Source organism: Salvia miltiorrhiza, chromosome 6 (assembly GCF_028751815.1).
Source record: "Salvia miltiorrhiza cultivar Shanhuang (shh) chromosome 6, IMPLAD_Smil_shh, whole genome shotgun sequence".
In the NCBI taxonomy this organism is placed as follows: domain Eukaryota; kingdom Viridiplantae; phylum Streptophyta; class Magnoliopsida; order Lamiales; family Lamiaceae; genus Salvia; species Salvia miltiorrhiza.
The window spans coordinates 6191663-6259127 of NC_080392.1; the positions used below are offsets into that span (position 1 = coordinate 6191663).

Below are 67465 nucleotides of genomic sequence, written 5' to 3' on the forward strand. Positions count from 1 at the left end.
TTATTAGCCAACTCTTTTTTTTTTTTTTTTGATGCAATATTTATTACCCAACTCTGATGTACGTAGAATAAGTAAATAAAATAAAATCCATTTAAGTTTGAATTAGATACGGCAACAAATACTTTGTCAGAACAGCCAAACGTCCTCTACTTTTGTATTTTGTGTGGTACAAAATTTCAATGTCGATTCTCGAAAACCCCCAAAAAATTTTCGAAATACAAACAAAATAAATTAAAAATGAAAAAGAAAAATAATCAGGGATCCAATGTGATTTTTTATATGGTACTGAACCACACATACACATCCAAAGACATATTTTATATGTCCAATCCTTTATTTTAAAATCAAGCTCAAATTTTCTGCAGAAAAATAAAAAGTAGAAAAAAAAATACTAGTAATAAATAAAAAGTGGCGCAAATGAGACTCTAGCCCAAGAAAATTCCAGCTTGAAGCCCAACTTGAGGCCCAGTTTGAATATATACGTCGATGTATATTCCCACCTCTATAAATTCATAAAATAAAATTAAAATAAAAGATTCTCCACTGGAGACTGTTTACCGACTTATGATTATGTGGTTCCATGGTTTTTATAGAATAACTAGTACGCTCGCCCGTGTGATGCACGACGAACATTAAAATTGAACGACGTGTTAAATAATAAAATATAAATATTAAACAAATTTAAAATATAACTAAATATATATACAATATACTCCCTCCATTCATCAATTCGTGTCCTAATCCACTAATTAATACTCCCTCCGTCCCGCCCAAGATGCTACATATTCCTTTTTGGGCCGTCCCAACGAAGATGCTACATTTCTATATTTGGCAAAAATAAGGAATTTTAAACACTTAATTAACACTAATTAAGTATTTTTTTTATTACATTCTTTCTCCTACTTTATCACTTTATTATCTTCTCTTTCTTACTTTATCACTTTCTCTCTCCTACTTTATTATTACACACTTAAAACATTAATCTACAATTCCTTAAATCTCGTGCCGAAAAGCAAATGTAGCGTCTTGGCCGGGACGGAGGGAGTATATTGTAATTCTCCTTCACCATTCAACAAATAAACAATACATTTTTTCTTAAAACACGTGCCCCCTTCCCCTAGGACACGAATTGGTGGACGGAGGGGGTGTTATTTTTAAAAATATAAAATTAAACTCAATAAAGAACCTAAATATGAGAACAAATAAATTTTTAACTTTGTATAAAACATATGATCATTAAGTTATTAAATAATTTAAATATTACATAATGATAATAAATAAATTTTCAACCTTGCATAAAACATAATGATAATTAAGTTATTAAATAATTTAAATAAAGAAATCATAATTGAGTATAACTTTTTTAGGGTGTTACATATCCTCACATAGAAGTGACACAATTCTCAACAAAAATCACTGTCAATTGCTCCAGTGAAATTATCAGAAATCATCATAATCATTTTCTCCTATCAAATTTTCGTTCTCTTTAGTTAATTACCAATTAAAAATTCACTCTTCTACTCATTCATACTAAATTTAACTACACATATTTTATATCAACATACATATACCTAATTTGTTACTCATTCATACTAAATTTCACTACATATATTTTATATGAACATACATAAGCCTCATTTGTGGTGGTAGGGATAAGCATATTTTAAGAGGGTAGGGGCTACATAGTGTGAGGCATATATACTGTGATCCTCCTTGTCAGTGGATGGGGTTTATGCTAGCATAGTGAATGGAGAAGGCTCTTTAGCTGATTAACAATGGATTGTTGTTGAGAATTTAATGAAATATCATAATCCTAGTTTTGATGATACCAAAATCAATAAGTTTCACTTGTAATAGACTAGAACTGTTCGAACTCAAATGTTAGAGTTCTTTTTCTAGTTTAGTTGCTGTTCTAAAGACTGAAGAGTGAAGAACGAAGAACTGAAGACTGAAGACTGAAGACTGAAGACTGAAGAACTGAAGACTGAAGATACCGACTGATGTAACGATTAAGGCGAAGTCAAATACTGATATTTGACTTATCAGTTGAGGGATCAATTTCGACTGATTACTTAATGCGCGCCACGTGGATTCAAGGGACTGATACTAAAGTCAAGTATCAGTTAAACATTCTTCCTCAGACTGAACCTCCAACCTTCAAAGGAAGTCACGCTCTCCAGAAGTACAGCCGCATTAAATGCAGAGATTTCAAGATCGTCCTTTCTCTGCAGAGGCCATTCCTTTTTGGTGATTACCTTTTTAGAGATGTCGCATCTCCTGCTCTTCAAAGTAGCCGTTCTCACCAAACAAGGAACCTCGAAGATTGAAGTCTCAGCCCAAGTTCAAATTACTTTCTAACGGAAGAAATCTTGAAGACCATCTCCGCCAACGGATCTATTCAAGACGTCTCCTATAAATAGCGCTCGAGGATCACTTCAATCTTCACCGATTCAACAACATAAGCTGAAACGCTGCCGAATTCGTTACTCAGCAAAACCAAGCCTCCCCAAAGGTTGAATCGAAGAAGAGAATCACAAAGCCAAAAATCAGTCACTACTGATTACATACATTCTCTTAGAACTTAGGCAAATATTGTATATCCAAAGCCTAGGTAAAAATGACTGCAAAGTACTTGTTCTTTGTGGTTTAGTTGGCAAGTTTTCAAACCTCTCTTCAACGAACCGAATTGAGTGTTTGTGTCGAAAAGGAGTTCAGACCAGTGTTCTGTCTCCGTGAGATCTTAGTGCCCAGTGTGCGCTAGGAGTGAGAAATCTAACTCAGTGTGTGCACCCGCAAGCACACGTTCAGGTTTGTTGTGCACCCGTAAGCACACGCATCAGTTTACAGTGCACCCGTAAGCACTTGCCCAGTGAAGTTGTTGGTCTGATCAACCGACCATGGATGTAGGAAGTGTTTTCCGAACCACGTAAAAATCTTTGTGTTATTTACAGCTTTCAATACTTACCTTCTTACTTGTGCTCTTACCTTCATAAATTGAAAACTGATTAATTGCAAAGAGAAACTTAACTGCTGACAACGTGTTTAATATCACAGGCTATTTCAAAATAAAAGTTTTCTGCTGCGTGTGTTATCAGTCTAACTGATATATCTTCTGATAGTCAGTAAGATTTATAACATCTCTATGTTTATCAAACTCGACTGAAGCCTTACGTGTACCAGTTAAAGTCTTTAACTTAACTGATAACTCCTTACTGAAGAGTATTCAGTATCAATCGTCAACCCTGTTTTGACAAAACTCTTTTCAGTAAACAGGTTGAGTCAGTTTGTATTTAAAGTTTCGTTTTAACTAAGAAAAATAGCCCATAGGTGTATTCTCCCCTTCCCCTCCATACACCTATTCGAGACTCTCCGGACCTAACAGTTGTTGTTTTTGGAATTCTGACAAAGTGTAATAGCTTTAGTAGGGTAGCTTTTGCACTGTTTTTTTGAAAACTTTGGTATCTATGTTTTGTTATGGACACCATGCTACGTCAAACTATGTGAACTATCCCAGCCTCTTTTGAAGAAGGTCAATGATCAAAGCCATTTTCAGTACATCATTTTAAAGTTCAATATCTTATTTGCATTCATGTATATGCTTATCATTTAATAGTAATTAAATTGAACTGAATGAAGCATATTTCACTTAAACAAGCTTCCATTGATTGAAAATAGTACAATACATAAGTTAAGTGGTTGTACAAAAGTTACCATATTGGTAATCACTTAATCTAACTAACCCTAAACATGCCCTAAAACAAAGGAAACAACCAAAATGGCGATCACAACCCCCCTGAAACAACACTTTTTCTTCAACAATTTGATCTCCTCCTTTAATTTGGGAATTTCCTTCTCCATTTCATGATGCTCTACAATGTAAGGCCCAACCTTATCCCAAGTAATTTCTTCTGATTCCTTCAACTCACTACATTCATAGGTTTTCAAACGAAGGTCATTTTGAAGTTCATCCCTCTCACGTTTCAGCTTAGCAATATAGTTCCTCTGCAAATCAGTTGGCCTCAGGTCGAGAAACTCAAAGAAAGAACATGAATTCTCCCGCCATTCACAAAAAACGACATTATAGTGATGAAAATTGAAATCTATAAAAATGGTTACTTACTTCTTCTTTGGGACAATGATAAAATCTCATTGCCGAGTTAGCATCAATCCATGATGTTTTGATTTCACATGGAAGGCCACGGTTGCACACACGATCACTCGTGGCGTCGACTATGGAATAAAAGCAAACCCTAGCTTCTAAATATGAAAGATGAAGTAGAAAGATAGAGTACACAATTTGGGAATTAAAATGAATTCAAATTAGGTTGGAAGAAAATAAAAACGACGGCGTCAGGGAGTAAAGGACGTCATTTAAGTAATAATTAAAACGTCATCATCTTATTTCATCGTCCGGCGTTGCCACGTTGGAATCTCGATTGCCAAGTCAGCTTTAAGTATGCCGCATGAGTTCGCCATGGGAAAAATCAAATCAATTTCACTGGTGATGGATTCTTATTCCAATTTAAAAGGTCGTGGTATATTTCTGAATTCGGGAATTTTTCATGGATTTAGCAACAATTAGCCCTTTAAAAAATAGAGTTATTCAAAAAACATGAGATATGAGAGATAATTTTTTAAAATTTTAATCTTTAAACAAATATAACTTTTACATTTCAAATAAAAAATTTACATGATATATATCAAAATTATAAAGCTCTTATCGTGATCTTTAATTTGATATGCATATTAAATATTTTATAATTAGTCAAATTTTACAATTTTAGAAAGAAAAAAAATAAAAAAATAAGAAGATAAAGAAAAATGAAATAAAAGAAGAAATATAATTTACAAATAAAACATCAATTTTAAGAGTCAATATATGAAATTGACCATTTTGCTAAAGTAAACTTAAAATTTATCCATACAAACACAAACTTAAAATTTGGCCGATTTTTGTGCAAAAAGTCTAAAGTACCCTGCCATTCATTTAAAATTCCCATCAAAGTTATCTTTTCAAAATCGAGAAATTTATTCCCAAAATCTGCACAATTGTCTTCTTCTTCTTCTTCTTCTTCTTCTTCTTCACATTAATCTTGAATTACAACTGTAGCTTCCCTTGCGCTGCCCCGCATCACGCTGTTGGGGCTCTACAACTTCATCTCTATGGTTAGGGATGAGCAAAAATCGAATCGCACTGCAAAATCAAACCGAACCCCACCATTTTAGTGCGATGCATTTCTGCAAAAATTTGCGGATCAATTTTTGTAATTCAAAACCGAAAAAATCGGTTCGATTTCAGTTCCCTCGATTTGTTTTAGTTGGACCCTGAACCGAACCGATATATATATATATATATATATATATATATATATATTATTTATATTCATATAATATATACTCCATCCGTCTGACAAAAACATGAACTTTTTGTCATTTTGGGTCATCTCACAAAAACATGAACATTTCTATTTTTGCACACTATTTCATAAAGTGATATCTCTTTTCCACTTACAATACAGTTTTTATCTAATATATCTTAAAACTCGTGTCACTCACAAATGTTTATGTTTTGTGAGACGGATGAAGTATTAATTTTAATTATAATTTTTAAAATTTAAAACACTAATAATCCACATCTGTTTCAGATTTGAGAACCCTAAGTGAGGTACTGCTCTTTCAAGTTCGAAAGCTCCATCTCTGTAAAATTGTGAATCTATGATTCTCTTCAACTTCTAGTCTTCCAGCCTTTCTTCACCAGCGTTCGCCGCTTTCTGTCGTCCAAACCTCGCCATCATCCTCGTCCCTTTAGGTGACTTTCGACGTCCGTCGCATCCCCCATCGCAGTTCGCCTCACCCCTCTTTCAGTCTGTCCGTGTTCCCCCATCTTGCGAAACCCTGTGCGGCAGCTGACAACAACAAGCTCAAGCTGCTCAACTTTCGGCGTCCCCCTTCGCCCCTCTGCTAAGCTCATTTTCCTTTCTGGTGTCCCCCTTCTCATTCGGTTCGGCCCAACTGACCGAAATTGACGGTTTGGCCGATTCAATTTTGGTTTGGTTTGAACCATCGATTGGTGCGATTCGGTGATCCCGTTGGGGGTTCGATTCGATTTTTGATTTCTGAATTTTGGTGCGATTTCGCACTGAACCGCATCGATGCACACGCCTACCTACGATCGTGTCAAATAGCTCCAACATCGCGGGACGAGGCGGCGAACTTCATTGAGGAGCTCCCCGAGCATCGTATGTATGCTCACATATATACACGCAATGAAAACAAATTTTGTAAACATTATTGTTTCAAATGCATAATTCATATTGTGAATTTTTGTCCATAAGTATATATATGTATGCGCATGTATGTAAGTGAATGTTTGGAAGCTGGCTCCATCATTAATGCTCTGTGCTTCGGTCCTAAGAGCATCCACATTGGTTGAGTCATTTACTTACTCATTCATGGATATAACCACTTATGAGTCAATACCCTTCATTGGGGAGGCTCATCCAATTAACTCATATCCATTAGCTTTAATTTTTGCATTTTTCATTTAATTTAAATAACAAATTTACCCAACTCAATTTTTAAAATTAGAAGTTCATTAAGTTAAAATCCTAAACATTAAAATTACGTTAAATTAAAATACATAAATTAAAATTAAAATCCTAAAAGTTAAAATTACATTAAACTTAAAATACTAGTCGTCTCTACGCCTTGCGAGATTCTGGGCCACCCATTCTCGATGGAATTCAAGTTGCTCATGAGTCATGTTCTTCATATCCAAGAACATGATACGATCGACGTGTATCTCCCTATTGAGATGATTCTCCGTCTTCCATCTTGAGATGATTCTTCATCTCGTACTCCTCGATAATTCTTTCGAGCGTAGTTTGTGTATTGCCCATGAATTCGACACATTGGGGCGGAGCATCCAAGCCTTGCGATGCCGTGCCCTTTACCTTTCCCTTCCCATTCGCCGCCCTTGCATTTGTTTCCAATTGGCCGAGAAGATGAGATTTCCTCGTTCGAGGCCGAGGTGGTGAAGTCGCCGCTCTCACTCGTCTTTGTTCTCTTAGATGAATGTGCGTCTCTTTCGAGGTACAATGACTTAAACGTTTGATTCGTCCGGAGGATCTTCCATGCGTTCCACAATTTGAATGCAACGCCCTTGCTACGCAATGCGTAGAGCGTTTAGGTCTTCTCTTGGATCATGTCGTCGGAGATTTGACTTTCAAACTCACACGGGTCTAGTGATATTTAACTTGGTGGAAGATGGCGTTCACTCTATCGATAACTCGGCCCCAATAATGGTCTCTTTTTTTATCGAAACCACAGGTGGCGTCGTTGTCTCCTCGATCCATATGCGAGCGATGAGGATCGTCTCCTTGAGGGTGTAAGAGTGACGACCCTTTTTATCGCCTTGGTCAGACGCCCGACGCCTTTTCCTTAAAGGCCATCTACTTTCGCCGGCCACATTGGTGCGCCTCGCTTTGGGCAGCCGTCACCGCACCTTTGGCGTGGTCGTTCTCGTAGGGCTCGTCGCCTAAGTTGAATGCCGATAAGTCAGGATGGTAGTCGCCGGTAAGATCATTGGTCCAATTAGACGAAAAATAGCCCGGAGTATTTGGGTCTTTGGGATCCATTTTGATTTGTGGGTGAATTTGAGAGATGAAAAAAAAGAGTAAAGGTCGCTTCTGTCCCATCGTTTTAGCAAATTCTCAAAAATGTCTCAACCTAACGATAATACCAAAACAATACCCAACCTATCACAAAAATATCGTCCGTGTCCTATTATAATTTTCCGATAATAGAAAATTGACGTGGATTATCGGAGTTACAACATGCCATATCGTCGTGGACAAATCTAATCTAGCAGAAAATCTTTTTAATATGCCTCTCAAAATATTTCCAGAACGGTAGCATTTTGAACAGATCAAAATCGTTTTATTTCCTCTTCTTTCCTAAGAAAAAACACGACATCGTGAAAATTCATCTTCTCTCTTAAGAAACAATTCAAAATCGCGACAAGGCTCCTGAAATCGGTGGTGTCTCTTGAAATCGAGGCGGTCGTCTGAAATCACGTCGACCGTCTGAAATTGCTGGGTGTTCTAAAATCGCGGCGGCTGTCTGTAATTGCTCGGTGTTCTGCAATCGAAGCCCTAACCAGAATTTCTGGTAGGTTGGAATTTCCGGTGTCTGAAAGTCTGTTTATTGTTTTTTCTGAAATTTCTGTTGATATAGGTTGTTATAATTTTCGTGAAAATACTCCCAAATGGATTCTCTGAAATGGATTCTCTAATACTCCCAAATCGATTCTCTTAAATGGATTCCGTATCATGATGAAACCAGATAAAGAATGGTGTACTGCTAATAAATTTTGCAAGTATTTCTTCCATCTTTCTTGTTCTATGCTTCGGCACCGATATAGGGGAAATCTGTTAGGTGATTCCAAATCAAGGGCTCATTTTTCTTCGGGTATTTTAGTTTAGAAAAATTCTATATATTGCACAGGACACATGTATATTCTTAAATGGATTCTCTAATACTCCCAAATATATATATATATATATATATATATATATATATATTTGCAGATATAATATAATGGATTAACTTGTGGTTATACTTAAATTGTGGCATGAAGGATCTTTTATCAATGATAGAGAGTATGCAAAGAAGCATTTGATATTCCTGAATATGACATATTTGAATGGGAGGATGTTTTTGTTAGCTTCATTTAGGCTTTTTGATCTTAGGTGTCTGCCTTGTCTTTGAACATTAGTAGAAAGTAACTGTAATGGTGCTTAGCCGAGACTAGAAGTTCAGAAGTTTGATGAAACTTGTCATTTTGAATGTTATCTACTTTGAGTTTTCATGAATGAGAAATTTGTCATTTTGATTTCAAAGATTACTCATTTTGTTACAAACTCACAAAAACCACAGCACAAAATCACAAAAAAATTACACGTATAAATTCAACACAAATTCATTTAATAACATAGAAAACGATTTAATTACTTGCATAAATTCATCATAAATTCAGTAACAATGTACATTGAATACATCCAAAAGATGAAAATCTAAACTTCATAGAACATAACATTTACTTAGGAAGACGACGTCAAGTGTCCAATACAAACTCAACTCGACCTACGAAAATCCAAAACATCAAAAGCACATATGTTACAATCAATACAAAACACAAAGTATGAAATCTATACCTCGTCTCCTTCAAAGACTTCTTCAATGACCTATTTTCAACACGATACTTATGCATCTTCAACTCTAGGTTGTCCTTCAATTCTTGAAGCTTTTCGGTTGCAACCTTTTGCTCATTTTCTACCAATGATTTTGTAGATTCGTGCATTTTTATTTTTCTTTTTTATTAATTTTTGGCATGGAGATATCAAATGTTAAAGCCACAATTATTGAGGTTAGTTTGAATTGTTAATGTTCTTGAATTCACAATCAATTCGATGAACTCACAACTGAATCTCTAGTGTTGATTGTGAATTCGAGTTTTAAAGCTCGAATTTACAATTAACACTGTTTTTAGTTATGAATTGAAGTTTAAAAGCTTGAATTCACAACTAGCAATAATGTTGGTTGTGAATTCAAATGTGAAAGCTTGAATTCGCAACTAACAATGGTGCTAGTTGTGAAGTCATGATTTAAAATTCAAATTCAAAACCGAATAACTAGTGTTGGTTGGGAATTCGAGTTTTAAACCTTGAATTCACAATTACAAATAGTGCTAGTCGTGAATTCGAGTTTTAAACCTTTAATTCACAACTAAAAATAGTGTGAGTCGTGAATTTGAATTATAACATCCGAATTCACAATCAACATTATTTCTAGTTGTGAATTCAAGCTTTAAAGAAAACATGACATTAAGGAGTGAGGATATATAAAAAAATATTAAAGTGAAAAAATATCTTAAAACTTTAAATTACCATAACTTATTCATTCTAAATTTATTTTTTATGATATTTAAAATTAAAGAGTACTAAAATGAATCAATATAATTTCTTTCTATTTACTGCACTAAAAACTTACAATTAAAAATATGTAAATAAAGTCATAAAAATTGATATCGAAAATTAAATAAAGTTCATAAAAAAACTTAAAGAAAAAAATTAATAATGTTCAACAGTAAGGACAGAGGAAAGACGATGTAGGAAAAACTTTATTTTGAAACTTTAAATAATCATTACTTATTCGTTCTAAACTATCCAAAATTAAAGATTTTGTCATAATCTTTAATTTAAAATAGGGTTAATTGCCGCTAAATTCAAAAGCTTTTTGAGAATTCGCGATATTCTCACCAACTTCAAAATCGGTGTATGAATACATGAATTGAGAATCCGTTCTTAATGTTCTCAAAATTAAAAAATCCGGCGAGATGACATGGCAAATACCTATGACATGTCAATTTCATGCCAAATCAGCTATGACTTGTCATTGTTTTAATTTTTTAATAATTTTATTTATTTATAATTAATTTAAAAAAAATCACCTTCCCTACCCCATCCCCAAACACCCCCCAAACCTACCCCCTTCCCCAACCCCCCGACCACCACCTTCCTAAACCCCCGGCGCCGCCCTGACCACCACCTCCCAAACTCCCGACCTGCAAACACTCCCCAAGCCCACCTCATTCCCCAAACCCCGTTCGCCTCCTCCATCTACCCCCATCCCCACCTATGTCGCCGCCTCATCCACCCACGCCGCATCCCTCACCTTCCGCCTGCTCCACACCGCCACCTCCTCTATTACGCCTCCTCCTTTGAAGTAGGGCAAATGGTAACGAGGGCGAAGAGAGGGCATGGTTGCTCTCCGCCGACAAGAAGAAGAGGCAAAAGGAAGAGCATCGAGACTTAGGGTTTGTTGCTCTCCGTCAATCGCCTCTTTCTCTCTCCATTTCCGGCTCGTCAACAGCCCTCGCTCAATTTCATCCCCATTTTAGTTTGTGGATTTGGGGATTTGTTGATTTAGGGATTTTTGGATTTGGGGATCTAGGGATTTTTTGGTTTGTTGTACGTGTATGTGGAGTTTCCATCCACAGCGGTAGTGGGAGGAGCAATGGCGGCGGCAATGGTAGGGGTGTTCTGGTCTAGCGACGGTGGCTATTGCTGCTGTGAAAATTGAGATGGAATCGACGGCGGCGGTGGTGGAAATTGAGGTGGAATCGGTGGTGGTGTTTTGAGATGGGCGGTGGCTTGAGATGGGTGGCCGTAGGGGTGTTGTGGTCTCGGCGGCAGTGGTGGTCTGGTGGCTGGAAGTCCGGAGCCCGGCGGCGGTGGTTGGAATTGAAAATCAAGATTTTTTGTTTTTTTTTTTTTAAAAAATTGTAGTTGGAAATTAAAACGACGTCGTTTTGATTAAAACTAAACGACGTCGTTCCTTTAGCTGGCCGACATCGCCACGCTGGACATTCTGGTGTCCATGTCAGCTTCAAATTGGGGGGATTTTTCAATTTTGGGAACATTAAGAACGAATTCTCAATTCATGTATTCATTCGCCGATTTTGAAGTTGGTGAGAATATCGCGAATTCTCAAAAAGCTTTTGAATTTAGCGGCAATTAACCCTTTAAAATATATATCAAATACTTTCATAAATCAAAAAAGTAAATGGTAAAACAACATTATTTTGGGAGATAGATCTTTTTATATGTAAGATAAAAAATACAAAATATATTTTAAATTTAAATATAATGATAAAATATTTAATTTAATATAGAAATAATTAAAAATAAATTTGAAAGAAATAATATATGTATATTTGAAGTTTCAAAACTATTTTTATCTATTCTCTTTACTCCCTACTTTTTTTTAATCTCTCCCCTTTAATATTCTCTCATATTTCGCAGTTTAACTTCTAGTATAATCTATTATCTCTCGTCTCTCTTTACATTCTAAAATATTTCTCTCAATTAATTAAATATATTTGCAAAACTGCCATCAAATTGGCGGTAAATAAATTATTGAAAAATTGTGTTCTCATATTATATATAGATATATAGATATAGATTATGAACTCAAGGAATGTACTGAAGTATTAAATTTAATGAGTATCGTATAGTAATAGTTAAATTATACAGAAAAAGTATAACATATTTAATTTCACACACACACGCGCACACACACACACATATATATATATATATATATATAAATGTTGACCTAAAATTAATTTGGATTGAGAAAATATAATAGCAAATATGTTTATATAAATATATATACAAATGTTTACACACACACACACGCAGTGGAGTCCAATGCAACCCCAAAATTTTGTCCTATATATATATATTAAATATTTTTACTCTAATACTTATATAGTTCAATTTTAGCCCAGTCCAACTTTCAGAAGAAAAAAAAAATCTTTCAACATAAAAATAAAAATTAATTTATTCTTCTACAAGATAGATTATTTTTTTAAAAAAAATATATAGATGTAGTTTTTTATATTCTTTCAATTATAATGGTACAATTTTCAAGGGTAGCGTTAGTATATGTTATCGAATCAATAGAAAGAGAATAATTATTTATTATAGTCGGTAATCGAATTATAATCTAAAGTCCATTAAAATTCTACTTACACATAAAAATGAATTGTACAGACTGTCCGAAAAATTTGGCTCGGGGACTACCGCCTACCGCCCCCAAACCCCGTTCAATACTTTCGAGCTCAGCCCCCCCTATCGACAAATCTTGGATTCGCCCCTGCACACACGTATATATATACACACATATATAAATGTTGATTTAAAGATAATATCAAATAATGTTTCTAGCTTGAGATTCTTTCATTATATGCTTCCTTGGTGAATGAGGCATGTGCTGATAGGTGGCTCATAAATTAGCTAGTTTAACTATTTGTTCTTCAAATATAATGATTTTGAGTCGAATTTTCTATCTTAACTTCTTGATATTATACATTGAATATTTCAATTGAAAGTAATATATGTATATGTGTGTGTGTAAATATATATATATATATATATATAGAATATATATATATATATATATTCTTCTTTGGCCTTAAAAAAAGGATTTTTGGCAAATAAAATCATAAACTATTTCGAATTTGCAATTTTAACATGACTTTTGAAGTGTGGCAAATTAAATCACCATCTTTTCAATTTTTACAATTTCATCCCCCCAATTTTTTTTTGGTCGTCGGATTGTTGAGTTAGAGTTTACGTGGATTAGTTTGCCACATAATATTCATGTTACGATGTTATTTTCTATAAAATTGTTGGATATTAAAAATTATAGTGCGCGCAAATATAGGATACAATGCCTTTATAATTTGGAGAACTTTGTAGTTGAAATTGTACGAAACGACATCGTTTATGCCTAACAAAAACGACGTCGTCTTTACTAATTCACGTAAGCTCCAATTCAACATTCTGGCGATCGAAAAAAATTAGGTAGACGGAATTGCAAAAATTGAAAAGGTGATGATTTAATTTGCCACACTTCATAAGTCACGTTAAAATTACAAATTCAAAATAGTTCGTGATTTTATTTGCCGAAACCCCTAAAAAAAAGACTTTTCAGAATCTCCTAATCACAGTCGCATTGCTGAACCATAAACTACTAAACACTAAATCGCAAAAAAAAAGTTTATTTTGTTGAAGAAAAAGTCTCCAACCCATTAGAATAATAAATGCAACAATAATCGAGTTAATAGTTGGCAAAACCGTAGCTTGGCCTATGATTTAACTACAATGAATTCATTTAATTTAAAATATCGAGTTAGGTAAGTTTTCCAACACCAAAAATAAAATAAAAATTAAAAAAATCAAATCCAAGTCCAACCTAGGCCATGGACCAATAGTTTGAAGCTCCTCAAATTGGTGCAAATAAACATCTTCCACATCATATGGGCTATGAATATTTCAAAATCTCCCCCTCACCCCCAATAAAAAAGAATCACCCAAATTTGCAAATTCCACAAATTGTAGGCCCCCACAAACAAAACTTTTTTTCCCAAAATAAAATTCCCTAAGTAGTGGGCTACACACACTGACGGTGGGCTGTGTGGTCACACATTTAAAACCAGCAAAAAATAGTCATATGATGTGAAGTAAAAGAAGAAGAAAAAATAAAAAAATAAAAAAAATAAAAGTTTTGAAACGAAACACGCACTAATACACGCCGAGATTCACACAGCAAACAAATTAGATGGACCTCAAAGTCCATATCCAATTCCCTTTAATATTTCGCCCTACCCCAACAATAATAAACCTTATCACATAGCCAACCCCAAAAAACTAGGTCCAATTGCAAGCCCAATTCTAATCTTTCTCTCTCCTCTCCGCTCCCCCTCTCTCTCCTCCCCAAACCCTAGATCTGGGCGCCGGAAATCGCCTCCTCCGCCGAACAACCGGAATTTTCCTCTGGATTTCCGATCGGAAGCTCCTCTTTCGGCCTGGTATGAAAAATTTTGAGTTTCCTTCATGTTTTTTCCCACCCCAAAGTTATGTCTTTTTTTTTTTCTTACGTTGACCTCTCTTTATACGTCTCTTGGTAATTTAAATCGTGGTATCGGGATAGTTTTGTTGTTTGTTTATTAAATTCGCTTCTTCTTCTTTTTTTCTCTGTTACTATTTATTAAATTTTGAATAATTCTGGGCTTGTTTGTTTCTTTTATTATTATTAAGTCCACCGATCTGCAGTAAAAATTACTTTGTTAGAACTATTTTCTGTTTTGGAGCTAGTTTAGATATGCTCTGTTCATGACTTTGATCTGGGCTTCTATGATGATACTTTATGAATCCGTGTTGTTGAAGCGTTAGATCTGTTGAAGCTCGTGGTTTTGGTGGCTGACTTGTTAATGGGCGGGCCGTTGACTATGTCAATTTTGTTGCTTTTGTACATGCTTTGTATGATGGGGTTATTTTTGTAAAGATGGTGTTATTAAGATGGATATTGATACTTGGTGTAGTCACTTTAGATAGATGAGGACATATCTCATAACTCGTTGTTTGGTTGTCTGGATGGGCCTGTGGGACCTGGCCAACTTATTAAATACTCATACTACAAGGTGTTTCAAGAATCATTCTTCATGTCTTAATTCTGTGCTCATAGAGATGGCTAAAATCTGGGTTTGAGCTTAAGCCGAGGCCCACTTGAATATTTGGGCTATTTTGAGGATCCATTTATTTGTGTGTATAGTTTTGAAAAAAGGTTATGAAATTACTTTAGATGTAGGATTAGAACTTAAAAGGGATGGCTTGTTTTTTAAATTTTTAAAGTTCAGAGTTTTAATTTCATGAGCTATGGCTTATGCTTTTTTGTGGTTGGGAATGCTGTATTCATGAAACTGTAGTTTTTACGCGTTTTTTTACGAACCTTTTTGTAACTTAATGTTTAAGTCTCATTGTTCTCAGCCGGTGTCGGTAATCATGGCCGATCTGTCACAGCAGCACGGCCTTATTAACTGACCCTAATTGTTTGTGATTCGGTGAGGATGATTAGGGACTGATTTCTGGGTCATCTCTGATTTCGCAGGAACATTTAAATCATACAGCATTCTCTGAAGATGGAGGTTGAAAACCCTAATCCTGTCATGAATAATGAACTTGTCCCGATGGAAGATGCGCAGCCCATGGAGACAGAGATGCAACTCGACCTTTTTGAACCTGAAGCCAACCATTCTGAAGATCTTACACCGATTGTTGAGCAGCAACCTACTAAACGTAGGAAAAAGAAGTCGGTTGTCTGGGAGCATTTCACTATCGAAACAGTTGGTACTGGATGTAGGAGGGCATGCTGTAAGCAATGCAAACAGTCATTTGCCTACAGCACAGGGAATAAGGTAGCTGGAACGAGCCATCTCAAGCGCCACATTGCAAAGGGGACCTGCCCAGTAGTCCTGCGTAATCAGGAGAGAAATAACCAATCCACCCCTTACAGCGCCCCTCCAAAGATGAGCTCGTTTACTGATACACCGAAGCGACGCTATCGGACGGCTGCTGTGCCTTACATTTCCTTTGATGCTGACCGCTGCAGACACGAGATTGCTAGGATGATTATCATGCACGACTACCCACTCCACATGGTTGAACACCCTGGTTTCGTGGCATTTGTTCAGAATTTACAGCCTCGTTTCGATATGGTGAGCTTCAATACTGTACAGGGGGACTGTGTGGCTACTTATCTCCGGGAAAAAGCGAGCATCCAGCGTGTGATTGAGGGGGTACCCGGACGGATCTGCCTTACATTGGATTTATGGCCTTCATCCAGAACTATCGGCTACATGTTTGTAAGTGGACAGTTCATTGACAGTGACTGGAAGATGCATCGGAAACTTCTCAACGTGATCATGGAGCCTTATCCTGAATCAGACACTGCTTTCAGCCATTCTGTTGCTGCTTGCCTATCTGATTGGAATATGGATGGGAAGTTATTTTCTGTAACCATTAATCAACCATTGAACGATGCTGCAGTAGACAATATGAGAGCTCTGCTATCTGTGAAGAACCCATTGGTGCTTGGTGGCCAGTTGTTGGTTGGAAACTGCCTTGCTCGTTCGTTGAGCAGAATTGTTGAAGATGCACTAGCTTCCGTGCACGGCCTTGTCAAGAAGATAAGAGACAGTGTCAAGTACGTGAAGACATCTGAATCGCGCGAGGAGAAGTTCATCGAGCTCAAGCTGCAACTGCAAGTGCCTAGCTCCAAGACTCTTGCTATAGATGACCAAACTCGGTGGAACACAACTTATGAAATGCTACTGGCCGCGTCGGAATTGAAGGAAGTATTCTCTTGTCTGGACACTACAGATCCGGATTACAAGGACGCCCCGACAGTAGAGGATTTCCAGCAAGTAGAGATACTCTGCACTTACTTGAAACCCCTGTTCGACACGGCTAATCTTCTGACGACAGCGGCTACTCCAACGACAAACACCTTCTTTCACGAGGCGTGGAAGATTCAATTGGAACTGGCACGTGCTGCGTCCAGTGAAGAGCCGTTCGTCAGCACTCTCACAAAGTCTATGCAAGAGAACTTCGACAAATACTGGAAGAGCAGCTGTTTCATTCTGGCCATAGCTGTAGTCATGGATCCACGGTTCAAGCTGAAACTCGTCGAGTTCAGCTTCTCCAAAATATACGGTGACGACTCTGCCGCGTATGTGAAGATTGTCGATGAGGGGATCCACGAGCTGTTCCTCGAATACGTAGCTCTCCCCCTGCCTCTCACTCCTGCTTACGCTGAGGCAATGAACGGCCAAACTGCCAAGCCCGAGGATCATCAAGGAATTGGAACCAACGGTCTAGGGTTAACAGATTTCGACGTTTACATAATGGAGACTACGAGCCAGCTCGCCAAGTCGGAGCTGGACCAGTATCTGGAGGAGTCGCTGTTGCCACGGGTGCACGAATTCGACGTGGTGGGGTGGTGGAAGGTGAACAGGATGAAGTATCCGACGCTCTCGAAGATGGCCCGTGATATACTGTCGATCCCGGTTTGTACGGTGCCGGCAGCATCAGTGTTCGACACGGTACGGAAGGAGATGGATAGCTACCGGTGCTCGTTGCGGCCGGAGACGGTGGAGGCCCTCATCTGCGCCAAGGATTGGCTTCAGACGGAGAGCGTTGAGGCTCCAACGGCACTAGTGAAGGTGGAAGTCCCAATCTAGTGATTGGATGTGTATGGTGTTGCTTAGGTAGAGAGAGGTGTTCGTTTATCTTATTGTTGAATTAAATGATTCCGTCACATCTTCAAACTTATATTGTACAATACCTCATAACTTTCCTAGATTTATTAATTAGCTCGCGTATATTCTTTCTTTTGATAAATTATTATCATTATTGTTGTTATGTAGTTTGAGACGAATTCATGAGATTTGACTTTTGAGTATTTATATGCGACGCCATCTAGGATTAAGAATAAAATCTAGTTATTTACACCAATTCTTAAAATTGATTTTGTTTGGGGTTTTGTTTTGATTCTGCAGAAAAATTATCACAATAACCTTGTGTAGACATTTCGTGCACGAGATACGTGAATTTTGCCTATGAAATTTGCGAATTCCGTTTATTTTTATAAATTGTTTTAAAAGATACGTCACGTGGCGAATCGGGTGCGAATCCGACGAGAATCCAAGAGAATCGCACCCTAAAAGAATCCGATTCGCCGTACATGCTAATTTTTGAAGGATTCGTGCATCATAGGTCACACACTTGTAATAACAAATAAATTAGTGGGAAATAAATCTCGAAATAAAAATGAATATGCACGATCAAAGTAATTTTAATGAAATGTGTTATATATAAATGAAATAATTCTCTTTTTCCTTTGATTTATAAATGAAACAATTAAATAATTGAAGACATGATTAGTGGGGTGATAACTGATAATACGGTAGTGTTTATTCGAGTATTAGTTAATTTGATAATAAAATTGAATTGAATCAATCGATTTTTTCATTATCAAATCGGTTTCGATTAGTAAATTTGAAAATATATATGTATATGAGAGGGTTAAAATAAAAACATTTCTTAAAATATAAAATATCAACAATTTTCAGCCATTAGATCATCAAGATCTACGGTTGATTAGTAACCCTGTTGGATGAATTCATAGTCTTGAGTTCGAATCCTAAAGATAACAAAAATTTATTTTTCACAATTCGTAATCATGTTAGATAAATTCATACGTGTTCTATATAAAATTCGTACATTGAAAAACGTTTTTATTTTTATTTTACGAAGTGTTTTCATGGTAGCCCTTCACACACACACACGGGTGGAACCCAATTTTAATCGGGTATCTGACCCGTAAATAAATTAAAAATAGCACTCATACCCACACCGTCTTATAAAATCGGGTACCCTAATCTTCGTGTGGATATCCGGTCTGGGTATTCGGGTACCCAATTATCCGATCTAGTTATTAAAATTAATGTTTCATTATAAATCCTAATTTCTATAGCCCAAGTAGCATGTTTAATTAGAAGGATAAATGGATTGATGGACATTTTGACATTTCAAAATTAATGTTTTTTATTTGTTGATGACTAAATAATTTTTTTTTCATTGATTACGATTCATGAAGGATGAAATTTACAAAACGGAAAATAAAAAATGAATGATGGGTACTAGGCATTTTTCACAGAAAAGCAATATACAATGTTACAAAAATCAACGGCTATTCACTATTTTATTCAAATTGAGATAGTATTTATAATTTAATAAATAAAACCTTAAATATATAACCATAAAAAATGTGGGTACTCGGGTATATTCTATGGGTAGTCGGGTTATCCGTTACCCAAAAAATAATAGCCTTGTCTATCCGGTACCGCTCCGCACCCATAAAATATCGGGTATTGGATATCCAATAACCGACCTGTTATAGGGTCGGGTTCGGGTAATCCGCTACCCAACAACCTGAATTTTCACCCCTATATATATATATATATATATATATATATATATATATATATATATATATATATATATATATATATAGTTGCATTATATGACAACCACTCCCCTAGATAGAGAATAAAGACCAAATAAAGGCCGTTCATCTCACTCCAATCAATGGTTCATATAATTTCCGGATTTGATTTTTCATGTAATTAAATATTGGTTAATTACATTTATTTAATTCGAAAAGGGCAAATATGTCTACTCAAATCTACCGAATTCTGGGATCTCGTTGAACAAATCTCGAAAATTCCTCTCTTTCCATTCCTGGGACCTGATCCGTCGATGAACATAATAGGTGAATATTAGTATGTTCATTTGTTTTCCTACGAACATATCGACGAACATTAGTATGTTCGTTTGTTTTTTACGAATATTTCGACGAACATTAGTATGTTCATTAGTATTTTCTACGAACACTACATTGTCGATATGCAGACCTGTAGATCCGGCGGCAGTGCGGCGGTCGCCACCACGAGCGTCCACGTGATCGCCCTGGACGGCCTGGTGAACGTGAACTCCCTCTTCACCATCGTCGTATTCGTCGGCCTCTCCCTGACGACGCTGGGGCAGCACAGCCTCAAGAACCCTTCCGCCTGCGACGCCAGCGGAGATTGGGGAGGGAGGCGAAGGAAGGGGGAATGGAGGGAACGGCGGCGAAACAGCAGGAGGAGATGGAGGTGATTGGCGAGGAAGGTGAGAAATAATATTCCATGAATGCTTTTTTTTTTTGTAACAAACGTATCTTGAAAACAATTATCTGCAAATAAAAGATTAGATTATATGTAACTAGAGCTAAAAACGGATATGTAGAAATTCAAATGACCAATTTAACCTTCATGCAATAAAACAAACGAAAATTATAAATTTTTTCAGCCAAATCAAGATCGTTGGATATTCTAGAATCGACGCACAGGATTTGGTCTTCATTCTCTATTTAGGGGAGTGGTCTCCATTCAACTCTCCCATATATATATATATATGGGCGCGCTCCAATGAGACCCCCTATTTTTCGTGTAACACTGAGGATAATGAATAAGACATATAATACTAATGAACAAGACATATATCTAACGAACAATATGCATATACTGATGAAAATTATTTTTTTTTAAATTGACAGTGAACGAAACATATATATATTGATGAATAAGGCAGTATATATTAATGAACAATGCTATATATATTATATACTGATGAATAACAAAATTTAAAATATTATGCTTCCTTCAGGATTCGAACCCTACGAAAAAAATTCTCCCTTCAGATACAATATCAATTATAGAATTGATCAAATAAATGCACCAGATCGTGCCCTAGATCTAACTAAAATTAGAGAATTTCATTGGAGCGTGCCCTATATATATATGTATATTGATTAACTTGATAATCGAAGTGAATCAATCAAATAATTGAATTTAAATAAATAAATATTTTCTAAAATCTAAAACTAAACTAAACCCCTATCCAAACTCGCGCACACAACAGCTCTCAACTCTCTAGCTCCGGTCACCGCCGCGCCGTCCGCTGCCCTCCAGCCGCGTGCCACCCGTCGCCGCCGCACCGCAGCAGGCAGCAGCTCCTCAAGGCTCAAGTCGTCGCTTCCCTGCCGAACCGCACCGCCGCTCTTCAGCCATTGCGTCGCTGCCGGACCGCAGCAGCTCCTCAAGCCATCGCCGTTCCCAAAGGTCAAAGGCAAGCTTCGTTCCCCCTTTTGCTCTTAGGGGTTATGATTCTGAATTTGATGAGGTTTTTTAATTTTTGACATTGAATTGCTAGAATTGGAATTGTTCAATTGTGAATGAGCTTTGAATTGAAAAAAGATGCAGAATTTTGTTTTTCTTTCGGTTAATTCGAATCAATTATCGGTTAATCGAATATTCATAGTGGTTCGGGTTCGATCATTGATTTTGAGTGAATTTCCCGAACCAAACCGTTCACATCGGTTACGGTTCGGTATCTGGTTCGTCCCAGTGAAAATCGGTTAAAGAATAGTTATATAAATTGAAAAAAGAAAGTGATCTAATTTTTTGTTGAAAAAAGCAGTCTTCTTTCTTCCCCACTCACCAAATTCTTAATCTGCATTTTAACTGAACAAAGCAGCAACGGAATTGAAACCATTCTCCTACGCCGCCCCCATTATTTCTCTGCAATTTTTCATCTTCTTCTTTTTCCCCGCTTAACGGATTCTTTTCCTCAGCCTCTCTTTTCGCGGGGCACCCCACTACTAAAGAGGAGTTATTTTTATCCCATCAAGGAAGTAGATGGACCTCAAGCTGTTCACGCTGGACATTGATGAGCTCATACATGAATTCACTCAGGTATTAATCCACAATTACACTTCTTCTCCTGTTGTTTTATATATGTGCACCTAAATGTTACTTTACTCGTTTGTTCCCTAGTGTGAATCAAGTGCTTTTGCTGAATTCAAAAGAGTTTGGCTTTCGAGGAAGTTTTCCTACATATTCGAGGCTAGCCCTTCGACTAATCAAGGTTTCTTTATGCAGTCGCTGTATGCGCATTCCATCAGTAAGTTACCTGAGAATATTGTCTATCTATAGTTTTTAATATTTAGGCATCACATCTTTGAGACTATTTGACATGGCTGTCATTTTATGGTTCTCCTTGTGGAGTTTCTGATTTCTTGTTTCCAACAAGAAAGGAGTGAAATTCGAAAGTTCTAAGGCTACTCTCAGTTTATTTGGTGGGTGCCTTCCATTCTCTTGATGTATATGTTTGCCATGGTTTGCTGTATGAATTGCTATTTTATCAAGAAATTATATCATTTTTTGTTCCCTTTCATTTCTCCTATTGTTACTGTATAACTGGTGTTTTTCTGATTCCAGGCTACATGGTTTCAGCTGATTCTTTTTCGAAGAGATTAGGTGGGCTATATTGCCTGTACTGCCTGTATGAGACGCAGCTGTTCAAGCCTCCTTTTAAAATTTATTTGTATTTGGGTGAGTATTTCACTTCTTCCTCAGTCCTCACCATTGGCCTTTTGGGTCATAGATTTGATGTGGAATTCTACAATATCTAGTATTCCATACTTGAATGTCTGTGCTTATGTGGTAGCTGCGAATTGTTAGATATTCCCGTTTTATATGTTTCTCTGAACTATTAGTAACTTTGCAGTACTGTGTCTTGTCCTTCACAATTTTAGTCCAATAAGTACTTCATTGCCTGCTCTTTCTCTCTGGCCAATAATGTTGCAATGCTTTTGTGTTGGGATATTAGGATGATATTCTTACTGTTAATGTATATCTACCGGCCCTTTTGGAAAACACAAACTTCAATGAAATGAAAGTACATGTTCTTGAGATCTTTGAAATAGCGAGCACATTTTGCTGGTTGCGTGAATGTATGTCAATGTCTCTGGTAACTGAGACCGAATGACTTTCACTAGTCGGTATTCACTACCTAAAGACTGACACTGTCCTTGATATGTACATGAAAAAGAGAGCTTCAAGATGTTTTTGTTTCGACTAGGATTAGACTCTTTGCATTTCTGAATTATTGTCAATTTGATGTTGTTTTTGAAATACTTTGTCATCATATATACTGTGGGATAGATAAAAGACTAAAAACTTCAAAACTTATCATTCTTATTCACCAGACCTTTATAAAGATTGTATCTTCTAGTAATTGCTGGAATCGAATTTGGAAGTATTAACTAATTTAAGCAGCATAAGTCATGGTGTGTTCTCTTCAAAGCCCTTACCTTAATTTTCTTTCACAGAAGAGTTGAAAAAGCTCAAGAATCTGGTAATTGAAGCAAAGGCTGCTGGAGTGAAAGTAGTTGCTGCTTTAGTGAAGGGTATGTTGGAGAGGAACATGTTTCTTTTCGGTTTCGTAGGTGTAAATGAAGGCTCTGCAACAGAGAGAGTGAATGAACTAACAAATGACCAGAATGCCCGTATTCGATCAGCATATAAATTGTAAGTCTGTAGACTGTAGCTCTTATTGTTAGCTTCTGTGTTTTCTTCTATCACCACTTGGTTGGCTTACCTGAAGGTGCAATTTTGACTCATTAGGTTATTTAATAATTCCCGACTCGAGCACTTCATCCACATGGACTTGGTGAGTTTTTCATTTACCTTTTCATTTGCCTGTCAGTGTAAGATATTCAATCTTTTTGCATAAAAAACTAAACTGTCTCTGATCTCCGTGTGCATTTCAATCTTTCCACTAGGACACGGAGCTTGACGTTGATCTATTCAAGAAAAGATCGTCCGAGTATGCAGCCGCCAAGGAGCTTGCCATCAAAGGTACTTTTATTATGCTCCCGGAATTCCATTAGCCCCTCCTTATTGACTTGCATCCACATGTCATCTTTACTTTTCTGTTATCCAGAGCATTATAGACCACATCACGATGATATCAACTGCATTTGTGAACGCATCTCTCATTTCATGCTTCTTATGCGAGTTCTAATATATTTCTCTTGTTAAAGAGGCTAGCAAAGTGGTTGATGTGGAAAACATAAAGCACATTGTGGAAAATCAGAGATTGATAGGCGATGTGGTTGAGAAGACTGCTGCAGATTGGAAATCCCAGAAAGAGGCGTTGTATCGACAAACAGGATTCAGCCCTCTTAGCGTTGCAGAAGCTTCGCAGCAGGAAGAGGGCGAATACTCTACAGGACGAAACTCCAAGAAAAGAAAAGAAGGTTGCGATGACCTTGCAACGCAGGAAGACGGTGAGAACCTGGAAGACCCTGAGGATTTCTGCAGAGAATTGGAAGAAACTTTGCTTTTTGAACCATCGGAATGTGACGAGGAAGATACATAGTTGAGAGGCACGAGAAATGGAGACAAGACGACAGCACGCACCTTTGATCAGTGAAAAGTGCAGACCCAAAATCTCCAGTGAGGAATCACTTGTTTTCAACACGTCTTCTGCTGGGAATGCTGTTTTGCGAATTCGATGTCTGTTCTTTGCATTCTTATCTGTATCTTTGACGTTTTGTTAACTTGTACCCGTTTCAGTCAATATATTTGGTGCCATATTACACAAATAGGAGAAACATATATATTTTATAAAAATACGATACTCAATCAAAGCAATTACGGTACAACTTATCATATTAAAATGAGATACTCCTATTTCATTATAACTGATGCAGTGGAATCATCCACTTTTACATTGTTGTACTGTGATGAGAATGAACTCAAGGTACAATCACATGCTGCTGGGGTTTCTCGATGGATATGGTGGGTGAACAAGTACAACACATAATAGCATCCATACTCATCTAAGGCCTAATCTGCCAACCCCCCAATGGAACAACTCTATGAATCTTGCAATGAGATTCATCGCTACATAGTAGTTCCTCAATCATGCTCAAAATCTTGCTACAAAATCATACAATAATTTCACAACTCAATCTCGATCTTGTGCACCTTCTGATCCTCTCGAGGCATCTCGAGCAGGTTCAAGGTAACGAGGCCTGATGCTGAGTCGTATTCGAAGTCCACGATCTCATCCCCCACCTTGCATTTTCTTGGCTTAGTCGAAGAGTAAGCACCGAACCGGCCACATCCCTTGGCTTCAATGGAGACGACTGCAACGGCTTCCGAGCTCAAGTTCTCCGCCCTCTCTGCAACCACATTGCTTCCTTCCACTTGATATCCATTCTCCACATCCGAGAGCCCTGCACCGGACTTCACGTCGTAGTCCAGCCCTTCTATAGCTCCACCGCCATTAAACATGTCAATGAGGCCAAACGGGGCGAAGCTGAACCCCGGTGCTAGCTTCTTGATTGGTGTAACGGTGTACACCTCGTGCTCGAGGACCTTGAGGGAGACCGGCATGGCCACGTTGTAAGGGAGGACGATGACCTCTCCGACCCTGTGGGAGTAGAGGGCCACGTGGCCGTCCCAGTTGGAGTCGGGCGCCACATCAGAGATGAGGTGGACGTCCCGGCCCCTGACGTAGCCGGTGATCGCCTCGGATTTGGTCTGGTGGAAGGTGTTCTTCCTCTCAACACTGTTCCACGCCGCACCTTGGCAGTTGTACACACCTAGGACCCCACTGTGTTTGTTCATGTTCCATATCTTTAGCAGGCTGCAACACAACAAGAATCCATCATCAATACTAAATCACATTTACAATAAATAAATAAATTAAAAAAAACAAAGAGTTTGCAATTCTTGAACAAGTGATGTGATGCCCACCTAACACCATCACGAGCAGGGTCGGAGAAGAGGCAATCCTTGGTGGGGCGGCCGGGGAGGCGAGGGCGGAGGATTGAGCCATCGGGCAAGACGAGCTTCCTAAGAAGCTCGAAGTTGTGCTTGCCCGGTGCATCGCTGACATAGACAGGTCCACCGCTGATCGCCCTCGCCGAACCATGGTACTCAGCTGCCGGATGCAGAGAGTGGAACATGTCCCAATCAGGCAGCATTATCTCTCCCAAGAACACACTGTTGTACGCCACAGCCGCAATGTGAATGGTGTGCGACACCGGATCGCGCGGGTAGAAATCGTCCGATGCTCTCACTATACCAGTCTGCTTCGAGCTGTTTCAACAAACACATCATTAACATTCATGAAATAGATGAGCAATCAATAATCATCAAGTGATGAGAATAAGTTTAATACATACCAGTAGAGAGATTCGAGGTTGTGGCTCATGCAGGCAATGCAGCCATTATCAGGGAAGTTCCTGGCAACAGAGGCATCAAGAGCATGATGATACTGCCTAGTGAGCTCGACCCTGCCTCCGAGGCCGGCGCCAAGCGTCTCCAAGATGCACTGCACGTCGACCTTGACCCCGTCTATGCCCGCAGCAGCCAAGTAGCTGTGGAGCTCATTGTAGAACTTGTACACATTCTTGGGGTTCACCAATCCCAATCCCTGCAAAGCAATGGCATCAGTCTTCCACCCGGGCTCGTGTTCAAGAACCCCCTTGGACAGCTTCGGATACTGCATAGCCGATCCGTAGTCCTCCATCTCCTCAACCCCGGGCCTCACCCCGCCCCAGTACCCGGTGATGGCGTGCCACACATACACATATTTGAGGCCGTGCTTCTCCTTTGCGATGTTGACGATGTTCTTGATCCCCATTGAAGGATCCTCCTTCTTCTTGAATTTGTCATTCTCTTTGATCCCAGTCAGCCTCAGCAACCCTTGGCTCTCTTCTTCTTTTTCATTTTCTTTCTGGTCCGACCCCACCGACTGCCATCCGTCGTCAATGATGACGAACTTGGGAGGGGTGCCCCCAGCCTCGAGGCTCTCGAGGCCGGCCTCCACACCCTCCTGAGTCACCTCTTGATAGAAGGCGTCCCACGTGCACCACCCGAAGCAGTCCACGATTCCGGGGATCTTCTTCTCGTGCCGCAACCGGAACGTCCCGAGGTGGAGTTTGACCGCCTTGATGGCGTCGTGGACCGCCGCGAAGGGATCGGTGCCGCAGCTGATGTAGACGGAGTGAGTGAAAGTGGATCCGACGGTGTCGAAGTCGCCGCTCTCGAGGCACAATTCGAGCTCGTCGGCGGCGTTCCCTTGCAGGCAGGCCTTGAAGGGGCCTTCGATTAAGGGCAGGAAGACGGTGTAGACGATCTTGTTGTCGTCGTTGTCCTCGTCGGCCTCCAAATGCGAGCCCTCTTTGGTCTCGAGGAGGAGGAATTGGGTCTCTAAGGGGATGTCGCGCCCCTTGTCCCCCATTTTCTGAGCCATCCACCACAGCTTGAACCGGAAGCAAGCTAAGAACCGGACGTCGCGTAGGGTTCCCAGGGAGACGACGTGGCTGCACCGCTCCTGGTCGAACGCCGCCCCTGAAAACACCCCCTCCACCGGCCCCGCCGCCGCGCCGGAGGTCGCGATTACATTCTCCGGCACGTTGGCGAGGATTGTCCGGTCCTTCACCACGAGCTTCCTCTCGGCGATCCGGACAGCTGGTTTAATAGTCATCGCTGATTCCTCACTAGCCTGCAACAATTACAGCTCAAAATGTAAGAAAAGATATCGCTTGAACAACTAATTAGAAATTCTGCAACCCTAGATTGAAAATTGATGGGGGGAAGGAGACGTACTCTGTAAGCGAGAATACGATTGTGTGAAGAAGACGATGATGATAGGTTGAAGAGAGGTGTGTTTTTGGTGTGAAGTAAGCGTGTAAGAGAAGAGGAAGAAGTGAATGTTGCAATGGAGTTGAGGAAGGGGGTATTTATAGGTGTTGTGGAACTGGGAAATGGAATTGAGAAGGAAGAAACCACCATGATTGGTTGATGAAGGTGGTGCTGCCTCTCTCTCTCTCTAAAAGCCGCGGTTTCACGTTAAGGAGATCCGACGGTGCGGCTTCCTCGATTTAGTCGACGTCTCAACGGCAGATCGCGATGCCACGTCGGATCCACGACGTGACAGCCCATGATTCTAACGACCTAGTTGGGTTTTTTGGCAAATTTTTCGTCATTTTGCGTCACGAATTAGGGAAAAAAATATGTAAATAAATTGGAATTAAAAATAGTTGCCATGCAAGATTTTTTGCTGTTGTTCTGGGGAATGTGTGCTGCAGGTCTAAAATTCCGGTCCATATTTGATATTTCGGTCGGTGAATTTGATATAATGCACTTGGACCAAAAAAATATGGTGACATTATTTTTTTTTTATTTTTTTGTTATATTGAGAAAATTCTATTTTTAATTTCGTTTTGGTGTTAATTGCTATTGTTTGAAGTGTTATTATCGAAATTTTGAAAAAGTATCCGCATGTAACACATTGGATTAGTTCTAGAATTTTGGTATATGGAGTTTATTTTGCCAAGAATATGATTCTATTTTGTATTTATCTTGTAGCATAGTAGTATTAGATTGTGTTGATGAACACCTTTTTTTTATATTAGAATAAGTTTCAATTGACTAATCCAATGTGTTACATGGAGAATAGTATCAAAGGAATCTTGAATTTTTTATTTGAATTTAATGTTAAATTTCATCACGTAGCGTGCTGCCATATTTTTTTTTTATCATGGTAATATATGGATATATTTCTAATAAATTTCGATCATATTAATATATTGATCTCGATTTAGAAAGAGTTGGTGGGTTCAAACTTATGTACTTTCGTCTTAAACTTTCCTACTCTTTCAATGAGGTTATCATAAAAATGTATTTAGCCATATATTTTATTATATAATTTATATTTAGGGATTGATATTAATTATATGTAGATATGTACGCTATAAATTCACATATTAAATCTATTATCAATTAATTAGACGTTATAGCATATGCTTTACATATCATGTCTAAAGAGTTGAGTCGTCTTTCTACTACAGATATAAGGCGCAATCGTCTCTAAGGAGACACCAAACGGTGCGAACTCCTGTTTGCGAATAGTAAAATATAGGGTTTAAATTCCACCGCTTCCTTTTCCCAAGTCAAAAGAAAAAATATAGTGCGCAAGCACTTATCTACATAAAATACCTTCTTTCAAATAAATAATCATAAATATTAATGTGACATTTTAGAATATTTTGATGGCTAAAAAGAGTATCTAAATACGAATAGACAATACTTAAAAAGTACGGGCACTTATCCACTTATTTTCGGTTTCAATTACACACTAAAAAAAAGAAAAAAAAATCCTCTGTTCCTTCCATTAAAATATCTCAGTTGTTATAATTAGAGGGCGTTTGACTGAGTTTATATGCTCCTCAAAACAGCTTATAAGTTGTTTAGAAGCTTATAAGCTCCTTCAAAGTGTTTGGCAAAATAAGCTCATAAACAGCTTATAAGCTCCAAAGAACTTATAAGCTTCCCAAAAAAAAAAGTTCATCTACCCCAACTTAATTTTTTATGATCTCATATGCAACAATCATTTTACAAATATTTTTCAACTATAATTTATTACTTTCATCATATATCATTTAAGTTCATTTTTCTTCGATTTTCTCTTTCTAAAAAAATATTTTCTTTCTCTATCTAAAAAAATTATCTATTTAGCTTATAAGCTCAATTATCCAAACGCTTTAACAACTTATAAGATCTTAAAAATTACATCTTATAAGCTCTTTAAAATAAGCTTAGTCAAACACCCTTACTAAGCTTGGATAAACATAATCGAGACAAATCTAACCCAACTCGATGTGTCACGAATTTTCGACATAATTTAGATCAATAAATCATGATGGGACACGCGTTACCCAGACAATGGATGATGAAATAATTTTCATTACAATTATTGATGCATGCTTATGTGTCTCCACGTCGACTTGCGGTCCGAGCCAAAAACACGTGGCAATGATCCCACGTGGATCCAGCGTCGATTGAGCCTATCGCACGGCTATTATTTAGTGCGACACTTGATTAGTTGATTAGGACGTTTTTGTTTGGAATTAAATTAGGTCAAAATTGGGGGATAAGGTTAATTGGATATAATCCAAAACAAAATTGAGTTATGAAATGTAGGTGGCTGTGGGGTATTAGCTATGGGCAAGTGGAAAGTTTTTTCACCGCCCTTTGAATATTTTACAAAATTATTATATTGGTCAAAAGTATATCAATTTGGGTTCATGGTACGTAACACTTAACTCCAAAGATTCATTATTTTTTTTTTTTTTTTTTGATCAATTAAAAATCTATTAAAATACAAGATTCATTATTATTTAATCTTTGCTTCAACACTAGCTAGTGATTCATGTGGTGTACTGTCCCAACGTAATCTTGTCTTAGATTAAAGAATATCGATATATGAATATAACAGAACCGATCACCTACCCATCGTGGGCATGCATAACGTGCCCATCCATAATGTGGCAATTGTAATTATAGTAAGATAATTTTAATTAGAGTAATATTTATTAGTTATCTTTCCTAATTAAAATTGCCATGTTTGCCCACGGTGGATAGGTGATCGGTTCTGATGAACATAATATTTTTTGAAATTACGATATTTTATACGTGATCACAACTTTTTCCTTAATATTTAGTCATGACTAATTTTTATAGATGTACCGAAATTTCAAGTAAGATATTATAAACATTTCTAGATCAAAATTAAATAATTTCTGCTGGGGAGCTAAATTTTCCCACATGCTTTTAATGCTTAAGATTTTAATAATTTAAGTTATTTTATTGTGGCAACAAATAATATGACTTGTTATAATGGGAATCAAACTAGCGGTGCGAAATTTCAATTGTGGGCATGCTGCATGCCATCAAATTAATTGATGGAACCTATCACATCGATCATGATTCATTCTTTTTAAATGAAATTAAATTAAAGGCTGGAATTCATGTTTATCAAAGAAGTAGCAAATTAACCTTGTAAGAATCTTCTAGAAATTAAAAACATGACTTTCTAGCTAATTCCAGAAATATCATTCCATTTGACATATCAATGAGATAATTGTAAGTATTCATCCAACTTTGATTTTTTTTTTTCACTTTGTCACTTGAGCTTTTGTTTTTAATTTAATCTTTTCTTACATCATTCATATGGTGACTTCTTCAAATTCACAATTTGAACCTACTAATAGTTTATATATGTACTCCCTCCGTTCCGTGAAATTTGAACAATTTTTTTTCAACACGAGTTTTAATAGTATTTTATGTGTTAAGTGTGACAGATGAAAAAATAAAAAAGTGAATAAAGAGAAAAAATTTTGCCATAAAAGAAAAGTGCTCAATATTCACTGGACAACCTGAAAAGGAATACTGCTCAAACTTCACGATACGAAGAGAATATATATTAATACAGAAAATAATTTAAATTCTCTTTTTCTATATAACATATTCAGATAGACAAATTAATAATTTTAAAAATTATATGATAAATTCAAGTCTGAAATTTTTAACTTCAAAATATTAATCATTAAATTAAAATAATCATATTATCTTTTTCTCATAAAAAAAAACAAGCACAAACTTTATTTATTACGGCATGTTTAGTACCTTATGATCACATGTGGACAGCATGCGTTAAACTTTCTTCCACCTCGAGGTATACTCGATCACTTATGTAATTATTAAAAAAAAAAAAAAAAAAAGACAATGATGACTTATATATGCGGAATCAATAACCACAATCATTGAGAGTAGACGTGGAAGTATTATCTACATTAGTCAAAATTAAATATTGATGTGGAGTTGATGGTGTACATTTGTCCCATCGCACGTACCCAATGTTTTTTAAACACCCTTTTTGTGATGTTGAAATCCTAAATTTTGTAACTTCCAATTAAATTCTGGTGTAATTTCTTTCTGAGTTACTTGACTCGTTTTGATGTATATACATTTGTAATCAGTGGCGGATCCAGGGGGGGCTAGGGGGGGCTTCAGCCCCCTCCCATTTTTTGAGTTTTTTTTTTTAATTTTTTTTTATTTATATATATATATAAATAATATAGATATATATTTTATTTTATATCTATATATATGTGTATATAAATAAGAAATACAAGGAAAAATATAGTAATACATTGTTTATAGTATTCAACTATCCATATTGATTGCTTAACACATTGAGTTGTTACATTTATATTATTTTTATCATTTTTTCTTTCTTAGTTAATTTTTAATGTTGAATTTGAGTCAATTCTAGAGGTAAAAGTAAAATTACTAATTATTAACTATGAAAATTAGTTTATTTGTTTAGAAGATGAAACATTTTCTTAAAAAAAAATGCATAAAAGTATGTCTTTATATGCTTTCAATCTACTTGATGTTGAATTAATTGAATTGCGAACAATTATCTATTATATTAAGTGATTGTTAAAAAAATGCATGGCCATAAAGTGTACGGAATGCTCAAAAAAAATTTGCTTCGGGGGCTCCCGCCCCCGAACCCCCATGTAAATATTTTCAGACGCCGTAGTCCAATAGATTCAGCCCCCCCTAAGGTTGAATCCTGGATCCGCCCCTGTTTGTAATGATATATTTCTTGCGAAAAGAGAAGAGTGCTCTCCACCATGTTACCCGTTTATGTTATGAACACGCACAAACTCGTCTACATTTGGATTTTCAATGTTGGGAAGTTTTCCAAACTCGAAAAAAGAAAAGTTACGGTTACAAGTTAAATTGATTTTTTTTTATTAAAATTGTGAAAAAAGTTTACGAATATAATTATTCGTGTGTTATTCATAATTTTATTGGTTTATTTGTTATTCTCATTTCTTACAAAAGATAATCATTTTCGATGGATGTTTTTATATATAAATATACATACATAGGGTTGGGTTCCTGTAGTCTCATGTCCTTAGTAACGTAGTACCGAATCTTGACCACACATTTGGAACATGTGGCGCATCAAGATTGTGACACGTGGCAAGGAGGTTCCAAGGTCTTCCAAAGCAAAATCTGCAGAGGGGTAAAATCGAAAAACAAAAATCGGATATTAAAAATAAAAAAAATATATTTTTTTATAGATTTTATCAAAACATACATATTTTACATGTATATAATTTCACACAAAAATGCATAAAGTCTCACACAAAAATGCATAACTTTGAACAGAAAAATGCATTACATTTTTACAATTTGGTATTTTCGCCACCCCACCCCACTCCCCACCCCCCAAATCCCCACACTTCCACCACCACCCCCCATCCCCCCAAAAAACTGACATGTTTACATGCATATAATTTCACAAAAAAATGCATGAAGTTTCATATAAAAATGCATTAAATTGTACAAAAAATGCATTAATTTCCTTTTAACAAATCTGGTATTTTCGCTACCCCTCTAAGCCATTTTTTTTTTAATTTTTAATTTTTGGGTACTACGTACTACATAAGAACATAGTATTACATGATCCTATTCCTATTCATATATATATATATAATTTATGTATTTTGAATTTTCCTATAAATTAATATGGATTATATCAATGTATAGAAGTGACAAATAGAGGGCTTGCACTAGTTCGAAAATGATTTTGCCATATCAATCATACAACAAACACAAATATCGTTGGTATCAAATCATGTGGAATCATCGAGAGTTTGCAATTGACGATCAGTTCAGCACATTAATGCATATTTCAGACCTGATATTTTTCATGATTTGCAAATAATTGGATCATAATTCCAATGGAAAAATGATTAAAAATTCAATCAAACAGGTGGAAAATTTCGGCATGTTTCAATCAAATTATTAGGAATCGTGATTGATAACTATATATTATTTTGACATGCATATAATAATTATACAGATTCCATAGCAATATGTGGCAGTCTAGAGGGGTTAAGTCATCGTGTTCTAGAGATTCTCTAATTATTAAGTGATAACAACACGTGGTGAAGTGGACAAAATTTCTCCATTTAATTTAATTACACCATATTACTATTAATTACTATCATATTATAATTAAATGGGATGATATTCTTTGATGAATCTTGCCACTCTACATGTATCAATTCAAATCTTTCGTCGTTTTGATTTATCTCATGCACATATATTTGCAATAAAGTATTAATTATTTCGGATTTAAGCATTGGATTGGACGTATTGGCTATTCTTTAAAACGTGAAATATTAATTAAACTCAATCATGGAAAATAACCGTAAGTACTAATATCAACTAAAAATTATCTCGTAAAAGTACTGAAAATAATCTACCTGTGAATTAAAAACAACTGAAAAAAATCGAACGCGTGACTGTCAGATTTCATAAGGGATGGATCCTCAAAATAGATTAATTATAATTTATGGCCCTATTTTTGGATGAGATGTAAAAGTAGCATCACATTTGAAAAATTATAAAAATACAAATATTGTAAATATGACTCAAACCTACATTACATGGCTGGAAACTCGACGTGAATATACTGATTTATTTTATAAATTATGTGAATATTTATTTCCACTTAAGATACAAAAAAAAAATGATTTGTGCGTGCAATTTAATTAATTTGTGCTAAATCACACTTGTATTGTACATGAGATTCTGAAATTTGAGAAAAGCGTGAAAGGTAGCTGGAATTCCACGTAATCGCACTATAAATGAGTATTTGCCAGCATATAAACGTGTTAAGAATCGTTACGCTGTCATAAGAAGAGCGTGTTTAATTTTTATCTTGATATTTCTTGTACGTAAGTATACTGATTCATACAAATTTTGATTTCCTTGCCTCTTAAAAATACAAAATACGCGTTAAAGTGTCAATTACTAAATACATCTTAAAATAGAATATACTATATAGAGTCGAATATAGGTTTCTTCCAATGGTAAGATATTATTATTGTAATTATTATTTTTGACTTACAGTGGTAAGATATTATTGATTAATGTTACTGCTGCGTATTGGATTGGATAAAGTTTATTTCTTGATAATAAAAAAAACAAGATAATCATTGAAATTGGAAAATTGTTAAGTTGAATATTATTGTATTCGTCATTTTAAAAACTAGTACTACATAAATTTCCCTTGTGGACAAAGTAATAATCAAAAATCACATCTCAACGACGAGAATTCAACAATGATGCCGTAATTTCCCATGGATATATTCTTGACCTGGTCATGATAAGGCTGAGATTTCATAGTTACAAATAAAATCTTCAACATATATATAATTGATTACTCCAAGTTAAACTGCTATTTAATTCTTTATATACATAAATATGTATAAAAGAGTTCGAGATTAGGCAGTACAATTTTCTTAGGTAGTACGTAATACTCATATATTTTAGTGTATAAATCAATGCAGTATTGTATATATAATTACGCATTTTGTTAAAATTATATAATATATATGTAGTAATGTTAATTCATGTATGCAGTTTTGTAGTGTATAAGTGATGGGTAATTACATGAAGATATATACTTTATTAGAGGGAGGAGCTATCTGGTAATAGCAGTTGGAGAAGGACTAAAGTGCAAACATCAAAAGTAATAAGCTTTAAATCAGTTGTAACTAACTGACTGGCAGCTGGGTACCTTGGTGACTTGTTGCAGCGGTTTCTGGTTATCTTCTTCAGCTAGACTCACTTTATTAGTTTAGTATATATTGTGTAATTTCAGTTTCATACATTAGATTCAAAAATTATCTCTGTGATTGAGAGGAAAAAGTGCAGCAAAAGAGAGAGGAAAAGTGAGATTGCAGTGCCTTGTTTAGTAGGCTTAAAGTCTGTTGTTTTTCCAGTTCTTGAGCTGTAATTTGTATTCGATTTATTCTTGGTGTTGATTAGTGAAAAGAGAGCTCTGCAGTGGATGTAGATCTTTAAAGATCGAACCACTTAAAAATTGTGTGTTCTTTAAATTCTGTTTTGTCTTCTTCATTCCATTTCTTTTAGCTTCAAAGATTGGTTGAATCACAAGTTCTTTCAGCTAGTTTTTGAGTTGTTTTCACAACAAGTGGCGTCGTTCGGTGGGAAGCGAAGATCACAGGGAAGAAGACGATAGAGGAATCTTGCATTTAACACAAGAATCAACGGGAAATCGAAGTATGGCAACTGCGAAGTTCGTTACTGAGAAGTTCACAGGCAAAAATGATTTTGCCTTGTGGAAATTGAAAATGAAAGCTATCCTAACTCAGCAGGGTTTGCTTGGGGCTTTAGATAGCAAGAATGATCCAAAGGAAGATGATAAGAAGAAACATCAAGAAATGATGCAGAAGGCACACAGTGCCATCATATTGTGTTTGGAAGACAAGGTTTTAAGAGAAATAGCTCGAGAGGATACTGCAGCAGGGGATTGGGCCAAACTAGAATCTCTTTACATGGCTAAGTCTTTGGCTAATAGACTCTATATGAAAATGAGGCTTTACTCATACAAGATGACAAAAGATAAGAGTATTCTTGACCAACTTGATGAGTTTACAAAAGCTGTAGATGATTTGGAAGATATTGAAGTCAGTCTTGAAGATGAGGACAAGGTTATTCTCTTGCTGAATGCTCTACCTAAATCTTTTGATAATTTGAAAGATGCTATGGTCTACGGTAGAGAGAGCTCCATTACTTTGGAGGAAGTGCAGAATGCACTAAGAGCTAAAGAACTTCAAAAGGCTGCAGAAACCAAAAGTGCAGCTGCTAATGAAAACCTTAATGTGAAAGGAAAGTTCTCAAAGGAAAAACAGAAGAAACCCTGGAAGGACAACAAGAAGGCAGGAAATTCTCAAACTAAAGAGGAGGATGGAAAGGAGACAAGAACCTGCCACTATTGTAAAAAGCCTGGCCATATCAAGAAAGATTGTTATAGCTGGAAGAAGAAACAAGCTCAGAAGGCTCTTGCAACAACTGATACAACAGACATTGCAGAGAAGTGTCTCAACATACTCACTTCAAAACTGGGAGATGATTGGATTCTTAACTCTGGTTGTCATTCCATATGTGTTATAATAAATCTTGGTTTACTGATTTGCAGGTGGAGGATCAAGGCTCAATGATTCTTGGAAATGATCAAATCTAGTCAGTAAAAGGTATTTGATCAGTCAAGCTTAGACTGCATGATGATTCAATTAGGCTGCTTAAGGAGGTCAAGTATATTCCTACTCTAAAAAGGAATTTAATATCTCTTGGCTCTCTAGAATCTAAGGGATATGAATTTAGCTCCTCTGAAGGAAATTTGTATGTGACTAAAGCTAAGAAAATAGTCATGAAAGGAATTAGGAAGCATAGCTTATATCATCTTGTTGCAAAAACTATTACTGGACAATCTGAAATTACTGTTAAAGATGATGTGGAGATTTGGCATGTTAGACTAGGACATGTTAGTGAGAGAGGATTGAATGAACTTAAGAAACAAGGGCTGTTACAACTAAATCAGGATATCAACATTAAGAACTGTGAACAGTGCATATTAGGAAAAAGTAAGAAATTGCCATATTCTAAAAGCAAACTCAATTCTAAAAGCAAACTCATTTCTAATACGCCTCTTGATTATGTTCACTGTGATTTGTGGGGTCCATCTAAAACTTCTACCATTGGGGGAGGGAATTACTTCATGTCTTTGATTGATGATTATTCAAGAAAAGTGTGGGTTTATGTTATTAAAAACAAGTCAGATGCTTTTGATAAATTTGTGGAGTGGTGCAGAGAAGTGGAAACTGAAAAAGGTTGCAAAGTTAAGTGTTTGAGAACTGGACTTGAGTTCATATTAGAAAGGTTCCAAGATTTCTGCAAACATAAAGGTATCAAAAGGCACAGGACTGTCCCTTCAAACCCCCAACAGAATGGAGTAGTAGAAAGGATGAACCGAACTCTACTTGAGAGAGTTAGATGTATGTTGTACAGCTCGGGGCTACCTGCCAGATTTTGGGGTGAAGCAGTAACAACAGCAGCTTACCTAATCAACAAATGTCCTTCTACAACTGTGGAGTTTAAAACTCCAGATGAAAGGTGGGCAGGAAAGCCTCCTGATGATCCTCAACTCCAACGTTCCTCAGATGATGAAGATCAGGGATATGAGTCAGATATCCCAACAAGTCAAGAGCAGCAGGATCATGGTCAATACCAATTGGCCAGAGACAGGGTGAGAAGAACAACTCAACCACCTATCAGGTTCAGAGATGAAAGTCTCACAACATATGCACTAATGGTTGCATCTGATACTTTGCATTCAGAACCAAACAATTATTCTGAAGCAATTAAGAGTCCAGATAAAGAGAGGTGGCTGAAGGCCATGAAAGAAGAGATAGATTCTTTGATGAAAAACTTTACATGGATTCTTGTGAACAGACCACTTGATCAGAAAACAATAGGATGCAAGTGGATATTCAAAAGAAAGATTGAGATGCTGAAACAAGAGATACTAAGATTCAAAGCCATATTAGTGGCAAAATGATACACACAGAAGGAAGGGATAGACTACAATGAAGTTTTTTCACCTGTAGTCAAGCACAGCTCAATAAGAATACTGTTGGCCTTGGTTGCTCAGTTTGATCTGGAATTAGAACAGTTAGATGTTAAAACTGCTTTTCTTCATGGAGACATTGAAGAAACCATCTACATGGAGCAGCCTGAAGGTTTCATCCTTCCTGAAAACAAAGACAAAGTATGCTTGTTGAAGAAGAGTCTCTATGGTCTGAAACAAAGCAGCAGGCAATGGTACTTGAAGTTTGACAGCCATATGAGGAAAATAGGATATTCTAGATCTCAATATGACAACTGTGTATATATAAAGAATGCTGGACAAGATACAGTATCTTACTTATTGCTTTATGTTGATGACATGCTTATAGCAAGTAATAGCAAAAGGGAAATTCAGATTTTGAAGAAAGATCTTGAATCTATATTTGAGATGAAGCAGCTTGGTGATGCCAGGAGAATATTAGGGATGGATATCAAGAGAGACAGAAAGAATGGGAAGCTGTGGCTGGTGCAGGAAGCTTATGCTCAGAAAGTTGTGAAAAGATTCAACATGCATGAAGCAAAAGTGGTCAGCATTCCTCTGGGGCCTCAGTTCAAATTAACTGAAAAGCAGAAGCCTAAAGATCAGAAACAAAAGGCTGAAATGGATAAAATTCCATATGCGAGTGCAGTGGGTAGTATCATGTATACTATGGTCTGTACAAGACCTGATCTTGTTCATGCTATCAATGTTCTTAGCAGATATATGGCAGATCCAGATTCATGTCATTGGGAAGCCATGAAATGGATTATGAGATTTCTGAAAGGTTCTTCATCAACTGGTATTCTGTTTGAAAGGATAAAGGACTTCAATGGGGAAGCTCTACAGGGATTTGTAGATTCTGACTATGCTGCAAATGTTGGCAGCAGGAGGTCACAAACTGGTTATGTATTTTTACTGTATGGTTCTGCAATATCATGGAAATCCAGTCTGCAAAGTGTAGTATCTTTGTCTAGAACAGAATCTGAGTACATGGCTCTCACAGAGGCAGTAAAGGAGTCAATATGGCTTAAAGGAATACTAAAGGAATTTGGGATTCGGCAGAAATCAGTGAATGTCTATTGTGACAGTCAGAGTGCTATATGTTTGACAAAACATAGCGTATTCCATGAAAGATCAAAGCATATAGATGTCCGACATCATTTTGTCAAAGACATTGTTGCTAAAGGGTTGGTCAAAGTTCTTAAGATTGGAACAGAAGATAATCCAGCTGATATGTTAACCAAGGTTCTTCCTTCTACCAAATTTAACCACTGTAGAAGATTGATCAACTTGGTGTCATGCTCTGATCTCTGAAGTGGAAGGGATGCCCTGTAGTGGGGCATGGTTTTGAGGGGAAGGAGATACATATTTTGTTGGCAGCAATTTCTTGCCAAGGTGGAGATGGTTGTGAAAGGTGGCTTCGAATTTGCCTGCACGTTTGATTCCTCTGGCGGTTGAATCCTCTGGCGGTTGAATCCTCTGACGGTTGATTCCTCTGGAAGATGATCTCTCTGGCATCATTCCTCTGGAGTCATTTCTCTGGCGTCATTCCTCTGGAGTCATTTCTCTGGCGTCATTCCACGCTGGTCAGAGGAATAACATGAGTTGTGCAGATGAAGTATTATAAGTCGCGTTTTTTATTTACTTCATGTATTACGTTTCTGTTGAAGCGGTGTCGTTTCTAGCTCAATGTTCAGTGAGTTGGTTAGGGTTTTAAATTCGATCTTTCACTGTGAGTTTTATACTGTAACAAGAAAGAAAGAAGTGTAGTTGGTGTGAGTGCTGTGTAATCTTCTTGAGTTGCGTTTCTCAAGATTTTCGGTCACGTTCTGTAATTCCGGCGAGCTCTCAAATCTATCAATAAAATTTCTCTTCACCCTCCGTGGACGTAGGTCGTTAGTGGCCGAACCACGTAAATCTTCTTCTTCGTTGCATTCTGTTATTCTCTGTTTTGATCTTACAACTATCTATATGAATCAACCAGAAGGTTTTATAGTTTCTGGTCAAGAGTCTAAGGTATGTCTTTTACAGAAGTCCCTATATGGTCTAAAACAAAGCCTCAGGCAGTGGAACAAAAGGTTTGATGAATTTATGATGAGTATAGGATTTCATAGGTCTTTATATGATAGATGTGTTTATCTGAAAAAGGCTAAGGATCAAAGTCTGGCGTATCTACTTTTATATGTCTTATTGCTAGTAAGTCTAGAGCTGAAATTGAGAATGTAAAGAAATCTTTGAATTCAGAATTTGATATGAAGGATTTGGGAGAGGCTAGGAGAATCTTAGGCATGGATATTCTGAGGAATTGAAATAAGGGTAAGCTGATTCTATTCCAGTCAGATTATATAAAGAAAGTGTTAGAGAGATTCCAGATGCATGAAGCTAAATTTGTTAGTATTCCATTGGCTCAACATGTCAAGCTTTCTGAATCTCAAAGACCTACATCTGAAAGTGAAAGACAGGAAATGAGTAAAGTACCATATGCCAATGTTGTTGGCAGCATTATGTACTCTATGGTATGCACTAGACCCGACTTAGCTCATTCTATTAGTGTAGCTAGTAAGTTAATGGAAAATCCAGGAAAAACTCACTGGAAGGCTTTAAAGGTAATACTCAGGTATCTCAAATTCACATCTGATGTTGGTATTGTTTTCAAACAGAATTTAAGTGAGAACAAAGAAGTTTTACTTGGTTTTGTTGACTCTGATTATGCTGCAAGTATTGATACTAGGAAGTCTCAAACTGGTTTTGTGTTCACACTATTTGGATCAGCTTTTAGCTGGAAGTCTATGTTGCAATCTGTGGTATCTTTGTCTACCACAGAAGCAGAATATATAGCTATGACAGAGGCTGTGAAAGAAGAGGTTTGGTTGAAAGGAATGTTAGGAGAGTTAGGGATACATCAAGGAGCTGTGAATATCTTGTGTGATAGCCAAAGTGCTATTTATTTGACAAAGCATCAAGTTTTCCATGAGAGGTCTAAACACATAGATGTGAGACTTCATTTTGTAACAGATATAGTTGAAAAAGGTGAAGTTAAGGTGATTTAAGTGGGAATAGAAGATAATGCTTCTGATATGTTAACCAAGTCATTGAATGTTGCTAAGTTCAGACATTGTTGTGATCTGGTAAGGCTATGCTCTCTGAAAGATAGCAACTTAAACTGATAAGTTTTTATTTTTTGCAGAGTTTCTCAGGTGACAGCTTCATTAATTTAGCAATCAAGGTGGAGAATTGTAGTGTATAAGTGATTGGTAATTTGTGATGCCCCGCTCTTTTAAATACATATTAGATTAAATATGTGCATTAGTTATAAAATTCTTTTAATTATTTATGGTGATTATTTTGTTCAGATAATATTATTTCAGCAAAAGTCTGTATAAGAGATACAGAGCTGCGATTTAATATTCAGTCATGAATGAAACCAATAATTAAATTTATTGGTTTAACTATACGTTTGAGACTTTGTTTTACCAGTTTATTGATTTAATCAATATTATTAGAAAATTTAGATTTATAACCGATTTTATAAATCGTGTTATTTAAATCAAATTGCTAGAATTATAACTTGAGATCATATGCATAATAATTTTATTATTTCGCATTATATGAGTTAAGGTATTAAGTCGCGAATTAATTCCGACTTTCACGTATTAAATCTCAAGATTGAGGATTTAATTTATATAAATACGACGAGTATTTATTAAACGAGAATTGGAGAATTATTACAGGAACTAGGAGAAACTAGATCACGGCACTACACGTATGTCTCGATTTTTCATCCAACACATCAATTCCTACACTATTTCCTACACTATTCCCTACACTATTCCCTATACTATTCACCTTCCCCTCCAATACACCATTACTGCAGAAGGAGATTGTAAAGATTGCAGATTTCTTCCTGTAGTATATCTGAACTCCATCACACCCCAAAGTCTCCTATAGGAGAAGAAAATCACGCCAATATCCACAATTTTCAAAAGCTTCAGCACGCCGAGAAAGAAATTTCACGGTAAGATCACAATTGTCAAAGGATGTAAATTTCAACGATCAAATCTTCAAAAGTTGCAACTCCAGGTACCAAAATTTCCACCATTTTGATTCTGTTGTCTGCAGAAACTCCTCTATAAATTGAGGAGAGTTCTGCAGAAGGAAGAAGTGCAGCGAGCAAGAGAGAGTTTAGGAGATTTGTTTTTTTTTACTTGCAAGAGCTCAAGTGAGCTCCCTTCGCCGGGCCATTTCTTCGTCGACCGGCCACTAGGCTCTGAACCGAGAACGTGTACTCGTTCCTCCATCTTTAGGCTACCAAACCCAACAATCGAAAGGCCGAAACCTTCTCTATATTTTCCCGACCAAAGGCCACAATATCCTTCGGAGGCCAACGTCGAATTCCCGACTTAGCCACCGGCCAACTTACGGCCTTCGTTTCTCACTATCCTTACGACGAAAAAGGATCGAGAAACCACCGTTGTGTAGCCTGATCTATCTCGCACGAGGAAAACTAAGTCGTAGACCTTCGCGGCTAAACCCCATCGCGGAACGACGACCAAAAAAAAAAACCCCGGCGAACAACTTCCATTAGTGCTCACTTGGACAAGGGTAAGTTGACGCCCTTATTTCGATGCATTCCCGTTTCTATTATATTATGAGAAATTTCTGGGGTATAGATGGGAGTGTGGTAAATATTCGTACAAAGTTTCATATCATTTGAACTTCTTTTACTACCCTTTTAAAATTCGAGAAGTCTACTGCCCGTATCTGCTAAAACTGTCGTGAGGCAGATGATTAAGTTAATTATTTCAGTAACCATATGTTGATATTTAGCTCTCAAATTTTTATTCTATGAATATATATGTGTTAGCTATCTACATATAAAATTTGAGCTCATTCAGGTAACGTTTGCTATTTTTCAAAAATCTGGACTTTCAGTTGGCAGAAACTGCCGAATCTGGTAGGCGATGGGAAAATCGCTATATCTCTTAAACTACTTGGATTTTTTCAACATACTTTTTTTTCAATTAAACTAGACTCAAAGAGGTTTCTATTGATATAAAATTCGACTCCATACGAGTTCGGAGTAAAAGCAGTTTATTAGTTGAAGTTGAATCTATACAGTTTTGTTGAGATTGAAATGTTTCTAAATAATTCTTATTAAGGATTTTAAAGTTTTATTGTTGATAAAATATCACTTTTAGTTTATAAATGAGCTATTGAGATATATAAATATTCTGAGAAAGATTTCATGAGAACTTGTTGGTAAAATTATATTAGATGGAATAGTTGATAAATGAAATATTAAAGATTTATTAATTAAATGGTTAAAATATTAAAATTATTAGATCTTCTCGAAAATTTCTTTTATAGTTAACTCCTTTTATTATTTTAAAATATTTTTACAAATGTTCCTAAAATCTCACAATGAAATTTTCATCAGGAATTAATATTTAGAATTTATTAATGACTTATTAGTTCTTTTAATAGTAGCAATATATATATATTGATTGGCATTATTAAATGGGGAAAAGGAAAATATTTTATAAATTATTCTTTATTTATAATGGATAAATAAAGGAATAATATAAAATGGGCTTTCCTACATCCTCAAAGGTACATGAAGTATTTCGATAAAAGAAGAACGATTGTATATGAGTTAGATACAGTCGTTTAAGGAAATATGGGTAGTTAGAGAAATGAGTGAATAGTGATTCACTGCATTTGTTGTTATCTTTCCTATTATTCACTCGAACACATGTTTCGTGTTATCAAAGGTTCAAATAAACAAAAGCGCCTGAGTAACCTATCGCGCTAAGGAAAGAGAATCATTGTCTTAAGTAGCAAAACACTGCAATCAGGTAGGCATTACTTTCGTATATATCAAATGAGTTTAAAATGTTACATTCAAGCAAGTTATTTCATGACAAAATCTTTGAGTTGAAGTTATTTCAAGTATTGTCTTGCCATAAAATGTTTTAATTTCAGTATGATATCTATCTGATATGGCTTTGCCAATTATCATGTAATCGAATTCGAGTCTTGAGCAGTTGATAGCTATCCTGCCTTGGCTAGTGTACACCAGTGACCGTGAGTCATCTAGCGGGTTGGCCGGTCAAGTGACCGTGAGAGGTGGCCACCTCTCCGGCACACAAATTCAGATATGATAGATTACAAAAGAACTTAGTCTGATCAGACGAACTTTAGAATCACAAATGAATTTAGTATGCTTAGGGCCTTTTTAAGTAAAAACCCTTGGTTATACTATTGAAATGGCATGACAATTTACAGTTATTATGTATGTATATGATTTTCGGCATATGTCTACTGAGTACTTTGTACTCAGCCCTGCATGTATTTCTAAATGTGCAGGTTGAGCAGTGATGAGTGATGATGGGGTGTCGTACGGAGCTTTGTCATATTTACTAAATAAACTCTTGGCGATACATGTCTTCATACATGTATCACGTTCTCATTTCCGCTGCGAACACTCAGTTATGATGCAGTTTATCCTATTATGTTGGATTGTCAAATCAAGTTATTGTATAAACACTTAAATCGGATACTCATGACCGATTACTCGTTATTATCTATATATATGTGTGACTTATTCTCATATGATGTCTAAATCTTAATTTAATTCATTTATAATTATTTATCACCCCTTTCTGTCCCCTCTCCTAATTTCCCTTCCCTAGTCACGGTTTCCCGGCTTACCTATCCTTAGTTAAGTCCGGTCGTGACAGAATGGTATCAGAGCAGTTCGGTTGCTCTGAACCCAAGAGTTATCCCAAAATTTATTCTTTACTGAATACTAGTGTTAGAAAGGTCAGTTGACAAAAGCTCAGCACCTCATCACAACATCCTGCTCAACAGAGAAACATAGGTAAATATTTATTAAATGTTGAGAAAGTTGTATTTTCAAATGTTTGTACAAGTGCTTAAATCTCATGCTATATGATTGAGTAGATTCCTTGATGAACTTAGATGCGTTAGAAATGTTTGATCACTCTTACAAAGAACATAGAAGCAAAACATATACATGAGTTTAGTTATCATTCATTACAGTTGAAATGAAAAAAAACACAATAGAAGAAAGAAAATCAGGCGTCACTCGAGGATGTATAAAGATAGAGACATGACGGAGCGTGTCACTCATGATGATACGGGCATAGTTCGAATTGTTCAAACATATCAACTATTGCCTTACCCAATAAATTTATTTATTAAATAGCTCGTAGTGACAAAAGTGCATTGAATGATTTACTATTTGTGCAATGAGTTGAATCTCTTTCAACCCTTAAAATTTCAATACATATGTAAGTATTGGGATTATGACTGCACGATCTAGGACTTGTGAATTATTAATTATGCATAAGTCAGAGATTAAGACCAATATTACTTATGATATGATCACGACTTGTGTTGTTAATACATGAGAGTAATTAGAAACCTACTGCTATAATAACTTATTATGAGTTTAATTATAGAACGTCATTCTTTCAAAGATGGCAAGAACACGACGCACCGCTAGAAAGCAAATGACGAGGCGACCAAGTCCTGAAAGTATCCTCAGGGAATACCGAACCTACACACGTTGTTGGAGAGATGACCTAGGAGAGTTCCTCGCCCATTATTATCGACTGTGGAAAGCTGCACATCCCCATGGAGCCACTGGTTATGACGGGATCATGCGCTTGATCTTATTACTTCCACCAGACTGGCAGGGATGGGCTACAGAGCTCGCAGGTGACTACGTACACACTGCAGAAGAGTCGTTTGATCCAGAAGGCGATTTTCCACGGTTCATCGCAGCAATTCACTACACCTATGATGCCTTTGGCAGAGCATTCAGGGGACCATATATGAGGCCAGGAGACCTTGCTCCTGTTGGAGTTCGTCCGGAAGAAAGGACCCCACTTATGCCTACTCAGGCTCCTATAACAGCAGATCCACCCATCCCAGTGCAGAGTGTTTCCCCAAAACTGTCTGTTCTCGGTCGTCGATGCCGAAACGACTTCGAGGCCGGGACATCACGTCCAAAAACCCAAAGGAAAGAGACGCCACCACCCCAATCACCAGTCGGTACACCCCCGATACAGCCACCTCCACCAGGGGAAGATGACCCCATTTACAGTGCGGCCATGAAACAATTAGAAGAAGTCTTGCGTCAAGCACGCGAACTTATTGATAAGGGCAAAGCCCTGGCATGCACTGACAACGATGAAGGTGAGATCTTGCGCCAGGCACTCAAGACTGCTGAAAAGGGGAAAGCTCCAGCCCACGATGACACTGGGGGAAGTAGGAAGAAAACTCCAGGCAAGGCGAGTTGGAAGCCACTACCTGCTCAGCCTTTTTCCCTTAAGAAGGGTGCTACGACCTCCGATGCAGGAACGCCCTGCAAGGATGTGGTGAAAATCCGACTTCTCGGTGGTCGTGTTCAGCTCGGGGCAGAGGGTGAGGAAACAGAGGACTACTACCTGGATATCGACTCCGAAGAGGATCCGGAGGAAGACCCAGAAGAGGATCCGGAGGAAGACCCAGAAGAGGATCCGGAGAAGGGCAAGTCTGCTAGCTCCCATGGATCGATAGTCTAGGGCAGTTGTATTTGCTTGTATGATGTATCTCGAACTCGTGGGTTGTAATATTCATCTATCTAGGAAGTTGTTACTACAGGAACGGTAACTACATATGGACCGTTCTATAACTCCATATTATTCGAAGAGGCCTCTAGGAGGCAGAATCTTTAAGTACTTATATATAAATTCACGCCTTCAGTAAATTCGTGTGTTAAGTACTTATTATATTTCGTTGATTTAAAAGTTTTGCATACGATATAGCTAGTACAAGGAATTGAAGAAGCAATGAACGAGTGTTAGAATACATCTACCATGTACTAATAAACATATTATATTGACTTATCAGAATGCCACCAAAGAGAGGACGTCCAAGAGGTGGGAGAAGAATCCCACAAAATGATGAAAGAGGTCCAGAACCAGGGCCAGAACCAGAAATAGCTCCACAACCAATACGGCCAGAACGTAGAATAGAGGAATTGTTTTTACGTCAAAACCCACCTGTATTCAGCGGTACAGGAGATCCAGCTGAGGCTGAAACTTGGGTGCGTGCAATCGAACGCATCTTCAACTTTCTGCGCTGCACCGACCAGGAACGTTTAACCTGTGTATCTTTCCAACTGACGGGATCGGCTGACTTCTGGTGGGAAGCCAGAATGAAGACAATGACAGCTGATCAACTAGAAAACCTCACCTGGGAGCAGTTCAAGATTGGGATATATGATAAATATATACCCAAAAGTTACCGAAAGAAGAAAGAGATGGAATTCTATAACCTGAAACAGGGGAGGATGACGGTTACACAGTATGATAGGATGTTTTGCGACATGTCTAGGTATGCCCCAGAACTAGTTGACACAGACGAGAAAATGGCTGAAAAATTTTGTGCCGGTCTGAGGCATGAAATCAGGATGGCTTTGGCTAGTCATGGAGGGTTATCGTATACTGAATCCCTCAGTAGAGCTCTAGACATTGAGGCAGCAATGCCATGGGAAAGACCAGTGGCAACACCTATGCCACCACCCCCACAAGCCCAATCCCAGAACTACAAAGGGAAACGAAAATGGGAAGGCAATTACAATGGCCAAACTGAGAAGAAACCATGGCAGGGACAACCACCCCAGCAACAGGGCTTTGGAAGGCAAGTTGCTCCTAATCAGGCGGGGAACAACCAACAGAAAACTTCACCCTGCCCAAAGTGCAACAAAAACCATGGTGGAATCTGCAAGGCTGGCAGTGATAGTTGTTACATCTGTAACCAGAAGGGGCATTATGCAAATCGTTGCCCAAATAAGCAACACGGGATGAGCTTAAGGCCAAACCCACCATTCCAAGCCCCACATCTGAGAGCTATCCAAGCGCTACCCCAGCCACGTCATCTGCAATTGCCGCAGCCTCAACAATCACATCAACCACAGCTGCCACAACCACAGCCACGTCAGCAGCAACAAAAGATGCAACCGTATCACGCAAGAGCCTATGCTATCAAACAGAACCAGCCCGAGAAAAACCAGGGAAACCTGGCAGGTATGGGCATGCTACTCAACACACCTGTTGTACTTCTATTTGATACGGGTGCTTCACATTCTTTCATTGCAAGTGCATGTGTGGACACCCTAGGACTCAAAATAGAAAGATCTAATCAGGACATGAGTATCTCTTCACCAATAGGAGGAACAATGACAGTAACGCATGTTTGCTCGAACTTAGAATTGAACATAGGATCACTAGAGGTCATAGCAAACAACGTATATGTTATACCGATGTCGGACGTTGATATAATCCTAGGAATGGATTGGCTAGCTGAAAACTACGCTACAATCTTATGCAAGGAGCGGAAGATCTCTTTCAAATTTCCAGAAAAAAATGCTTGGGAATTTCACGGGACAAGAATGGGTAGGAGAATACCAATTATATCCACCCTACAAGCAAGAAAGATGATGAATAAGAAGGACTCTCAGGCATTCCTCGTGTACCTAAACGGGAAAGCTGAGACAAAAAGAGCAATTGAAGATGTGGATATCGTACGAGAATTCCGTGATGTGTTTCCAGAAGACTTGCCAGGATTGCCACCTAATAGGCAAGTGGAATTTACCATAGACTTAGAACCGGGAGCGGCGCCAGTATCAAAGGCACCGTATAGGATGGCTCCAAAAGAATTGGAGGAACTAAAAATTCAATTGCAGGAACTACTGGACCTAGGTTTCATCAGACCTAGTGTATCCCCATGGGGAGCACCAGTTTTGTTTGTCAAAAAGAAAGATGGCACCTTGAGAATGTGCATTGACTATAGAGAGCTGAACAAGCTAACACTCAAGAACAAATATCCTTTGCCAAGGATAGAGGATTTGTTTGACCAACTTAGGGGTGCGAGTGTATTTTCAAAAATCGACTTGAGATCTGGCTATCATCAACTGAAGGTCAGACAAGAAGATATACCCAAAACAGCTTTTCGAACAAGGTATGGCCACTACGAGTTCGTAGTTATGCCATTCGGGCTAACAAATGCACCAGCTGTATTCATGGATCTCATGAATAGGGTTTTTCACCCCTACTTGGACAAGTTCGTCTTAGTGTTCATAGATGACGTCCTCATCTACTCCAAAAATGAAGAAGAACATAAAGAGCATTTGAGGACCACTCTACAAACGCTAAGGAATGAACGACTCTACGCCAAATTCAGCAAATGCGAGTTTTGGCTGAGAGAAGTCACATTTCTAGGACACATCGTATCATCAGAAGGAATCAAGGTAGATCCTGCTAAAGTGGAAGCAGTACAAGAATGGAAGTCGCCAACAAATCCAAACGAGATCAGGAGTTTCTTAGGATTGGCTGGCTATTATCGAAGGTTTATTGAAGGATTTTCGAAAATAGCAAGGCCAATGACGCAACTGCTCAAGAAGGGGATCAAGTATACTTGGACGGACGAGTGTGAGGAGAGTTTCCAAAAACTCAAGAAGATGCTAACTACTGCGCCGGTTTTAGCAGTCCCCGAACCAGACAAAGAATATGTAATCTACACGGATGCGTCCAAAAATGGACTAGGTTGCGTGTTGATGCAAGATGGCAAGGTAATAGCATATGCATCACGACAACTTAGACCTCATGAGTTGAATTATCCGACTCATGATCTGGAACTAGCTGCAGTAGTACATGCATTAAAAATCTGGAGACATCACCTATATGGAGTTAGGTGTGAGATTTTTACTGATCACAAAAGTCTGAAGTACTTTTTCGAGCAAAAAGATCTAAACATGAGACAAAGGAGATGGCTCGAATTAGTAAAGGACTATGACTGTGGTATTAACTACCACCCAGGCAAGGCTAATGTAGTAGCCGACGCATTAAGCCGAAAAGTCTCGTCAAAATTAGGACATCTTCTCACGAGAGAAGTTGAGCTTATAAAAGAATTTGACAAGATGAAGATAGAAGTGATTAAACCACCTGGAACTATAGCAGGCGTTGTTGAGACAATACCTAGTTTAAGAAAAATGGTGCTAGAAGCACAAAGAAAGGATGAGAAGATGGAAAAATTACGGGAAAAGATAAGATTAGGAGATCTCAAAGATTTCCAAGAAGCACCAGACAATGCCATACTCTTTAAAGGAAGGATATGCATTCCTCAAGATGAAGAACTTAAGAATAAAATCTTGAGCGAAGCCCATGATACCCCTTATACTGCCCACCCGGGAAGTACTAAGATGTATCAAGATCTAAAAGAGAATTTCTGGTGGGAAGGAATGAAACGAGATGTAGCCTCGTTTGTTGAACGATGTCTTGCTTGCCAGCAAGTGAAAGCCTTACACCAAAGGCCTTACGGGGAACTACAACCCTTGGAGATACCAGAATGGAAATGGGATGATATAGCAATGGACTTCGTCACAGGATTGCCAAGATCCAAGCGAGGTAACACGGCTATATGGGTCATTGTGGACAGACTTACGAAGTGTGCGCACTTTATACCAATCCCAATCACCCATGGATCCGACAAGTTAGCTCAACTTTATGTTAGAGAAATTGTGCGTTTGCACGGAGTGCCAAAGTCAATTACATCGGACAGAGATTCCAAGTTCACATCCAGATTCTGGATCAGTTTACAAAAAGAACTGGGCACAAGATTGAATTTTAGTACAGCTTTTCACCCACAGACAGATGGTCAGTCTGAAAGAACGATTCAAACATTGGAGGATATGCTGAGGACAGTAGTGCTAGACCAGGGTGAAAACTGGGAGCACATTTTGCCACTCATCGAGTTTGCATATAATAATAGTCACCAAGCGACTATCGCTATGGCACCCTACGAAGCACTGTATGGGAGAAAGTGTAGATCGCCACTTTATTGGGATGAAGTGGGCGAGAGAAAAATCCTAGGGCCAGACACAATAGGTGAAATGATTGAAATCGTTCGCCAAATCCGACAGAGGATTAAGGAGGCCCAGGATAGACAAAAGTCATATGCTGATAAACGCCGAACTGACTTACAATTTGAGAATGGAGAAAAAGTCTTTCTGAAAGTTTCCCCATCAAAAGGGATCATTAGGTTCGGAGTTAAAGGGAAACTTAGACCCCGATTTATAGGACCCTATGAGATCCTAGAAAGAATAGGCCCAGTGGCTTACAGGCTGGCATTACCGCCAAGTCTAGGAAATGTCCATAATGTTTTCCACGTATCACAACTTAGGAAGTACGTTTTCGATCCAAAGCACGTGATACACCAAAAAGAGATGATCCTTAATCCAGACCTGAGCTATGAAGAAAGACCCGAAGCGATTTTAGATAAAAAGGTGCAACAACTCCGAAATAAATCAATCACCTCAGTGAAAGTTCTTTGGAGGCACCATGGACAAGAAGAAGCTACGTGGGAGCTCGAAGACAAGATGAAAGAAAAATATCCAGAGTTGTTTAACGAAGGTATGCAAATTTCGGGACGAAATTTATTTTAAGGGGGGTAGTATGTGATGCCCCGCTCTTTTAAATACATATTAGATTAAATATGTGCATTAGTTATAAAATTCTTTTAATTATTTATGGTGATTATTTTGTTCAGATAATATTATTTCAGCAAAAGTCTGTATAAGAGATACAGAGCTGCGATTTAATATTCAGTCATGAATGAAACCAATAATTAAATTTATTGGTTTAACTATACGTTTGAGACTTTGTTTTACCAGTTTATTGATTTAATCAATATTATTAGAAAATTTAGATTTATAACCGATTTTATAAATCGTGTTATTTAAATCAAATTGCTAGAATTATAACTTGAGATCATATGCATAATAATTTTATTATTTCGCATTATATGAGTTAAGGTATTAAGTCGCGAATTAATTCCGACTTTCACGTATTAAATCTCAAGATTGAGGATTTAATTTATATAAATACGACGAGTATTTATTAAACGAGAATTGGAGAATTATTACAGGAACTAGGAGAAACTAGATCACGGCACTACACGTATGTCTCGATTTTTCATCCAACACATCAATTCCTACACTATTTCCTACACTATTCCCTACACTATTCCCTATACTATTCACCTTCCCCTCCAATACACCATTACTGCAGAAGGAGATTGTAAAGATTGCAGATTTCTTCCTGTAGTATATCTGAACTCCATCACACCCCAAAGTCTCCTATAGGAGAAGAAAATCACGCCAATATCCACAATTTTCAAAAGCTTCAGCACGCCGAGAAAGAAATTTCACGGTAAGATCACAATTGTCAAAGGATGTAAATTTCAACGATCAAATCTTCAAAAGTTGCAACTCCAGGTACCAAAATTTCCACCATTTTGATTCTGTTGTCTGCAGAAACTCCTCTATAAATTGAGGAGAGTTCTGCAGAAGGAAGAAGTGCAGCGAGCAAGAGAGAGTTTAGGAGATTTGTTTTTTTTTACTTGCAAGAGCTCAAGTGAGCTCCCTTCGCCGGGCCATTTCTTCGTCGACCGGCCACTAGGCTCTGAACCGAGAACGTGTACTCGTTCCTCCATCTTTAGGCTACCAAACCCAACAATCGAAAGGCCGAAACCTTCTCTATATTTTCCCGACCAAAGGCCACAATATCCTTCGGAGGCCAACGTCGAATTCCCGACTTAGCCACCGGCCAACTTACGGCCTTCGTTTCTCACTATCCTTACGACGAAAAAGGATCGAGAAACCACCGTTGTGTAGCCTGATCTATCTCGCACGAGGAAAACTAAGTCGTAGACCTTCGCGGCTAAACCCCATCGCGGAACGACGACCAAAAAAAAAAACCCCGGCGAACAACTTCCATTAGTGCTCACTTGGACAAGGGTAAGTTGACGCCCTTATTTCGATGCATTCCCGTTTCTATTATATTATGAGAAATTTCTGGGGTATAGATGGGAGTGTGGTAAATATTCGTACAAAGTTTCATATCATTTGAACTTCTTTTACTACCCTTTTAAAATTCGAGAAGTCTACTGCCCGTATCTGCTAAAACTGTCGTGAGGCAGATGATTAAGTTAATTATTTCAGTAACCATATGTTGATATTTAGCTCTCAAATTTTTATTCTATGAAGATATATGTGTTAGCTATCTACATATAAAATTTGAGCTCATTCAGGTAACGTTTGCTATTTTTCAAAAATCTGGACTTTCAGTTGGCAGAAACTGCCGAATCTGGTAGGCGATGGGAAAATCGCTATATCTCTTAAACTACTTGGATTTTTTCAACATACTTTTTTTTCAATTAAACTAGACTCAAAGAGGTTTCTATTGATATAAAATTCGACTCCATACGAGTTCGGAGTAAAAGCAGTTTATTAGTTGAAGTTGAATCTATACAGTTTTGTTGAGATTGAAATGTTTCTAAATAATTCTTATTAAGGATTTTAAAGTTTTATTGTTGATAAAATATCACTTTTAGTTTATAAATGAGCTATTGAGATATATAAATATTCTGAGAAAGATTTCATGAGAACTTGTTGGTAAAATTATATTAGATGGAATAGTTGATAAATGAAATATTAAAGATTTATTAATTAAATGGTTAAAATATTAAAATTATTAGATCTTCTCGAAAATTTCTTTTATAGTTAACTCCTTTTATTATTTTAAAATATTTTTACAAATGTTCCTAAAATCTCACAATGAAATTTTCATCAGGAATTAATATTTAGAATTTATTAATGACTTATTAGTTCTTTTAATAGTAGCAATATATATATATTGATTGGCATTATTAAATGGGGAAAAGGAAAATATTTTATAAATTATTCTTTATTTATAATGGATAAATAAAGGAATAATATAAAATGGGCTTTCCTACATCCTCAAAGGTACATGAAGTATTTCGATAAAAGAAGAACGATTGTATATGAGTTAGATACAGTCGTTTAAGGAAATATGGGTAGTTAGAGAAATGAGTGAATAGTGATTCACTGCATTTGTTGTTATCTTTCCTATTATTCACTCGAACACATGTTTCGTGTTATCAAAGGTTCAAATAAACAAAAGCGCCTGAGTAACCTATCGCGCTAAGGAAAGAGAATCATTGTCTTAAGTAGCAAAACACTGCAATCAGGTAGGCATTACTTTCGTATATATCAAATGAGTTTAAAATGTTACATTCAAGCAAGTTATTTCATGACAAAATCTTTGAGTTGAAGTTATTTCAAGTATTGTCTTGCCATAAAATGTTTTAATTTCAGTATGATATCTATCTGATATGGCTTTGCCAATTATCATGTAATCGAATTCGAGTCTTGAGCAGTTGATAGCTATCCTGCCTTGGCTAGTGTACACCAGTGACCGTGAGTCATCTAGCGGGTTGGCCGGTCAAGTGACCGTGAGAGGTGGCCACCTCTCCGGCACACAAATTCAGATATGATAGATTACAAAAGAACTTAGTCTGATCAGACGAACTTTAGAATCACAAATGAATTTAGTATGCTTAGGGCCTTTTTAAGTAAAAACCCTTGGTTATACTATTGAAATGGCATGACAATTTACAGTTATTATGTATGTATATGATTTTCGGCATATGTCTACTGAGTACTTTGTACTCAGCCCTGCATGTATTTCTAAATGTGCAGGTTGAGCAGTGATGAGTGATGATGGGGTGTCGTACGGAGCTTTGTCATATTTACTAAATAAACTCTTGGCGATACATGTCTTCATACATGTATCACGTTCTCATTTCCGCTGCGAACACTCAGTTATGATGCAGTTTATCCTATTATGTTGGATTGTCAAATCAAGTTATTGTATAAACACTTAAATCGGATACTCATGACCGATTACTCGTTATTATCTATATATATGTGTGACTTATTCTCATATGATGTCTAAATCTTAATTTAATTCATTTATAATTATTTATCACCCCTTTCTGTCCCCTCTCCTAATTTCCCTTCCCTAGTCACGGTTTCCCGGCTTACCTATCCTTAGTTAAGTCCGGTCGTGACATAATTACATGAAGATATATACTTTATTCTATATGTTAATAGCAGCTGAAGAATGACTAAAGTGCAAACATCAAAAGTAATAAGCTTTAAATCAGTTGTAACTAACTGACTGACTAAAGTGAAAACATCAAAAGTAATAAGCTTTAAAGTAAAAACAAAAATTAACTCTTAACCTAGGAAAATAAAATGAAAACGTGTGTTTTTCCAAACTAAACTAAACTAAACTAATTCATATATATATATATATATATATATATAGGTTCGATCCTTGGCGGTGGCGTATTTTTTAACAAATTAAATAGATTCGTATGTTCGTCAGTAATATTTGGTATGTTAAAAGAATTTATTGATCTGGGGTCTAATTGTCATGTTCATCAAAATGTACTGACATGTTCATCTATTAGATTTGAAAATTAGCCATAAAAATTTCAAACATCTTTTGGATTTGAAAATTTTTGAGGATGAAAAAAGACTCAAAAATTAAATAATAATTGGGATCATTTGCATCCATGGCTTCAAAATGAAGAAGAAATGAAGATTATAAATTAGGATTTTGAAAAAATTGCTTATAAATTTGTATTGGTGATATAAATTTTGAAGTGCATATATAATTTTTTCCAATTTTTATTTTTTTATATCACAAATAATTATTTAAAATTAATATTTTACATTATATATGTTGGAGTTAATTTTTAACTCCTATATTATTTTGTTTTGCCTTTCATCACGTTTTTGCAGGCTTTAAAACAAAGTCAAAGTCAGTTCCTACAAGATCGAAAACATGGAGAAATGAATAGAAGGGGTTGAGAGAGTTAGTTCCTAAAATAATGGATAAAACCCTAAACTACCTCAACCTCCACTACTCCACTTCTTGCAACCACGTTTTCAGCCTTGAAGAGCAAGATTGGAGTTGTCTATAAAAATTGAGGAAGTTCCCTCAGTCTGACCAGAGCTTACAGAGAGAAATCAAGCCATGTAGGGAAATTGTGTACGAGTGTGATTCCGTATGGTGGGATAACATCAGAGTCAACACTCGTTTTATTTTGTAAGATTTCGGAGTATTACTCTTGAACCGAGTTTTGTTTTTTTAGTGAAATTGTCATGTGTTAAATACCTAGAGTCTTGTAAAGGTATTGAACGTGAGTTGTTCATTCTCGATTTAGTCTTTTGCCATGAGGCGTCTTCAAGTTATAATTTATAACTTGAAATTTTTTTCCATCTCCTTGTGTCTTCCATTTTTGTTTCCGCTGCAATTTTTCTCAGTGTGGTTGTGCGTGTTGTTTCAACATTCAGCGCAACATTTTGATCCAAAAGAAGCAACACTAATAAGTGGTATCAGAGCGGTCACTCGACACACTGAGTGTGATCATCGTTGTTATCAGAACAGTTGCTTCAACATGGAGTCCAAAAATCTCGGATTTATGCGACCACCAATTCTGGATGGTGTAAATTGCTCTTTCAAGAAATACAAATGCAGGGGGAGACATCCATTTCGGGGGAGATTTAAAGGCTTATTGGTTTTGTGAAGAAAGGCAAAAAGGGGGAGTTTGTTGGAGTTAATTTTTAACTCCTGTATTATTTTGTTTTGCCTTTCATCACGTTGTTGCAGGCCTTAAAACAAAGTCAAAGTCAGTTCCTAAAAGATAGGAAACATGGAGAAATGAAGAGAAGGGGTTGAGAGAGTTAGTTCCTAAAATCATGGATAAAACCCTAAACTACCTCAACCTCCACTACTCCACTTCTTGCAACCATGTTTTCAGCCTTGAAGAGCAAGATTGGAGCTGTCTATAAAAGCTGAGGAAGTTCCCTCAGTCTGACCAGAGCTTACAGAGAGAAATCAAGCCATGTAGGGCAATTGTGTACGAGTGTGATTCCATATGTTGGGATAACATCAGAGTCAACACTCGTTTTATTTTGTAAGGTTTCGGAGTATTACTCTTGAACCGAGTTTTGTTTTTTTAGTGAAAGTGTCATGTGTTAAATACCTAGAGTCTTATAAAGGTATTGAACGTGAGTTGTTCATTCTCGATTTAGTCTTTTGCCATGAGGCGTCTTCAAGTTATAATTTATAACTTGAAAATTTTTTCCATCTCCTTGTGTCTTCCATTTTTATTTCCGCTGTAATTTTTCTCAGTGTGGTTGTGCGTGTTGTTTCAACATTCAGCACAACATTTTGATCCAGAAAAAGCAACACTAACAATATATATAATTAAGTGGCACCCAATATGACACCTTGTATGCCTCATAGGCTGTCAGCCTCCCAAAGTCATGACTTTGTGATGAATTTTCATTTATTTTATTAATTAAGTTTTTTTATCTTTTATGTTGACACTCAAAAGAAAGTCACCAATAACACTAGTCTAATAAGAATTCTTAGCTCCGCCACTGAATCTAAAGAGGCAATTTGCAATATTTTTATATTAGTGTGAGAAGGTGTATAAACCTTGAATTTTCATGTAATTTGACAAATAAGCTATTCACTGTTCGTTTGATTCAAGTAGAGGAATGGAAAGGGAATTGAATCAAATAAAAGAGTAGAAGGGTAACAATAACCATTACTTTTATTGAGTGTTTGGTTTAACAATGAAAATGAATCATTAGTAAGAGATTCCCTTTCTTTTGTTTCCCCTCTATTTTGAAGGGTAACAAATTGGATGATTAGGTTACCTTCAAATAAGGTAATGATTAACTCATTACTCAAACCAAACACCAAGTAATGGATTCAATTAATTGAATCTCTTTCCAACCTTTAAAAACACCCAACTAACTAAACGTGAGCTTAAAGTAAAATAATACATTATAAATATAGATTAAATTATGATAATAGATGAATAAAATAATAAAATTTTCATTAATTTTTCTAAATCTGGGAGTTAAAATTTCAGGAAAATTTAAAAATAACTAAAACTATGTTATCTTATGTGTAAAAGCACGTCTAACAACTCGACGTATGTGTATAGTGTATGCTTAAGAAGACAATTTTCCCTCCCAAAATATGGCGCGAATGTCACAGTGCTGGGACTTGCTGAATTAGGGCTTCCAAATCCAAGTACCAAGAATCTATCCAATCTATCAAGAAATGGGGGATTTCAGAAAGCAGATTGATGAAATTCACGCCCTTTTACTATCAGATGACAAAGCTCGAGCATACTCCAAACTACTGCAATTGCAGGAAATATCGACCGTTGATTCTTCCGCCGTAGAGACACTCGCCGGTTCATCTAGCACCATCCTATCCTTCCTCGTCGCGGACATATCCTATACTGATGAAGAAATGTATGTACAGTTACATTCTCTTATTGTTTCAATTACCCTCTCTTTCTCTCTCATATAGTATATTTTTTTTTGAAAAGTTCATTAACAGTTTGTTGTGATTTACTACTCTCTCTTGGATTATTTTCAGAGCTGCGCAGGCCTTGAAGTGCTTGGGTTTCATGATTTACCACCCTGCTGTTGTGGCTTCGATTGGGGGTAGTTATTCTTCTTTGTGCGCTTCGTGATCTCTGCGCATCAATTTTTTCCTCTTTTTAAAATTAATGTTGATTTTTTTTTAATTAAATAAATATTGCATTGCTTTAAAGTTTAAACTACCACTGCTTACTTACCGATCCGGTAGTTCATGGAATGAGAAGAACATCAACACATTTGTGGAAGGTGTGATAGACATGGAGGTGTATAGAAAAATGTTTATATTTATTTGAACTCTTTGTTGGCGATTCAAAACTAAGAATCTGAAGTTGTTTTCCCAGATTTGATAAAAAATGATTTGCATTTGCACTGAAAAATGGAACCTCATTGCTTAACAGCAAGAGCTTCTTGTATTAATTAAACTATGGAAATCTTTACTGGAGAGATAGTGCGAGACTGTGAGATAAATGTTCTCTGTATGTTATATAGGTCATGATGCTGATGTACTAATTGAATCCCTGGTTAAGGTCATCGCAACAACTAAAATCAAGGTATGTTGACTGTTTTACATTATATTAGGCTTGTGCTAATTCTTTATGTCATGATTGACAAATGTTTGCTTTGTTGACTGCAGTCTGTATGCAATTTAGGCGTGTGGTGTATATCAATCCAACAACTAAGTTCATCCATGTTGGAGCAGCACTTTCATTCTTTGTTAAGGGCAGTTACCCATGCCCTTGACAACCCAATTGGTTCTCTTTCAATAACTTTTGAGGCAATGCAGGTGCTTGAGCATTTTCATTTGACTGGATTAACTTGCTTCTGATATGAAATGCATTGGATGATTTTGCATAAAGCTTGCTATGACATTCTTAACTTCAAGAAATCCATTCCATTTGTTGGGCATGGAAGTACACCAGTTTTGAAAACAAAATGCCTTCTTTTGAAAAGAAAAGACTGTCTTCTCAAATTTAATTTACTTTTATGTTGCTTCAACACTTCTAGGATCAAAATGACTTATCTGGTATATTCATGTCTTGAAAAATACATCTCACATTATTTTTGTGTTAGTTGCCTCTTTCTCCTCTTGGAGTTGATGAAATGTGTTATAAGATATTGAACATGGTTGTGAAATTATCAACAGTAATATATACTTGTCCCAGCACATCTAAGAAATGATCCCTGGTACTTCCTACTATCCATCCAGGAAAAATGTTCTGACCGAGTGGAGGATTATGTTAGGTAGGTCAAGAGTTGAATGCAAGGTATAATCCATTGGCATGGGATATGGATATCACAAGTGTAAATTTAATCAAAGACTCTAACTCGCAACTCATCATGTTAGGTAAAGATAGAATCTAGTTCTACTAATTGCAGCACTCTGGGGATTGTATCTCTGGATCTCCATTATTGATCTTTGTTAGTTTTTGCCTATCAGATTCACAATGATTGTGATGACCATATTTGTCACCAGCGGTTATTTATCTCCTTTTTCTATGATAGGCCGTGGTGAAGTTGGTGTCTTCATTAACAGAACAGATGAGAGGGACATCAAGTTTGTGGACCCCACCAATTTATAGAAGGCTTGTCAGTCTTGATAAAAGGGACAGGGATATGTCAGAGAGATGTCTGCTGAAGATTATGTCCTCAATATTTCCTCCACCAGTTACTCTCTCTAAGGTGCCATATGATATAAATTTTCTTTTGTTATCCATCAATTTAATTTCCTTTCTTTTTCTTTTTTCAAATTTCCAAGTCACAGTCACAATTTTAGCTCAAGTTAGAATATTCTTTTGTTGTGTAAATACATACATAGATTGCAAAACCATTGTGCTTTTGTCAATTGATATCCTTTTATTTCAAACATTATATCTTCCGTTGTGCCCTTCCTTTTTTTCATAAATACTTCCGTTTGATTCTTTTAATCTATTTCTATGCTTTTTGGTTTATATTTTTGTGAAGTCATTTTTTTGTACCTTAAGAGGGTGGAAGTAGCACTTGAGTTAAAATGATCTAAAAGTTGTGGTGCTTTGGAAGCAGGTGCTTGCTGTGGATATGAAGAAGAAATTGCTCGGCTCTATGAAAGAGCTGTTGGGTAAAGGGATGAAGATTCATTGTCTGCAAGCATGGAGATGGTTTATTCGTTTGCTTGGGCCATATGCTTTGAAAAATAAACATTTGGTTAATGAGATGCTGGAAATTCTGAAGCTCACTTTCTCAGATTTTGACTCACAAGTTCAGATTGCATCCCTGGTACTTTGAGAGCTACTAATTTCTTTAGGCTTAGGATTGGCATCTCAATTTGGTAATTGGGAGCATTGTCTTAACTGGTTCAGATAATATCTTTTGCCAATTTCCTTCATCTTGCATTGATATTCTTTAAGTGAACTTTAAAATGATTGCCTTTCTGTTCTTTGCAGGTCGCCTGGGAAGGCCTTGTTGATGCTTTAATTGAGCCCGGAGTTAAAGCATTGATGTCTTCTCAAATCAACAACACTGAGGCTGAAGCTGAGAGACATTCAAAAAGAATAAAGCTTATAATGGCACCCCTCATAGGAATAATGTCAAGTAAATGTGACATATCTGTCCATGCTTCCTGCTTGAGCACGTGGTCGTATCTACTACACAAACTTGAAGATTCTGTTAACTGCCAGTCACTGATCAGAATAGTCTGGGACCCCATTATTGAAGTGGTCTTCCAAGCTGAACCAGATAATAAGAACATTTGGTTGTGGAATTTCTGTCTGGATCACCTGCATTCTCTAGTAGGTGGAATGAATCAACGAGCATCTGGCAATCTACATAACAAGGAACCAGTACAATTACCAGATAAAAGTTCCGACAATGGTCATATGGGTGTTGAGAAGTGCCAATTGAGACATTATCCTTTAAACTGTTCTCCTTGGAAACTATCTCAACTGGAGTTCTTCATTAAAACAATATCCATCATTGTAGATCGAGGATCAAATGAGAGTGTTGCTCCTGAATTTAGAGAACTGGCAAGTAATGCAGCTCTAAGGTTATTTGGATCCCTTCTAGAAGCAGGTCAAAAAGCTTTTAGATGTGTATCCATTACCTATGATGAGGTTATGCAATCTCTTAATACTATATTTGGATTCCTGGAGAAAATGTGTGATAACGTGATTTCAAAAGATGATAGCAACTACTATGGTCATCATATGTGCCTTCAATTTATAAAGATGGTGACCGAGAGATTAGAACCCTCCATTCTCGAGTCTCCTCTCTACAAAGTGGGATTAAAGCCTAATTGCATTAAAAAGTTGGAACTTGCTACTGAGACTACATGTGGGTCAGTGGCAGATATCTGCTGTAGGGGTCTCAACGACAGTGTTCCTCCAGTTGTTTATTTGAGTATCATCTACTTTTCTGTAGTTGTAAAGTCATCATCAAAGGCTCCTGAGTATGTAGCTATATATCAGCATATGCAAGGATATCTGAAGTTTTTGTTAACTTCATATAATCCTCAGGAAATTCTTCATGCGCTTGTTTGTTCACTTTATAAGAACATCATGCTTAACAGCTTACAGATCTGGGTAGTTTTAGCTAACTGTCTTAAAGAATTGATAGATGGCAAAAAGGACCCATCACTGTTGAAAATGGAGACGGACAACATTGGTTACTCTATTTTATTGCGTCTCCTGTCGTATCCATTTGCTTCATTGTTACTCTCTGATATAAATTCTGAGCTCCAGACTGTCATAGAAGCGTGGGATTTGCTCTATGTAGCTGTTGACAGAGCTGCACAATGTCTCCATCTCCCTGCCAAGAGTTTCTCTGTGGATCTTTGTGCAGTACTAAATGGATGCATTGATCAAGTTGCATCAGTTGACACCAGAAATGAACTGAAAGAAACTAAATGCAGCAATGAATTTGTTCTACTCTACGGGAATGTTATGATATGCGTCATGAAGCAACTGGCTTGGGGTATGAGGTCTGAAGCCAGACATTATATGGATTCTGAAGCCAGAAAATTCAGCTTCATGAGCTGGATTTTGTTAGCAGCTCGGTAAGTGTGAATGCTATTAAAAAAGTTGATACTTATGTCATTGCCACATGTTTTGATACTGGATCTCATACCCATCAAGTACATTTATTTGTTATGTTGTTTTGACTTATCAATTTTGAAAAGGTCCTATAAATTTATTATGGATTGTGCAGCCTTTCTCTGGTGGAACTTTCATCAAGAGGATAGAGGTTTTTTAGAACCAGCAGCATTCTAATTTAATTGTAGTAATCCATAGTTGATTTTAAGTAATAATAGCCTTTAAAGTTTGGAATGATATGCGTAATTAGCGCCTGGGGATAATCCATAGATGAACATGTATTCTGAAAGTAAGACTGCTGTATGCATAACTGGAGCCTGGGGATCCCATTGTTGTTAAACAAATTTATTTTTTGATTGCTACAGCCTTTTGCCAGACATCTTTTGCTATGCTCAGACATAAACTATTTTAGGTTGTTTACAATAACAAGATCAAGTCGATATATGGAGAAATTTCTTTAGTCACACATGCATGTTTATAAATTTTAATATAGGTGTTCGATGGGAAGTAATTACAAGAAGATGTGTAAGGCTTGTCACATCTGGTATTTTGTTCGTATGTGATAAGTGGCTTCTCACTCTCCACAGTTTTGGATGAGCAATTTACTTTCCTTAACGTGATTTATCTAATCGTGCATGCTTAGATTTCTAATGTGATAAACGCTTATCCGAATGCCTACTAAAATGTGATGATGGGTTGGGTAAAAATCTCGTTTCTAAACATCATTTGCTCTTGGAAATTTGAGATTGCATCATCTGTCAGATATTCTTTTATTATCCATGGTTTGTAATTTGCTTTGTGCATATTTTTTGACATCATGGGACTCTTACAGATTTATGAAGCTATTCTGGATGGATAAAGAAAGAACTGGTCCATCCTTTCTCTCTCTGCCTTCAAGGTAGACTGCAGTTCTATCCCTTTGCATCATCCCTTTTGATAAGTGTGTATTACATTCATGATTCTTAAATTTCAGATTTCTTGAGGAATTAGTCAAATTTGTTGCATGCCTTCACCACAAGGAAGATGTTCTAATATTGGTCGAGGTATGATTCTCATCTCTGCATTTTACTGTTATTACATAATTTTCTTGACTGAAGGCTTATACATTTTGCTTATTGGTTAGGCTTCTTCAGTTCATTTTCCTGCTTTCCTTCAACATGTGTTTTCTTAAGCAAATTTTTTATCGTTCCTGAACCTTAGGCCGTATCAAGCCCATTGCTCGAGTGGCTATCCGAGATGCGTCTTCTCGACAGCAATTCAAGTCATCAGCTTCAAATTTTATGGTCTCAAATGCTTAGAAGCTTGCAGCAGAGTCAGCCACCAATCCAGTTCGATTCTTTATTCCTCAATTTCCAAGCACCGCTTCTTGAAAGAACTCTCAGCCACCCTAATCCAGCCATCTCCATGGCCACAACCAACTTCTGGAATTCAACTTATGGCCTCCAAAGCAGGCTAGACTTTCCTAAAATCCTCGTTCCGACATTGGACAAGCTGTCCAGAAACGGAAAATTAAAAATCTGCAGCAGAAATCACTACACAGTAGACTGCACCAGCAGCCTGGACATATTCAAGGTAACAAATACTCTAAAGAAATGTTCAAAAAGAGTTGAAATATTGAGCAATCCTGTTCAAGGATCAAAGGGCTGTGATAACATTAATTCGGGAGAAAAAAGAAAACGCGTTGAGCTGACAGAACACCAGAAAGAGGTGAGACGAGCACAACAAGGACGAGCAAGGGATTCCAACGGGCATGGAGCTGGTATCCGGACCTACACTGCTCTCGATTTCTCTCAAGAAAACGAAGAATCTCAAGATAGCCAGAGATGGTGAGGAAAGTTTGGCTATGTGACTTATGTCTGGTTTTCTAGTGTTTACATTGCAGTTTACTGCAGCTCCTTGTATATATTGATGGAATCCGAAAACTGCCTGTTAAATTAAATTAGTTTTGATAGCCATATTCAATTTGATGAAGTTTTGTAGGTAAATTACACTGATAATGAGATGGGGTTTGCATGTTGTAAGTTATAACAGTGTGTATTATTCAACTTAAAAAAATTATCTTTCATTCCGAGTATTCTAGTACAGAATTGTAAACGTTTTCACCCACCTAAATTAATTTTTATGTTCCTAGTTTTCATCCCTTTTCAACTCCAGATATTGCGATGGCAATTTAAACTTTGAAAGAAATCAAAAGTTTAAGAGTTCGGTGATAAAGAGCTCCAAACAGAGATTAAGTATATATGCTTTTCGCCTATATGTGCTCTTAATTAAATATTTTCCGTCAATTATGTAATAAATTTGTAGATGTGTTCACTTGGGTTGCAAAATAATTACTATATGAAAATGAAGGATAAGAAAAGATAAAAGAATAAAAATTATCACGTTTTAGTGTTTTGACCTGTTTTTATCCCATGTTATTTTATATTGGAAAGAAAATATTCCACCTTTTTCTTACATTTTAGATGGAAAAATATCATTATATTAACACCTATGATAATATTATATTATGAATTGAGATGAAAAGTAAGAAAATGAGATTATTCATACAAAAATTTCATCTTGTCCAAAAAAAGTATTCACACTACATAACATATAAAAAGAGTGAAAAAAAAATTGAAAATATAAATTTTCATCACTTTCCATAAAAAAATAACGAACCCCTAAAAGAAAATTAAATTGAAGTGATAAAAAATAGACACTGTGAAAGTAGACGTGGAAAAGAAAAGATGAGGGGACAAAATAACAAAATAGAAACAAATCGGGATCTAAAAATGATTCAAGTCGAGCAGAATTCTTTTATTCCAAATTGGTGCTTATCCTTTTCTTTTTCTTGGAAGACAATACTGTATTTAATATATCGTGTGAAAATATTAAATACTATGAGACAGATAATTGTGTGAAATCATGTAAAGAGGTAAAAAATTGTCCCACGAATTAAGGTTTGAATCCATAATTCAATTTTAAGTGATGCGAAATCTTTTTTTTTTCCCTTCTTTTTTGTGATTGTAGAGGCAATTTTATTTCAAGTTCCTTTTTCATTTGAAGGAACTTTTTAATTTCTAAATAGTATTTAACAACGAATTATAAAAATATGTAACATGGATACATATTGAAATAAGATACTCCCTTCGTCCAATCCAAAATGACACAATAAAAATAGATACAAAAAATAAGATTTAAGAATAAAGTATTAAGTGATAAACAAAGACCATTTATTTTACAAATATATGGTCATATCATGCACTGATTACAAGAAAATATGCAACCTCATAGGCGGCATTGTCTTAAAATGACAAGGATCTAATTATTATAGGCGTACACCTGATTTTACAGACGGTGTATTCATGAGTGCATGCAATGTACGTTAATTCTGAAAAAAGATCATAATACCCTCAATATATAGATTAATATAAATAGATCATTATTACACCTTCTATTTTTTCATCCTCATTTTATTAGTAATATAATTTTAATTGCTTTTATGACGATTGTTTTTCTTTTTCTCCTTTTCGAATCTCCATGCAAGAAATACATATTCATCTAAAGGATTCTTCAAGTTTTATAGGCGGAAGTTGCATAACGAGGGATATTGAATTATCTACGAATTACACGTGGATAATCTATTTGTTTTTGCGAACCAAAATGCGTGTATTCATCAATTTCAAAAGTATTAAATGATTTTTACTTTTATGAACTTGCCAATGTTTTCGAAGAAAATATTCTTACAAAATATAATGTAAATCGCAAAAAAGTTGATTCAAAGATTGTTATTGACTTCAGTTCATTTGAGTTTGCCTTTTAATTTGGGCGACAATAATTCCTTCTAACTATCTCATATTTAATGATGATCAATAAAAGTCAAGATCAGTCGCTTTCGCATATGACCACTTTTCACACATGGTCAACTATGCATTGTTGTATCACGAATAAAAAGTTGGAGATTTAAAAATTTAATTTATGAAGATGGTAGAAATAGTGGTACTACTACCACAAATATTAGTCTCTCTGTTCCATTATAAATGTCTCATTTTTCATAATGAGACGTCTCATTAAAAATGTCTCATTCTTTTTTTGGTAATATGCTCGCTCTCTCTATACTTAATATTTAAACAATTTACACCAACTTACTTTATCTACTTTATACACATTTCTTAATCTTCGTATCCAAAATCAATGAAACATTTGTAATGGGACGGATGTAGTATATACTATGTGATACAAATTGTTCTTTTTATCTTTCACTTATAGTTTGATTTATTTAAATATTATGTTTAATATTTATATATTGTGTATTTACACTGTTATTTAAATATGATGTTTGTCGTGCGTCGTATGAGTGAATGTACTAATTAAAAAATGAAAAACCAACTTCTGTAATATCATATTTGACTAAATAATTATAATTATATTTGTTACTCTCTCCATCCCAATTAAGTTGATCAACTCTTTTCAGCACGAGCTTTAAGAAATTAATGTTTTAAATGTGTTTGATAATAAAGTGAATAAGTGATTAAATAGTTGGAATGAGTCCAAAAGAAATATTGATCAAGTTAGTTGGGACGAAGGTAGTATTTTAGAAAATTAATTTATAATATCAGCAAGAAAATAATACTCCCTCCGTCCCGCCGAGCTTGAGGCGTTTCTTTTGGGCACGAGAATTAAGAAGTTATAGATTAATGTTTTAAGTGTGTAGTATAAAAGTGATAAAGTAGGAGAGAGAATGTAATAAAGTGATACTCCCTCCGTCCGCCAAAATTATGTAAAATTGCTTGGGCACG

The 67465-nt window shown here is 36.6% G+C and overlaps 4 protein-coding genes across 9 annotated transcripts; 3 read left to right on the forward strand and 1 right to left on the reverse strand.

Moving 5' to 3' along the window:
- The first annotated feature begins 14032 nt into the window (after window positions 1-14032).
- Window positions 14033-17807, forward strand: LOC130988245 (zinc finger BED domain-containing protein DAYSLEEPER). 2 transcript variants are annotated; one of them, XM_057912035.1, is made up of 2 exons: window positions 14033-14437; window positions 15517-17807. In XM_057912035.1, the coding sequence occupies exon 2, from the start codon at window positions 15548-15550 to the stop codon at window positions 17645-17647; it is 2100 nt and encodes a 699-aa protein (XP_057768018.1). In that variant the 5' UTR covers window positions 14033-14437; window positions 15517-15547; the 3' UTR covers window positions 17648-17807. The 2 variants fall into 2 exon arrangements, with proteins under 2 accessions (XP_057768018.1, XP_057768020.1); XM_057912037.1 differs by lacking the exon at window positions 14033-14437 and adding an exon at window positions 14603-15192.
- A 3025-nt stretch (window positions 17808-20832) lies between these two features.
- LOC130988247 (uncharacterized) lies at window positions 20833-24459 on the forward strand. 5 transcript variants are annotated; one of them, XM_057912039.1, is made up of 8 exons: window positions 20833-21137; window positions 21643-21763; window positions 21845-21971; window positions 22289-22402; window positions 23182-23380; window positions 23477-23522; window positions 23635-23710; window positions 23896-24459. In XM_057912039.1, exons 2-8 carry the CDS (start codon window positions 21707-21709, stop codon window positions 24231-24233), a joined length of 957 nt encoding a protein of 318 aa, XP_057768022.1. In that variant the 5' UTR covers window positions 20833-21137; window positions 21643-21706; the 3' UTR covers window positions 24234-24459. The 5 variants fall into 5 exon arrangements, with proteins under 5 accessions (XP_057768022.1, XP_057768024.1, XP_057768023.1 ...); XM_057912041.1 differs by having other exon boundaries at window positions 20840-21137; window positions 23185-23380; XM_057912040.1 differs by having other exon boundaries at window positions 20840-21130.
- A 61-nt stretch (window positions 24460-24520) lies between these two features.
- LOC130988246 (probable galactinol--sucrose galactosyltransferase 6) lies at window positions 24521-28325 on the reverse strand. Its single transcript, XM_057912038.1, has 4 exons — window positions 27479-28325; window positions 26050-27374; window positions 25619-25963; window positions 24521-25508 (listed from the first exon to the last, which is right to left on the reverse strand). The coding sequence occupies exons 1-4, from the start codon at window positions 27662-27664 to the stop codon at window positions 24818-24820; spliced, it is 2547 nt and encodes an 848-aa protein (XP_057768021.1). The 5' UTR covers window positions 27665-28325; the 3' UTR covers window positions 24521-24817.
- Window positions 28326-58154: 29829 nt separating this feature from the next.
- LOC130988248 (uncharacterized) lies at window positions 58155-64712 on the forward strand. The gene is made up of 10 exons (XM_057912044.1): window positions 58155-58491; window positions 58619-58686; window positions 59113-59174; window positions 59258-59407; window positions 60127-60303; window positions 60664-60876; window positions 61044-62650; window positions 63520-63585; window positions 63661-63730; window positions 63888-64712. The coding sequence occupies exons 1-10, from the start codon at window positions 58295-58297 to the stop codon at window positions 64515-64517; spliced, it is 3240 nt and encodes a 1079-aa protein (XP_057768027.1). The 5' UTR covers window positions 58155-58294; the 3' UTR covers window positions 64518-64712.
- Window positions 64713-67465: the final 2753 nt, after the last annotated feature.

What these genes read in the sequence shown, in the direction of transcription:
- LOC130988247 (XM_057912039.1), top strand. Translation starts at nt 21,707, where the DNA reads ATGGACCTCAAGCTGTTCACGCTGGACATTGATGAGCTCATACATGAA. An exon ending in GCTGTATGCGCATTCCATCA is followed by an intron (nt 21,972 to 22,288) that starts GTAAGTTACCTG and finishes TTCTGATTCCAG; the next exon opens with GCTACATGGTTTCAGCTGAT. An exon ending in ATTCGATCAGCATATAAATT is followed by an intron (nt 23,381 to 23,476) that starts GTAAGTCTGTAG and finishes TTGACTCATTAG; the next exon opens with GTTATTTAATAATTCCCGAC.
- LOC130988248 (XM_057912044.1), top strand. Translation starts at nt 58,295, where the DNA reads ATGGGGGATTTCAGAAAGCAGATTGATGAAATTCACGCCCTTTTACTA. An exon ending in TCCTATACTGATGAAGAAAT is followed by an intron (nt 58,492 to 58,618) that starts GTATGTACAGTT and finishes GATTATTTTCAG; the next exon opens with AGCTGCGCAGGCCTTGAAGT. An exon ending in TGGATTTTGTTAGCAGCTCG is followed by an intron (nt 62,651 to 63,519) that starts GTAAGTGTGAAT and finishes GGACTCTTACAG; the next exon opens with ATTTATGAAGCTATTCTGGA.
- LOC130988245 (XM_057912035.1), top strand. Translation starts at nt 15,548, where the DNA reads ATGGAGGTTGAAAACCCTAATCCTGTCATGAATAATGAACTTGTCCCG.
- LOC130988246 (XM_057912038.1), bottom strand. Translation starts at nt 27,664, where the DNA reads ATGGTGGTTTCTTCCTTCTCAATTCCATTTCCCAGTTCCACAACACCT. An exon ending in AACCTCGAATCTCTCTACTG is followed by an intron (nt 25,964 to 26,049) that starts GTATGTATTAAA and finishes TTGTTGAAACAG; the next exon opens with CTCGAAGCAGACTGGTATAG. An exon ending in CCTGCTCGTGATGGTGTTAG is followed by an intron (nt 25,509 to 25,618) that starts GTGGGCATCACA and finishes GTTGTGTTGCAG; the next exon opens with CCTGCTAAAGATATGGAACA.